Below are 72089 nucleotides of genomic sequence, written 5' to 3'. Positions count from 1 at the left end.
TGGAAACCTCTTTGGAATCTAGAGAAATAAAATAAATGGCAATATTGTTTGTTCTGTTAGCATCCGCCTTTAGCTTCTATGCTAATTTTTATTTTTTTATTTTTTTAAAGGTTTTATTTATATATTAATGAAAGAGAGGCAGAGACACAGGCATAGAGAACACAATGCGGGCCTCGATTCCAGGACCCTGGGACTACGACCTGAGCCAAAGGCAGATGCTCAACCACTGAGCCAGGTGACCCATATGCTAATTTTTAATTTTAAAGTCATAAAAGTATGTGGTGATTTACTTTACAGAATTTGGGGGGAAATAAATCTAAAGTTAATAAAATAATGTATTTGATGAGATGATCAAAATGAGTTACCACTCAATCATAATGGAGTTTTATATTCAAAGTTGAGGATGGTCAAGTTCTTTTTCCCACCTTAGAGCATCCATACACTCCAACAAAGCACAAAAAGAACGTTAGCTGCAAGTAAGTGCTGCACATTACTTCCATTTATATTGTAAGGGATGCTAGCCAATTGTATGGCACACCTAGTCACAAAGGAGACTGAGAAAAGAAGTCTGGTTGTATGACCAGGACTAAGAGGAAAGAGTGCTACAGGAGGCTGTTTCAGTAATTATGGAGTAAGAAACAGCACACTTTGACTAAGATGGGTAGGAATAAATAAATGAAAAATATTTGGGAAGATTAATTTGTCGGGCTTGGTAATTTAGTTCAATATAAAAGTGAAAATTAAAGGAAAGACATTGAGACTTAGAGGTTGCAAATATGGCTAGATATTAGATTTAGAATCTTATTAATCTTTTTTTTTTTAAGATTTATTTATTTATTCATTCAGAGAGCGCGAGAGAGAGGCAGAGACACAGGCAGAGGGAGAAGCAGTCTCCATGCAGGAAGCCCGATGCAGGACTCGATCCCCGGTCTCCAGGATCACACCCCAGGCTGCAGGCAGCACCAAACTGCTGCACCACCGGGGCTGCCCTAGAATCTTATTAATCAATAGCAACTCCCGAGCAAAAGTCTAAGACCACTTTGGGCAGAGATACAACACACACATATACACATATTTTTACATGATGGGTGTGTATTCGGTTTTAAAAAGAAAATTGTTATGGAAAATTATTTTGGTTCAGGATATTAAAGAATAGATGCATTAGTAATTCACGTCTAATATAGTTGACAATGTTCTCTAAGTTATTGTGTTCAAATCCCTTAAAACTAATGCAAAGGTTGAACTTATTCCTTACAGTTCAGGTAAGTATGCAGTAAGTAAATCATAAGTGAACCTTGAAATCTTGAATTACAAGGTTTATATACCTAAGTAACTGTATCTTAAATGAGAACACACCTTAAATTTAACTCTAAAAATATTTTGGCAAAGCTACTTTCAGCAATATTATCTCTGGCAAACCACATTTAACTTCAAACTCACAAACCTCATCTTTGGCAGGATATACTTCAGCTAACCACCTCTCCATGAGAAATTTAACCTCTGGTAGTATTTATGCAATCTAAAATTTATAACTTCATCTTCAGGGAATTGATTTGTAAGACACCATGGAAATCCTTTACTGAACGAGTAAATAATGACAGAAGTGGAAACACTACATTTATTTAGGTTTAAGTTCCTCTCTTTTACTGCTCTTTTTTCAGTGTCTAAAGAAAATAGTAACACAAAACTTGGAGGGGAAACAAATACAGTTTCCATTAAGTATGTAGATTGGAAAGCTAGTTATGAGTTTGGTGTTTTGTTATGTGACTGGTTTTATTAATTCTTTGAATATTATGGAGTGGAGATAAAAGAACATATCATGATATTAAGAATGTATTTCTAGGGGCACCTGTGTGACTCAGTCAGTTGAGCATCCAATTCTTCACCTTGGCTCAGGTCATGATCTTAGGGTCATGAGATCAAGCCTCAAATCAGGTTCCTTGCTCAGCTATAGAGTCTGCTTGACATTCTTTCCCTCTTCCTCTCCCTCCGCCCTTCCCCCTTCTCATGTGCTCTCTCTCTTTCTCCCTCTCTCATAAATAAATAAGTAAATAAATAAATAAAATCTTAAAAAAGAATGTATTTCTATTAATTGCATAAAGAAAACCAGAAGTAGTATCTTAGAATTAATTTATCTGTTCTGATTGTGCAGCCTCTTCTCTGCATGTTGATTGTCTCCACATGGCTATTTATCCTGAATTTCTTAGATAAGTGATGTCTTGAGTAAGATCCAAAGCCATTTTAGAATCTTGGACTCTATTCTAAAGCACAGAAGACAGTTACCAATAATGCAAGGAACTTAAACACAAATTTCTTGAGAAGCCATATCTTGGATTAGATTAATCCTTTTTTCTGTTTCTAGTCTCTCTGATAATATATATATATTTTTTCCCAATGGGGATCTGTAATATTAAAAAAAAAAGTTCATTTGCCGATTCAAAGACATGCAAATTTAACTGACAGCAAGTTACAATTCTGAGAAATCATCCCAAATGAGTAACACTGTTGGCGGTGATATTCAGGTAAATTGCTAATAACAATTTATACTACAGCAAGCTATGTGGAAAAACATCCTATCTCCAATCTCCCTGCTCAACAAATAGCATTTGTTCTTATTTCGTTGAAAAAATATAGATGAGCAAACAAGAAATATCCCATATGACAATCTATAAACTTGTCTATTGCAATTATATTTTGCCTCCTTTTGGTCAAAGCAGGTAAACTCAGCTTCTATCTAAAACCAACCCCACCACTGAGCTATAGCTCACATCTTACTTAATTATTCTTTGCTTGTACCATAGATTCTCCTCTCCTGATCTATCATTACCATCAATCTATAGTCATTCAGAAGTTTTTCTTAGGATAATAAAGTTCCAGAGACCCCATATCTTTCTGTTAAAGCCTCTGATTATCACTGCACTAGAATAGAACTCTTAAAGGGGTTCTCTATACTTATAACCTCTAATGACTGCCTAATCCTAAAATTTCATTCAAAAAATTTTCTAAAACTGGTCGTGATGAGGTTATCAATAACCTTTTACTTGCCATATTGAATTGTCAGTTCCCTTTTCTTATTTAAATTATCACTACTATTTAATACTGTTGATAATTCCTTTTTTATATAATTTTATAAATTGATTTCTATGATTCCACACTCCGCTAGGTTTCCTCCCACATGAGTGTTTCCTTTTTGTCTTCTTTGCTGACACAACTCTCCTTTCTACTTTGAAATGCTAGATTTCCCTCTGTGATAGTATAGTCTCTACCCATTTGTATGCCAATCCAATGACTTTAAAAAACTCTTAAGCTTAGAGCTCCAAAATCAAGCCATCCTTTTAGGTCCAGACATGAATCTACTTCGTTGACTTAGAAGGGTTGAAGAATGGGGAGAAAAGAGGTGATAGAGAGAGAGAGAGAGAGAGAGAGGGAAAGGCAGACAGAAATTGGTTACATGGCACTAAGTAGAAAAAATGGTGGGAAAAAAGTTCCCATTGCTGTGGGACAGGATGTTCAATTCGCATTACAAAGTTGTTTGTGTTTCTGAGGTGTAACACCCCCCACACCCCATCTCCCCTTCCCTACATCATGCATAAAGTCTATGTACAAACACAGCTTTGAGTAAGAGAGGTTATCTTTGTGGACATTAAGAAAATGGTCTGGGTTCCACAGCTGGGTCCATGTGAGGCCAAATATAAACTGCATATGGGGAAAAGCAAGAAAATCTATAAACTAAGCTAATTAAGCAGGAGTAGAAAAATAGAGCCAGAAGGGACTATTATGATGTAAAGTCCTCTTGGGATTTTTCAGAGATGTGGGGAAAGAAATGCATACAATGTGAGTTAAACCTTTAGGGGCAGTGATGATAGCTAATTTCCAGATTACACATGTACATTCCCATCTGGAGGCTATTGTCAACAAAGAGGAGAAACGAAATAAAAATCTGATATGAAGCAAAATATCTAAATAGTTTCAATTCTAATAGTTGCTTTAATTAATTTCTATTTAACACTCAAATAAATGGCATCTGAGTATAAAACTCAATAGAGAGAAACGGACATAATTGAAAATTTGTCATCATGTATCCTTAACTGGATATATAATAAAATAACTTACCTTACACACGACTAAGTATCTGAATAAAAAGCTTCACACATACCTGGCTTAAATGAATGAAGGTAGTTTAGCTTAACCTTGAATATGAAAGCATAGGAGAAATATTGCACATGAAAAGATTTCAGAACTGAGTTTATCTAGAAATTAAAGTGGCCTACAGCTTTTTTCCCCCTGAACTTCTTTATCAAAATCACATTTATATGCAATGTATCGAAGTAATGCAGTTGTAAAAGAAGAAAACTAGAATCTCTGTTTACTAGACTTCTGTCATACAAAGAACAGTGACCACATCCTACATTCTTTAGTTAATAAACTACTTTGAGTTGGTCATGTTTACCAACAACTGACTTTAATTTGTGAAGCCAGCACTCCAGAGGATATTACTTCATAGATGTATTGACCTAGATTTTGGTTTGCAGCCAATAAATGCACGGGGATGCTTTGGCTTTAGTTTCAGGTTTCATATCTTTCAACCTCATTTGGGCTTTTCCTGTACACATGGAATTTTATATTACAACAGCAAAGTAAAACAATTGAAGTTGACTATCTAATCACTTATTAAATATTAGCTAAATAACTTAGAACAAAGTATAAACTAGCTAAAGTTAGGCTCCACTCATACTATTTTCAATGATTTTTAATCCCTGTATTTTAATTTTGAGGTTTTCTCCGGCTGAGTAAAACTAACTCTCTCTAAATCATTCTTAAAGTCGTATCTTAGCCCAGGTTAATATCAGGTTTTGAGACTGTGCTCCCCAGACACTTAAACTTCCATTTGCTGTTATATCATCTGCCTTTATGCTCTTGATTACACTGTAAATTATGTGATTCCTTGCTAAGCTATGACACTGCTTGGATACAAAAAGCTGTATGAGCTCCTTATAGCTAAGAATTATGTTAATTTCCAGAACCGTTTCAGGTTGTCTTCCTTGAATGTCTCATTAGAATTTCTGAGTATTTAGGGTTCCACATTCCCCACAGGCAGCGGTGGGGGTGGGGGCAGGGGAAGAAACCAGCATAACATATTTGCCATTTTGGAATCTTAAATGTCATTTAAAAAATTTTATTAATTAAAAATTATTATTTAATGTTATCAAAATTATCATAAGGAAATTGATTATAGAAACTTTGGACAAAATAGAAATGCAAATAAAGCAATTTAAAACTACTTAGAAATAGGCATTTCATTAGTTTTCTAAGGTTGCTGAAAAGAAATCAACACAAATTTGATAGCTTAAAACAATAGATATGTACTCTCTCACAGTTCTTTAGGCAGTAAGTCTGAAATTCAGCAAGGCCACACTTCCTCCGGAGCTTTAAGGATGAATTCACTTCCTTCCTCTTCCAGCTCCTGGTGACTCCAGGCGTTACTTGGTTTATGACCACATCACTCTAACCTCTGCCTTAGTGGTCACGTAGCCTCCTCTTCTGTTTGTACAATCTCCCTGTTTCACTCTCAAAAGAACTCTTGGCAGTGGGTTTAGGACCCACAGGAAACCTAAGATGATCTTGCCATCTTGAGATCCTTAGGTATATCTACAAAGATTCTTCCTTTAAGATAACATTTAAACTTTCTAGAAATCAAGATGTGAGCAAATCTTTTGAGAGGCCATTACTCCATCCACTATAAGCTCTAAAATTTTAGTTCTTTAAAATTTCAATTTTAATTTAGTTTCCCCAATCTTACTTTCTCTAAAAATCTAAAAATCTTTTGTTACTGAGGGTTGCTGGAGGAGAGGTGGGCAGATCGATGGGTTAAATAGGAGGATCACATAGGAACTTAGAACTTTAGTAATAATGGCTTAGTGCTAACATCAAGTACTTGTTTCATGGGTATATATCTCATTATTATGCTTCATAACTTATTTATGTTACATATAATCTTTGAGTTAATGAAACATTAGATAACTGAGGATTTTATAAGGATTTTTATAGTATACTTCCAAAATGGTGATATATTGGTATTATTAAGAACACTTATCACACTGCAGAACCCTGTCCACATTGAATGAAGGAAAAAACCAAAACCAAAAATCTTTGATACTTGATAAACAAAAAGATGTGCCACATTTTAATTTACACATTTATACCCCTATTATTTTTCTTCAAGATTGTCTTGTATTCCCTTGAACATTTATTCTTTCTTATGTATTTCAGAAAGAGTTCATCAAGCTTCTAAAAATATTTGTATTTGATTGGAATCACCTTAACTCAATATACAATTCTAAAGAAAATTAACAACATAAAAATATTGAATCTTCTTACCCATATACCAATATAAATGTCCACTTATATAGCTCTCCTCTAACAACATTCAACAAAAATAGAAATTATTTCTACATAAATGTCTTGAACAAATTTTGATAGATTTGTTTCTTCAGCCCAGGGCATGATCCTGGAGACCGGGGATCGAGTCCCACGTCGGGCTCCCTGCATGGTGCCTGCTTCTCCCTCTGCCTGTGTCTCTACCTCTCTCTCTCTCTCTGTGTCTCTCATGAATAAATAAATAAAATCTTAAAAAAAAAAAAGATTTGTCTCTGTTGCTAGTTGCTCATCCCTGGTATCTTATTATCTCATAGGCTTCTTTTATTTCACTTAATGTATTCTATTTTTCTATTGTGAAATATCACTTTTCTAATAGAACAATATGTCATAACAGCCTTTTAATAATCAGAAGATTCCACGTTTCCATGTGTTTATGTCATTATCTTTCTATATATGTATAATTGGGATATTTTTAATCAAAAGTAAAATAAACCCAATTGAAACTAGGTCAAGGAAATAAGCAATCTATTGGTCCCATAATGGTAAACTCCAGAGTTAAAACTGCCCACGGAAAGAAGTAGATTCAGAAAATGATGTTGCTGGGCTTCTTTTTTTCCATTTCTAGAACTTTACTGAGTTCGATAAAATTGTGTTAAGTGTTTGTCTAAACTAATGAAAAGTAGTTCTATTGTTGTTTTTTCTAATGTATTTGCCTCGGTTTGGTTTGAGAGTAGTGCTGATCTCATAGTATAAGTTGCAAAATAGGCCTTCCTCTCCAACTTTTGGGAAGACTTATTATAGATTTGACAATATTTCTTCTTCAAATGTAGATTTCCTTGGTGAAACCATCTGAGCCTGCAGTTTTCTTTGGAGGATGTGTTTTAACTTCAAATTCATTTCTTCAATAGATGTAAAGATATTCAGGTTATCACTTCAGAGAGCTCTCAATTTATTTCGAGTAATTTCTCAATTTTTGCTGTTAAATTTAGTGGCAAAAAGTTATTCCTGATATGCTGTATTATTCTTTTAATATCTGTAAAATCTATAGTGATGTCATAATCCTCATTCATCACATTGGTTATTTGTGTATTCTCCCAATATTTTTCCTTTTTTCAGTCTCAAAAAATAGCTTTTGGTTTCATTGATTTTTCTCTCTTATTTTTTTCTATTTTCTAACTCCTTGTTTTCCACTCTCACCTTTATTTCCTTCCTTTTACTTTGTGTTTAATTTTTCTGACCTCATAATTAAGGCAGAAACTAAAATCACTGTTCTGAGACCTTCATACTCTTCTCCATATGATCCAATGCTGTAAAATTTTCTTCAAATTCTCCTTTAGGCCTATGCCATAAATTCTGATATTTTGTATTTTCATTCTCATTTAGTTTAAAATATTTTCTAATATCCCTTTTGAATTCTTCTTTGGCCCACACTATTAAGTAATATGTTTTTTCAGTTTCCAAATTTGGAGTGGTTTTCAAAGATTTTTGTTATTGACTTGTAAAATAATTCCATCATGATCACACAGCATGTTTTATTACTTAAATTATTTCAAATTAATTTAGATTTGTTTTATGGCTCAAGATGTGGTGCTTCTTGGTATATGTTGTGTATGCAATTGAAAAGAATGTACATTCTATTTGAAATGAAGGTTCTATAAACATCAATTAATTCAAGTTGGTTCATAATGTTTTTCATTATTCATTTTCAATATATTCATTTTCTCTGTATCCTTATTGAGTATTTCTTTACTTGTTCTATCAACTATTTAGGATAGTTGATATCACCAACTATACTTGTATATTTGTCTATTACTCTTGTGGTCATATCATTTTTTTCTTGGTATATTTTGCAGCATTGTTATTAGGTGTATCAACATTTGGAATTGTGTTCTCTTTAAAAATTGACCTTTTAACATTAAAAATGCAACTCTATATCAATGGTATTATTTTTGCTATAAAACCTACTTTGTCTGACATTATTACATTTTCTTTCATAGTGTATTTAGCCTAATAAATCTGTCTCCATTCTTTTACTTTGAACTTAATGATGTCATTTAAATTAAGTTTATTGTAAAAAGCATACAGCTAAGTCTGATTTTTTTAATCCATACTATGATACCTGGTTTTGAATAGGAGTATTTGGAACATATACAAAATGCAACTATTAATATAGTATGTTATAATCTACCATCTCATATTTCTTTTTTATTTATCCCATATTATTCTTTGCTTTCTAATTCCCTTTTTACTTATTGTCTTCTTTTGGATTAATGAATAACTTAATTGGTTCTACTTCATCCCACTATTCGTTTATTAGCACTATTTTTGTTTTTTTTTATTGCTTTAAGATTTATAACATATAAATTTAACTTATTACACTCTACATTCAAAATGATACTGTACCCCTTCCAAACAGTATTAACAAGCTTCCGAGAGTGTACTTCATTTCTTCCATCTTAACATTTATTACCATGTTACCATTGTCATGTTAAAACTCCATAGTGCATTGTTACTGTTTACTTAATCCATTTTTAATTTTTTTAATCCATTTTTTAAAAGATGTTTAAATATTAAGAAAAAAGTTGATTACATTTACCCAGGTAGTTACCAGAGTTCTTCATTCTTTTGTGTGGATCCAGATTCACATCTAGTATCATTTCCATTATCCCCCCAAAATTTCCTTTAGTACTGATTTTAGTTTAGGTTTTCTGGTGAATTATTTTACCTTTTGATACCTTTTTTATGATTATTATTTTGCCTTTATTTTGAAATGGGTCTAGAATTCTAAATTAACATTGTTTTTCTTTTAGTACTTTAAAAATGTTGCACTATTTCTGGTTTGCATTGATTTCAACAAGATATCTGCTATAAAATCTTTCTCTCTGCTCCTTAGCATGTAATCAGTCTTTTTTCCCCTCTTGTTGCTTTACATTTTTCTCTTTATCACTGATTTTAAGTAATTTCATTATTATGTGCCCTGATACAGATATTGTCATATTTATTAAAGATACAGATATCATCATATTTATTTATTAAAGATTAATTTAACATCTTCAATCTATGAGTTTAGATAAAATTAGAAAAGTGGGATGCCTGAGTGGCTCAGTGGTTGAGCATCTGCCTTTGGCTCATGTCATGATCCCAGGCTCTTGGAATCAAGTCCTACATCAGGCTACCCTTAGGGAGCCTGATGCTCCTTCTGCCTGTGTCTGCCTCTCTCTGTGTTTCTCATGAATAAATAAATAAAATCTTCAAAAAATAAAAAAATAAAAACGTTTCTGCAATTAATTATATCTACTTCATTTTCTGTTTTCTCCTTTTTCCTCTCTCTTTGTGTTTTGTTTTGGATAGGTTCTACTGCTATGACTTCAAGTTTACTGATCATTTCCTCTGTTTGTCTAATATGTTCTAATATGCCATTAATCTGATTCAGTGTATTTTAAAATTTCAGACATTATAATTTTAGAAATATGATTTATGTCACCTATACATATTCCATGTATCTATTTAACAAGTTCAACTTTTTCTCTAGCTTCTAGAACATGTGGAATACATTTATAACTGTCATTTTGTCCTTGAATATTTTTCTATCATCTGTTTCATTCACAAGTCTCTTTCAAATAATTGATTTTTCTCTTCATTATGGCTTGTATTTTCCTTCTTCTTTGAATGTCTGATAATTTTTACTGGACGCCAGATATTGTGAATTTTACCTTGTTAGATGTTTTTGTTGTTCTTGTTTGTTTTGTTTTGTTTTGTATTCTGAAGTGTTGTTCTATACCCTAAGTATATCACACTAAAACAGTTCAACTGTTTAGGATCTTGCTTTTAACTTTTTCCCCCAGGAATGCAGGTTATACTTTGAGAAACACAGGTGTAATCAGTGCTACTTTTTCGACATATATATCATCCCAACTCAATCCAAATGAGAAATGTGAAACTGAAGCATATCAGGGGTTATCATCACTCCATTTACCAGCAGTGTTATCCTTATTGCCATGTGACTGATGGTGATCAATTCCAAAATCCTAACTTAAAGGGCTGCTTTCTAGGCTCTGAAGAAACAGCTGTTTTGGTTTGGGTTCCTTCTAAAAACCAAAGTTGAGACAAGGATGTAGAAGTATATAGTTTATTGGAAAGGTAATTTTACATAATGGGAGGACATGGGAAAAGTAAGTTGAGGAAGAGTTAAGTGACAATAAAGACTGTGTTACCAAGTTGGCTAGTACTGTGAGCCGTTGAGAGACACTATCCCTTGGTGACCATCTGAAGTATCATGTAGAACTTGCCACAAAATTAACCCAGGAGAAAATGAAGGCGCCGGGCACCTAAGTCCCGCTTTGCATCTTTCATTATATTAAGGTTGTCCCACGGAAATTAACTCCTGCCTTTCATGATTGTGCAAGCTTACGGGTGAATGACTATTTTGTGTGAAACAGAGTAGCTAGATGTGGAACACTGGCAGATACGTATGGAAATGTCCATCAGGCCACAAAGATATGATATGGTGCTTCACAAGTGTCTGCTACAGCATTTTATAGATATGTGTTAAGTGGAGACCAGAAGAAATAACTAAAAGAGTTGAACATTATCTGGAAGAAATTGGAAGAAATGGAAGTACTATATTATAGTACTTAAGGGGTTAGATATTGAGAAGAAAGGAACTTGTGTTTTTTTAACTTAAACTCCAAAGAGCAATTTGACTTTTAAATTATGCATATGCATGATTTTAATTAAAAATTAAACTGGAGGGGATGACCGGGTGGCTCAGCAGTTTGGCGCCTACCTTTGGCCCAGGGTGTGATCCTGGAGACCCAGGATGGAGTCCCACGTCGGGCTCCCTGCGTGGAGCCTGCTTCTGTGTCTCTGCCTCTCTCTCTCTCTCTCTGTGTCTCTCATGAATAAATAAATAAAATCTTAAAAAAAATTAAACTGGATAGTTGACAAATGCAGGAGCTATGGTCTAAAGCATGGGGTTTGGTGTTCCTTAAAAGTTGAACTATTACAGTATATACTTCTTAATTTTTCCTTTAATATATTTGTGTTCTATTTTCTTCCATTGCTTCAGCTAAGACATAATAATTTACAAAGAACAGGTTCTTTTAAATTTCTCTTTTAACAGATGGCTCTGGGTTAATTTGCCAAAGATCCACCCAAAAAATCTTGACTCACTGAAGAAGGGTGGAGATTTTCTGAGCTAAAGGAGGTTGTTTTTTCTTCCACCTCTGAGGCTGCTCCTGCATCAAACACTTAAGGCCAAAATCAGATAATAGGAATTTGAACTCTGACTTCACTCTGAGCTCCAAGGTCCAACACCTCCAGCATCTGCCAATTTCACTAAGTTACTAAGAGTTTAGGAGGCAAACAATGTGTTTTTTTTTTCCTTAATGAAGATTAAATGAGAATTGCTGATATCACATTATGAAGTTTTTTTATTTTCACAAGTGAATATTTAGTTCTGAAGATTTTTGGTCCTTGACAAAAACCCAAATATTGACCTCAGAAGTAATTTACCATCTTATATTGCTCTGTAATGTTCTACACATTATTCTTTGTGTGCAACTTAAACTATACCTTTCCTGTGAACAAGTACTTGACCTCTTTCATCTCTGTGCATATTTTCTAGCCCTAGAATGTGAAGCATTATAATTATTGAGAATTAATGTCTAATAATATTCATACCTAATTTATGATATTTTCACAGAAATAGTAATGTAATTACTACTAATTAACCAGTAATGAATGGCCATGTTTTAAAGACAAGAACCCCATGGGATGCCTGGGTGGCTTAGGGGTTGAGTGTCTGCCTTTGGATGAGGGCATGATCCTGGAGTCCCAGGATCAAGTCTCACATGGGGCTTCCTGAGAGGAGCCTGCTTCTCCCTCTGCCTACGTCTGCCTCTCTATCTCTGTTTCTCTCATGAATAAAAAAAAAAAAAAAAAAAAAAGAAAAAAAGATAAAGAACCCCAAATCTTCAATAGGATTCTAAATTTGCATTTTAACAAAGCCCAATCTTGGTAAAAGGTGCCTTAACAGGTGTTTATTCTCATTACTTTTATTGTGAGGGTTTCAAGTCAGCAGTTGCAGTTGGGGAGATGAAGGGAAGAAACTTTGGCCAGGTGGAACTGTCCCACTCCTCACAAATCACACCACAATGAATTGATCCTAGCTTGTCCACATGGATGACTGCTGCTTTCTAGTAGGATCACTTTTATGTAATTATATTCTTATATAGACTTTTAAAAAGATTTTATTTATTTATTTATTTAAGAGAGAGTACAAGCAGAGGGAGAGGTGCAGAAGCAGAGGGAGGACCAGGGAGCCGGATATGGGGCTCGATTCCAGGACCTTGGTATGAAGACCTGAGCCAAGGCAGTCCCTTAACCAACTGAGCCATTAAGGTCTTCCTCTTATATATATACTTCTGTACTGTCAATTCTAATACATGTCCTTCAAATAAGAGAAATAGCTGTTTCACTAAACTTTTCCTATATATATCAAATTAATAGAATTTCCAAACTGAAAGGAAATTTAGAAACCATTAAATTCAAACCTTTTTTTTAAATTAAGTAACCACAGTCCACTCAGAAAAATAAAATAAATCTCCCATGTAAACATTAAGATTCAGGTGTACAGTTAATATTTGAAATGGATCACCTGATTTCTTTTTTTTTTTTTTTGATCACCTGATTTCTAATTTTAGTTCTCATTATAGTCATTTGTTTTTATAGTCATTGATATAATTTTTTTTTCCTGGATTTAACTAAAATTCATTTACTCCACTGATGAGCTTGACATCAAAGCAGACTAGGTGATCTGTGAATTATATTCTTCTGTTTATAGTATAAACTTAAAATGTCAATTCTGGCTGCTACAAAAGAGATGAAGATACTGGTAATTTAATAATGGATGATTTCTAAAGATAAATTAGTAATTATTTCATTCAAGAAATGGTAATGAAATTATAGGTAGCCATTTTTTAAGAGAGGAAAATAACAATTTTGCTATTACTTTCAAAAGATTAGAAATTTTTATTTTTATTTTTTTAAAGATTTTATTTATTTATTCATGAGAGACACACACAGAGAGAGGCAAGAGACACAGGCAGAGGGAGAAGCAGGCTCCAAGCAGGGAGCCCAACATAAGACCTGATCCCAGGTCTCCAGGATCACACCCTGGGCTGATGGCAGCGCTAAACAGCTGAGCCACCAGGGGTGCCCAAAAGTTTAGAAATTTTAAAAATAATTAAGAAAACATGTATAAAATATGTAATTAGGTGAATGCTGGATTCAAATGAAGATTCAATTCATAATTTTTTTGTTTTGTTTATGCTCCTTGTTTCATTAACCTATTTCGCAGCAGTTAAATTATAAACTGTTGTATAAGAATTGCTTAGGAAAAAAATCAAGGAAAAATAATCAAAATATGGAAATTGTTAAAAATGTCTCAATTTTTCAGTAACACTCTGTATTTTTTAAAACATTCATTCCAAGTTGGCATAAAGTCTGCAAAATATGATCATTTTTTAAGTAACATAATATTTGAAAAAATACTTATAAATGCTAAACATCCCTACTGGCTCTGTTCATTTATTTTCAGTTTAAACAATCCTCCATTACTTTCCTAAAGGTCATGGTATTACTTATTTGTCAAAATTAACTACTTTGAAGCAAATGTTATAACTAAATAATTATGCTTGATTTTGCCAAAGTACTAAGATAATTCAGTGAGTAGCATATAATTATTTTTAACCTTTGAATGATAGCTACAGATCTCATTAGTCACCTATTCAAGCACCTGCTAGTGATTTAAAATAATCATAGAGTAGATAGTAAGTAAAGTACATGGGAGGTAATCATTAATAAGGTAGGAAATTGTGCCATTAAATGCTAACAAATATATATATATATATATATGTTATATAAAAACATATATATATTCCTGTGTGTGTGTGTATATATATACTCACACACAAATATCTGTCTATGGAGTAAGCAGGAGTCTTATTTTAAGGACTAGCGACCAAACACAAACAAGAGAAAAAATAATATATCAATAACAAGTAGCTTGCAGAATTGATAGACTTGGCAATGTTTCAGTAAACAGGCAGGAGCTGGGATTACAGTCAAGACCAGGCCCAGGAATAGTCTAATCCATATGCTACCAGTAGCAGCAAAGGTGATGTTTCTGCCTCTAGGCACTTAGTGCCATTGCTGGGCTCACAAGGCTACCATCAGTTTGGTTTTGCAACTATAGGCTGTTATCACTGCCACTGCCATGAATGGTTTTGAAACTGTTTCTACAACTTACTATCACAAATTAAATATCCAAAGTCTCCAATGAGAATCTGATTGGCCAAGTCTAGGGCACATGCTCATGTCCTAGTTTGTCATAGGTGGGGAGAAGCTGTATTTGTCTCCCTTGGTTTATATATTTGCATAAGGAATATTTCTTCTCACCAAGACTCATAGTGGAAAGTATTCTCTCCAAAACAGAACAATTTTTCAGATGCCTAGTATAAATAAAATGACAATTGCTTGCAAAATATATCTGTGTCAAAATTATAGCTGAGGGACGCCTGCGGGGCTCAGTGGTTGAATGTCTGCCATCGGCTCAGGGCGTCCTCCCAGAGTCCCTGGAACAAGTCTTCCATTGGGCTCCCCTCGAGGAGCTTGCTACTCCCTCTGCCTATGTCTCTGCCTCTTTCTCTGTGTCTCTCATGAATAAATAAATAAAATATTTTAAAAAATTATAGCTGAAATTACATCATTCTCTATTAAAATAAGATTGTTTTTCTCATTGGCATTTGTTATATTATTATTTCAGAAGATTTGCAAGCTCTTCTCCTGGTCTATGACATTGATAAATAACTTTCACTTCTATAAATACTAATTAAGTAAATATAAAAATGGTAAAAACTCATTTTTAATTAATAAAGTAAAATTAATTTTACTAAGCCTTACAAATAGAAGTATTTTTTACATGTTTATATTATGGGAAGATGTCAAGGAGAATATGCAAAGTCATTAATTATGTCAGTATAAGAGAGAAACAGCAATATATATATATATTATGCATACATACGTATATATACATGTATTTATTTGTGCATATTTATGTATGTATATAATACATCTACAAGTAGCCCTTGTAGCATATTCATAACATCCACATTGTATTTTGAAATGTCAAAGTGACTTTATGCACATGATATATTTTTATCATTGAAATAAATTGTAGAGAAAACTGAAACTCAGGGACATGATGCAGTGTTACCAACAGAGTTTGGGCAAGAAAAATGTCATGACCTCACTGACCTCACATTAGCACACTTTGCTGAATATTGTAGAAACAGAGTTAGATCACTTCGATCAGATATTCCATCTACTTTACCCAAGGCACACCTTCATCTCCTAAGGCTGTCTACAATGTTCTTCCTCTGAGGATTTCAGAGGAGTTCAAAATTGATAATCAGAAGAAGCACCGATAAGGCCCAATCCCAGCCATTTCTGGACTTCATAGGCCTTATTTTGCTGTGAATTTTTGTCCTAGCTCCAGAAGAAGTGAGCTTCTATCCTTCCCATGAAATATTATCCTCCATCAAGTCTTTAGCTTCTGCCCCTTGAGCTGTTCCTATTCCAGCTAGAAATACGTCAGCTTGCTAAAAAACTATGTGGTTGCCATAGAGGTTCCTTTTTACTTTTTATTTATATTTTTGTTGTGTTTTCCTATTTCTTAAATTTGATTGACTAAAAGACAGAAATAACACTTTCAGTCATATCATAAAGTTAGGTGGATTTGATAGCTTCTGGATGGTTACCACTAGTCTAGACAAGATCATGATTACACTTCTCACTGTTGTGGTGAAATTCAGAATTGCTTCTGTGACAGATGCTGTCAGTTGGCTGACCCCATTATTTCCAATTCAGCTTCACACTTGTTAACATCTCAAACCCTTCTGCAGCCAGGAATAGATACATGGTATGCTCACCAATCAGACATCAAATCTGTGAATGTATCTGAAAGTTCTTGGAGAACTATCAACCTGCAAATAAAAGGTATAATATGGTTATTATCTTTTCTTCTAATGACCCTTACCCTTTCACACTTCAGCACTTGACTCTGCTTTCACCACCAAGGTTTCCCTGAGTAAACACTGACTATTGTTGAATTTTCACTTGCTTTAAAGTACAGAGCCTATCAGTGGCTCTATCTACCATCCTGTATCTAGACCCAATCTTGGCAAAATTGTCAGTTGGGGTGGGTGTACTATGGGGAGTTCCCACTCATCTGCAGTTCATTCTTTTCTTCCTTGCTAAGTCCTTAACTGAAAAATTTTAAAAAGTTGTTTCATAAGGATTTAAGTTTAATCTTTTCAGAATTAACATTCAGGACAATAACAAATAATGATGGTTGACTGATAAGCAGTCAGTAGCTTCACAAAACTCACCACCTAAGCAACCAGCTGTGCTGGTGTCTATTCCCAGAGCCAGCCCTGCTTGTTGGGCAACATTGCTGAGGCTTGCTTTGATCACAGTCATTGAAAATTCCTATTCAACAAGTTCCTCACTGTTTGCATTTCCCCTAAGGAGGAAGCAGTCTGTGGACTCCTGAAATTTAAATTCACCATTAAAATGAGGTTTTTCTTTTTCCCACCCTTGCTGCCAATTATTTCATGGTGGCATGTTTGGCACATTTGCAGCCCCATAACACGTACAAATGGGTTCTCCATGGAGATGAAATTCTTCATTGTTGCCATTCCAAAAATGTATGCTTTGAAAAGAATGTGCTACGTTCTGTAAATAACTCTCTTACAGATATAAGTTTATATCTTTGCTACTAAAGTTTGAACGCTTTTTTTTCTTTTCTTTCTTTCTTTCTTTATTTTTTTTTTTTTTTTACATCAATGCGGACACACATAAAGTGACCTTCTGCAGTATTAGTGTCTACATCTGACATGCCTGCTGGCAGACACAGCTGAACTGACCTTTATTTTTTTTCTCCTTTCATGACACATCAACAGCTGGTCTCCTAAAGGGATGGGCAAACCTAGTCTTATTTTAAGCCAGATAATTAAAAAAAAAAATTTGTCAAGTATTTTGCCAAATGTCTAACCTCTGTTCTTTAAATCTTCCTGCATTTGAGGAAAATATTTAACCTGCATGTTTCTAAATAACTTGCCTTTAACTCATCAAAGTATTTTATCAGAAAAAAACTATCATCCAAACAGCATATATCTTGCTTTTTCAATTAAAGTTATATATTATCTTACAAAATTTGTTTTGAGGCTTATATTGCATTTACTTAAAGGAAGTTCTAGACTAAAAACAATGCATTGATCTGAATGAAAGAGGGGTTTTTTGTTTGTTTTTATTCTTAGAGGAGGGAGCAAAACTTTGATGCATATATACACAATTTAAAGCTACTTTCTCCTTCCTCTTTTCTTCCTTCCATCTATCCTTCCTTCTTTCCTTCATCATTCCTCTCTTTTCTCTTTTTCATTCTATAAAAAAAAATGGCATTTCTGTTGTGCTATTTAATTTGCTGCATTAGTCACATAATTTCTGGGAGGGCCTTCACATTCTAGTCCACATACATTGCACTCCCTGGAATTGTGTAGTCATAACCTGCAAAGTTCTGAAACCTATATCAGGAGAATCTGCTCATGTTATAATTTAGTGTAAAATGGTAATGATTTTTAATTCAGACTAAAGTTACCTTTCTAATATCTATACATATCAATAAGAAATAAGATAAGAAATAAGAATTTCTGATAAGAAATAAGAAAATTATAACACATTATTATAGATGTGAGACTATGTCAAAGGAAGAAATCTCAGTACCAAAGACAGTGTAGCTTTTCTAACTTTTTCCCTCTTGGGAAGAATGTGGAGGAAAAGAATAGTACACAGATTATTGACCTCATTGAGCAGAAACTTTTTGTTTCAGGCAAATAAGGAGTTTTATCCTATTGTTCAAACATGTGGGGATCCCTGGGTGGCGCAGCGGTTTGGCGCCTGCCCTTGGCCCAGGGCGCGATCCTGGAGACCCGGGATCGAATCCCACATCGGGCTCCCGGTGCATGGAGCCTGCTTCTCCCTCTGCCTGTGTCTCTGCCTCTCTCTCTCTCTGTATGACTATCATAAATAAATAAAAAAAAAAAAAAAAAAAAAAAAAAAAGAGTTTTTTTTTCAAACATGTGTAAAAGAGAAGTCAAGAAATTCCGCAGAAAATCCTTTTAGGCATAGGCTGACCTTTGACCACTGAACTGCCTTCCATTGTTCTCTAGGAAAAGGAGAAATAGAATTTGGAGAGACAGTTCTGGTTACATCATAAGAGCTTTCTTTTTCCTGGTGTTTGTTTTCTTTGGCTGGTAGTGCACAGCTTCTTGTGGAAAATAAATCCCTTGGTAGTGTTTGTGTTTCTTGTATGTGTGTGGGACTATTTGGCTCAAAGCAAGTTCAAGCCAAATCAAGAGTTCCAGTGTGTGCTGAACCTAAGCAGCCTTTACCTTGAACATAAAGAACATGGTCCATCGGTTCTCCTGGCCTTCCCAGCGTTTCACCAGTGATGCATGCCGAAATCCATCACACAGGAATGCGTCACTTCATTTGACATGGATCCTTGCCCAGAAACTTGGTAAATCTCAGTCCAAAAATTCATTCAAGAGTGTATTTGATAAGACACGGGTATTAGTGAATATGAAAGGACCATAGGGAAGTTAAGCTTATCCGGAACTGCCTTAATCAACTTTCCCTCAGTTTGTGCCTTCCCTATAAATCACATTACATTGCTTAAAGTCTTAAAAGTAATATCGGCTACTGCTAGAACTAATCATGAACCCAAAAAATAATATACAAGCTTAAATAGTAAAAATAGGAGACATGTGAAAGTAAAAAAGACGCCAGAGTGTTTCATTGATCTAAAAAAAATTCTAGATTCATAAACTGTATCCTCATATGGAAAGCAAACTCTCAACGTGGCAATGAAACCATAGAAATATTCCAAATGCATTATAAATTAGGTATATGAAGAAGAGAACATTCTGAATATCACAAATCCACATATGAATTTGTGTGTATGATTGTACATAGGTATGAAAATGAAAAAGAAGACAAAGCCAAACTATTTTTAAAATAACTTATCCATGAATGTAAAAAAAGACATTCATATATTACAAGCTTACTAATCTAATAATAAACATTTTATGTAACATTTTCCTTTTATACATTAAGTACTATTTTTATGTAGAGAGTTCATTTTACAATATATTTCAAGTCATAGGAATAGGAAGGGAGGCACATTGTATGGTCTTCATTATTATAAAATAATCAGGGTGGGTTTAGAAAACAAAACAACCTGGGCAACATATAAACAGATTTCAAGTAGATATTTATGTCCCTTGTTAAAATATAGGGCAGGCCGGGTGGCGCAGCGGTTCAGTACCTGCCTTCGGTGCAGGGCGTGAGCCTGGAGACCTGGAATCGAGTCTCACATCAGGCTCCGTGCAGGGAGACAGCTTCTCCCTCTGCCTGTGTCTCTGCCTCTCTGTGTCTCTCATGAATAAACAAAATAAAATCTTAAAAAAAAAAAAAAAAAAGGTAAAATAAAATGTACATGTTAGAAGGAGTCCATAGCTTTCAACCCTGGTTTTGATTGTGATGATAACTATTCACATGGTAAACACTTTTCCTTTGTATAAGAAAGAAAGTTCTAATATTTTAGAATATCTTCCCTGTTCACATTTAAATTGGTAGTACAAAAAAAATAAAAATAAAAATAAAATAAAAATAAAAATAAAAATAAATTGGTAGTACAAATAGGAAATTTGGCCACAGGAAGCCTTGAAGAATCTAGAAATTTAACGGGATTTTAGAGAGGTTTTTGGTCTTCTCAGGAGAGTCTCACAGAGTCCCTTCCATTGTTGTAGTGTTCACAAAATGTCTGCTGCTTGACATGAGTTTCAGCAAAGTTATACAGCAAAGCTTCAGATGATGACTTTTGGCTTCTGTATTTTATGGTACCCCAAAGACTACTGAAGTTTTTCAATCTGTAGTAGGAAAACTTATTGAACTATCAGCTGTTTTAACTGCTGAATAAGAAAAGTATGCTAGAATGTGTTTCCTTGGAAAAGATGCTGTGTCAAATAGATCTGAATTTGTATTTATACCTCCTATTTGTTATCTGAACCTTGAGCAAGTGGCTGATATCACTTAACCTGTTTCCTCCTTTGTAAAAAGGAATAACAATACTAACTCACTTTTTGTAAAGATGCAATGAACATATATATACATACATGTATATATGTATATGCATATATATATATGCATTAATCATGGGTTTTGGTACATAGTATGTATTCAGAATATGTTAGTGATTGTTATTATTTACATATTAAATCTTCTGACTTCCTTATGCCCATTATATTTTCTCTGTTATAAAATATGGTAGTCTCCTCCATCAGAATGAAAACTTTATGATAGTAGGAGAACGTATTTTGTTTGCTGATCTTTGAATGTGTCTGAACACAGTTTCTCATACAAAATAAATATGCTTGCAGACTATTTTAGTACCTTCAGGAAATTCATATTGTATAATAATTAATATTGTATAATCATTAACAAATGATGTTTCTGTGATAAAAAAAGAACAGACTTTCTAAAGTAATACTCAAGGATTTTCTTATTTATTAATGTATTTATTTAAAAAATTACTATCAACTATGTATCCAAATCATGAACTCTGGATGAGTTCACAAACTATGCACTTACTCTCAGTATAATATCGTCACCCAATAACATAAACTATTTAATTAAGAGAGGAAACTAGACACATGTTACAGGGAAGCTCCTTAAGCATGGCAACAAATCCACACTATGGTTGACCAGGGAGGAGCTGAAAGTGAGACATGAAATAATTGCTGCAGGAGTATTTATATGAAGAAGTCTATACTAGAAGCTTCTGTTATTAGACCCATACGCTTTCCAAATACAATCTTCTGGGTTTGTTGGTTCATTTGTTTTTTTCAGTATCACTAGCAGAGATTCCTCACAGTAACATTTTGAATGACTAAAACAGATCAGAAAACAAAAATCAGAAACCCTACATCAGACTGTTCAGTGTTTCTTAAGCACTTTGTAATTTTTCTATCTGAATCATCTAGTTTGATAAACTTTGATGTTGTTGCATATATGTCTATGAAGGAAACACAGAATATAAGAATCTGTGAATTGAGATTTGGAATTTTGTTTTAGTGTTTTATTAGAGTTCTTAGAAATTTTGGATTATCGTATGACTTCAGAGTGGGGGCAACGTAATAAAAAGTAATAAAGTATATAAAAAGATTTGAGGTAAAACTGAAACCTAGATTTATAATCTAAAAATGAATATGCTACATGTAATTAATTCTCAATTCATATTATGATAAAACAACAGCTTTAAAAGCATACACATTTGAATCTGAATAGATGCTCTGTCACATAACGATAGTGGTGTAAACTGTTTTTCATCTTCAAGTGCTTTTGAAATCATCAAAAGATAAATAAGCTGAGATCTTGAACTACAGTTGAGAAAATATCAGTCTATTGAAAAATCAGTGATTCTACACCATTGTAGCTACTCAGCCGAACTAAAGACCTCATTTCTCAAATATTCTGGATGAGTTTACAGATCATTTTAAGAAGAGGAAAAAAGTTAATTGATGGCAGACACATAGATAAAGTTTGCACAGGGAAAATTCTGTATGCGTTAAATATCCCAGGGAAATTTCTGTACTAAAAGGTGAATTTAATTTGCATATCGAGCTCAATAATCAATCAGAAACAAACAACTCTTGGGCCCTACAAATGAAATCATCTTGGTTTAAAAAAAAAGAAGAGAAAAGGAAAAGGAAAAGATAAAAGAAAATAAGAACAACAACAACAACGAAATGTGACAAAGCAGAACATAAATAATATAGATCAGATAAAGAAAGATTAATACGCTACGAACCAGCCTACCAGTTCATGGACAGAAACACAGATTATAAAAAAGCACTATTCACATTTTCATATAATTCATGAGAATACATTAAATGCTTAAAATCTTGTGTTATTTAAGACAATAAAAATTATCAGCCTGGTTGATATATTCTCATTTAGTTTCATTTGCTATTAATAGAAGGAAGATGTAAACTTTATTAGTTTGTGTACCATGTAAGGTATTTAGAAGGAAATTCTAACTAATTCTAGATTTTATTGCTGCTTTATATGAATATTGCAAGTTTTCTAAAGTGATATTTTTAAATACCATTTCAAAATATTACTACCTTGGCAGGTTATTTTCCTCTTTGCTCATAGTTGTTTTGGCTGTTTGGTTGTAGGTTTATGTTTTTGTTTTTTTAAATTTCAATCAAAAGATAAGAGATCTTTAACCATAAAATAAATATTCCACCACTACTACGTTTTTCTATGGAGAATGACAAACTAATCATGGATGGTCTGGTGGCGTGCCAGTGTCAGCCCTTTCATGGTCTTCTCTGTCTGGACTGATATCATATATGGAGACCAGAACAATAGATGATGTCATCACTGTGTTTTGTTCTTACTTCTGCTCATTACAAGTACTCTAAATGGCTGAAATTCAGTGAAATTCAATGTTTGGTATAATAGACTAAGGTACTGGTTGGGGGAGGCTATGTTATTATGGAATTAAGCACTTAGGACTTAATCATTGGTTCAAAAAGTCTTCAGGGGGAAGGAAAGCAATCTAGCCAGATGGTGCTTGAGAAAAGAAAAATCTGTATCTCTTTCACATAAATCAGCCAATTAATATGCTAAGTCACAAAAGGTAAATCTTGAAACTGCTCTTTTACAATTCCAAAGCTGCCCTTTTTTGATGTTTCCTCAATTTTGAAGCTACTTTTCTATATTTCTCCACTAGTTTTTTTTTTCTTTCTCCACTAGTTTTAAATATAGAACTAAAGTGATTATTACATATAAAAGAAATGTACAATTATTTACCCCAGATGTTGACACCCTGGTCTGGTGGCAAGAACACAAGTTAGGAGTCTGGTTTTTACTGGGTTTATACTCCTTAAATATGAATCATTCTAATTATTAATTTTCTCATTGATGTGATGGGTATTACCTTCCTTGAGAGTTGTTGTAGGGATTGAATGGACTAGTGGATTCATGGTTAAAAGATTAAAAATCAGAGCTTAGGTTATGCCCAGCTGAAATGCAGACATATCCAGACAAGTCTTTAGAGGATTGGTAAAAATGATCTACCAGCAGTTTATTTACCTAACACACAAGCAACTTTCTGGGAAGAAACACATTTTTTAAAGAAAGCTAGAGAAAGCCCCAAAAGATGCAAATGAAAAGTCTCAGTTTTAACAAAAAACAACAACAACAACAACAACAACAACAACAAAGTCTCAGTTTTCCGAAAAGAAAGGTAATTTTGAGCCCAATACAATGATGGTCACTCAAATCTATTTTCTGCTCCAACCAATGAACTCATGAACAAATCCTAAAAAGATACTGCACAAAAGAAAAAATCCCAATCTGATAATAAACTGTTTCATTATGATTCTCAAGATACCAGACAACAAAACTAGTCATTTAAAAGCTATAGCACAAAAGTGAGAGATCTGAATAGTTTCTGCTTACACGTGGAACTTGGCATGGCTATGCACATTTAGGGCCTGTGGGTACCACTCAGCTCTGCCATATGAAGAGTATCAGTGGACTACAGACATCCATGCCAGTGACAACCACAGATATCTAGAATCCTGACAGCAGTGACTGTAACTATAAAACTCCAAAAGCCTCTATTTTAGTGGCTTCAAAACTATAAGCAATATCAATACCTGAATTGGGAGTTTATTTTATTTTATTTTTATTTATTCATGAGTGACACAGGCAGAGGGAGAAGCAGGCACCATGCAGGGAGCCCGATGTGGAACTCGATCCCAGTTCTCCAGGATCATGCCCTGGGCCGAAGGCAGGTGCTAAACCACTGAGCCACCCAAGGATCCCCCTGAATTGGGAGTTTAAACTGAGTACTAGCCACAGAGGTGATATCCATGCAGAGGAATCACGTCACTAAATAAGTGTAAAATAAGACACAAGAAAATGACTACTGGGTACTCCTAGGTCAAGGGTCTGCAAACTTTCTCTATTAAAGGGCCAGACAATGAATATGTTTGGTTTTGTGGGCCATTCAGTTTCTATCATAACTACTCAACTTTATCACACCTATTCAAATACCAGTGCAGTGACTAAGCATCCACAAGTGATCAGAGACACGAATGGGTGTGGTTGTATTTGGATAGTATTTTATTAACAAGCAGTTTGGGGCAGGATCTGTTCTGCTGTAGGCTGAGAGGAATTGTTTGTTAATATACTAGAATGATTCTTGAAAATTTTTAGAAATAAGGAAATACTTCAAAAAAGACTTTAGAAATTATGAATATATTGGCTATGAATGTCAAATAAATAATGTTTAATACATTGATGCAATGCCTTTATTTTTAATAGTTACATACCCAAACTTCTTCAAACATAGAAGGCAAACAAAATTATCTTCTTTCTCTCTCCCCCCCTTCCCTTTCCCTTTTCCCCACATTTCTCTATATATTTCTTCCTGAAGAGAAGTCTCTGAACCTGTACTTCCATTTCTAACAATAGTTTTGCTATATCAAATTCTACTTTTCTGTTAATATAAATAATTATATTGGTCAGTGTCAACCTAATAGTTTGCCTAATTAATGACAGCATCCTTGACTTTAGCTAAGTTCTCAGACTGTAGGATTTTTTTTTTTTGTAGGATGTTTTAAGATTCAAGAAAAGTCATAAGGGTGGCTTAAACATTAAGATCATTCATAATTTTACTTAACAAAGTATGGGACTGGATAGTATAAAGATGAGATAACTTACAAGAATGAGGGTCAGATGATTACTTTTGGAAGTGAATGTGTCCTAATTCCAGCTAATAAGTTATAAAAGAAAGTATGCTGAAGACTCCCTGGGAAGAATATCCTCGTTCTCAAAAAGACAGATTCCTTACCCTTACATCTTTCTCTTCGACCACTGTCAGCATCTTAATATGTCCTCTTAGGCAATTTTTCTTCATAATCTGAAAATGTTTCCAGGAACCACTGAAGAAAGTAAAATTGATACGTATTTGTTACCTTTTAAGGGTGAGGAAAGTCTTCCCAGAAGGTCTCCAGTAGTTTTATACCTGAAGTATTATATAGATGTAATATATATATCACAACTGCATCATAAAGAAAGATTGGTAAAGGTATCCATATGGTTGAAAGTCTGTATTTTATTTAAACGATTATCTTTAAGTAGAATGTAAAAGTTTGGTGAGTATATTGTAATCCACCACAGCAATACAAAAAAAAAAAAAAAACTGTAGAGGAAACACAGTAAAAAGTTCAACACATAAATTAATGAACTATTAATTTAAATAATCAAAAAAGACCAAAAAAGGAATTTTTAAAAAAGACAGATGATACTGACAGAAAATTAATAATAAAATGGTGAACCTACATCCAACCATATCAGCTATTACATAAAATATAAGTAGCCTAATACACTTTATCAAAAGACATTTTGAAACTGTTTTATTTTAAAAAACAAAAATATATGCTGATATATACATAAGAACTTCACATAAGAACTTAAAATACAATGATTAGAGAGGTTGAAAGAAAAAATGGAAAAAGGTATATCATGGGATCCCTGGGTGGCGCAGCGGTTTGGCGCCTGCCTTTGGCCCAGGGCGCGATCCTGGAGACCTGAGATCGAATCCCACATTGCTCTCCCAGTGCATGGAGAAGCACTCCCTCTGCCTATGTCTCTGCCTCTTCTCTCTCTCTGTGATTATCATAAATAAAAAAAATTAAAAAAATAAAAAAAAAAAGCCAAGAGATTTTAACACTCATTTCTGAGTAATTGATAAAATAGGTAGACAAAAGACAAGTAAGAATTTAGAAGACCGAATAAACATCATCAGCCAACCTATTACAGAATATTCCACTCAAATCAGTTACAATATATATTCGTTTCAAGTAGACATAGAATATTCACCAAGATCATATTCTTGACCAGAAAATAAATTTATTAAAGTAAAAAAATTAAGTATATTTTTTTCATTAAAAAATAAAAATAATTTTTTAAAAAGGTATTTGCTAAAACTCAAATAATTTTAAAATTAACAATATATTTCAAAATAATACCCAGGTCGAAGAATATCATAAGGAGGCTTTTTAAAAATTTAAAGTGAATAAAATTATAAATATAATATATCAAAAATTGACAGATGCAGATAAAGCAGCACATAGAGGGAAATTTATACAATAAATGTATATTTTAGAAAGAAGAAAAAAATCAATAATTTAAGTTTCTGTCTGAAGAAACTAGAAATAAAGAGCAAGCAAAATGCAATTCATGAAGAAGGAAGGAAATAAAGAGCAGAAATTGATTAATTGAAAACAGAACATCATAGAGAAAAATATATCAAATCAAAAGTTGCTTGACCAAAAAGATCAATAAAAGAGATAATCAAAATGAGGGATTAAAAATATGATGACTCAGTGAGCACCATCAGAAAAAAAAATTCTATGAATTGGATTAATTCCTTAAAAGACACAATTAAAAAAAACAATTTCAAGAAAATGTAAAAAACTGGCATTGTTTTCTATCAAATAAATCGAATTCATAATTATAAATCTTTTAAAAATCTAAAAATAAAAGTAATTTTAACTAATTTTAAAATATCACCAAATCTATAAAATCTCTTTCAGCAAAGAGAACAGAAAAAATAATTATATGAGGCAACCATTACTTTAATAGCATTACTAGATAAAGACAATAAAAGAAAATAGGGCACTCCAATATCTCTCATGAACACAAAAATTTCTGACAAAATATTAGCCAATGATTACAGCAATTTATAAAAAGAATTTATAAAAATTTCTGACAAAATATTAGCCAATGATTACAGCAATTTATAAAAAGAATGAATTTACACATCATGATCATGTGGAGTTTTTCTCAGGATATCTCAGGAATGCAAGTATGCTTCCAACATTCAAAAATAAAAAGACATATTTAAATCACCATATAAACAGATTAAACAACAGAGATTGATAAAATTCAATTCCTATTTATGATAAAAACAATTAGTTTTTATCTAATTTAACAATTGTTAAAACAATTGTTTTAACAATTAGTCTGGAAATTAGTTGTAAATAAAAGCTTTCTGAACTTAATAAAGGTTGTCTACCAAAAACTTAAACCTGTCATCATGCTTAATCTTAATGATGAAAACATGAATTGTTCCTTACCAAACATCAGAAATAAGGCAAGAATATCTGTTTATAATACTAAAACTCTACATCATATTGGTTGTTGTAGACACTGTGATAAGTGAAGGGGAAAAATATGCCAATTCTCTCTAAATTGATCCATAGATTTCATACCACCCAACCAAAATCTGTAGTTGTTTTATAGATATTATCAAACTAGTTCTAAAATGTATATGGAAAAAGAGACACACAAGAAATGCCCAAACAATTTTCCAATAAAGGAGCAAAGTTGGAGGCATAACATTATGCATTTTAAGACTGACTCCTGACCTACAGTTATTTTTTTTAAAGATTTTATTTATTTATTCATGAGACACACACACACACACACAGAGGCAGAGACACAGGCAGAGGGAGAAGCAGGCTCCATGCAGGGAACCTGACGTGGGACTCAATCCTGGGACTCCAGGATCACACCCTGGGCTGAAGGCAGCACTAAATCGCTGAGCCACCCAGGCAGCCTTGACCTACAGTTATTAAAAGATTAAGCCATTCGTAAAATAGGAGACACACAGATGGAAGAGACAGAACAAATAGTGCTGAATTAGACGTATGCAAATAAAATCAATTGATTTTTATCAAGATACATAGATAATCCAATGGAGAAAGGATTTTTTTTCAATAAATTGTACTGTAACAATTGAACCTCTGAGTATGAATTAATTCAAAACAATAGAACCTCAACCCGTATCTTATTCAGTATAAAAACATTACTTCAAAATGGATCAAAAACTATGAAATTCTTAGAAGAAAATGTAGGGGAAATCTTTATAACCTTGGATTTTTCAAATAATTCTTATATAAGACACCAAAAGCATGATTTGTAAAAGAAGTCATTGGTTAAAGTGAAGTTAATAAATATTTAAAATATTTTCCCTCCAAAAGATTTAAAAACTAGACATAATAGTGGAACAAAATTTCCAAATCAAGTATCTGACAAGGGAGTTGTAGCTAGAATATGTAAACTTAATAATAAAAAGAAAAATTAAAATCAAATGGGTGAAAGACCTGAACAAATTCTTTACAAGGAAGATATGCAGATGGTAAGGTATATACATGGAAAAGATGTCCAATAACAACAGTTATTTAAAAATTGCAAATTAAAAAAACAATGAGGTACCAATACATACCTATTAGAATAGCAATTTTTTTAAATGCTAAACAAGTGGAAAAAAATAAAATAATAAGGTTAACAATAACATGTGCTACTGAGGATGCATTTTGCTGATGGGAATGCAAATTAATACAACCACCCTGTGCTACAGTTATGCCACTTTTCATTAAGTTAAATATACATTCATATGATCCTACAATACACTTTTAGGTTTTAGAATAAAGGTCTTTATTGGTAGATGACTTTTCACCCAGGGGAGGTTTGTTAAAATTTTGAGATACTTTTGCTTCTTAAATCCATGGATGCTACTGGCATCTAGTTGCTATAGGCCAGGGATGCTACAAAACATCCTACAGTGCCCAGGACAGTCCCCTTTATAATTAAAAAAAGTACACAGTGTAAATTATCAATAGTGCTGAGGCTGACAAACCTGTCTTAGAAAAAGGAAAAGGTTTGTTATGTGAAAACCTAAATAGAAATAGCATTATTATTCGTAACTGACCCCAAACAGAAAAAAAAAAAGAGCCAAATACCTTATAATTGGTGAAAGGATAAACAAATTGCAGTACATCCATATAATAGAATAGTACTTAGCAATAAACAAGAATGAACTACTGATACATGAAACTACATGAATGAGTCTCAAATGCATTATGCTAAGTGCGAAGATGCTAGTCTCAAAAGATTACATGATGTATGATGCTTTATATGACATCTTCTTAAGCTTTAAAACTATAGGAATAGAGAAAAATTAGTGCTTGCCAGGAAATTGGGGGAATGTATGACTATGAAGGGCAGCAAGAGGTAAGCTTTGGGGATAACAGAATTGTCCTGTAGCCTGTCTTTGAGGAGTGGTTACACCAATCTGTGAATATGTTAAAACTCACAGAACTGTATAATAAAAAAAGAGAAAGAAATTTGTTGTATGAAGTTTTTAAATGATTTTTTTTTAAAAAAGCACATAAATCTCTTAAAACCCGACAGAAGAAAAATTCTATGAATTTTTTAGTGATTACATTTCTTAATGGCACATTGAATTTAGAGAATAGATTCTGGAGCAATGGTAATGGTAACAGGGTTCATTCAAATTCCAGCTCTGCCATTTATTAGCCCCGTGATGGACTCAGGGCTAATAACCTCTGTGAACATCAGCACCCTCTTCTACAGTCTGGAAATAAGAATAGTTTCTACCTCATTGTTGTGAATTAATATACAATAACACACTTAGATGAATTATAAATACACTATGAGGGGACACTTGGGTGGCTCAGTGGTTAAGCATCTGCCTTTGGTTCAGGGCATGATCCCGGGGTGCAGGATCGAGTCCCACATCGGGGTTCCCACAAGGAATCTGCTTTTCCCTCCGCCTGTGTCTCTGCCTCTCTTTGTTGTCTTTCATGAATAGATAAATAAAATCTTTTTAAAAAAGTGCCCCATGAAAATCAGCTATTTTTATTATAAAGGACAATATTTAGATAGTACATACTTCTGTATTAATTATTTAAACTGGAAGAATTTGAAAGAGATGTTACTATATTAAAATTTTAATTACTTTTAATAAAAAAATAATGTTGGATATTAGTACATATATCTTACCTTATAATTTTTGTCCCCTATGTTTGTGGACCTTTATGAACCTCATTGATGTCTGCTCTACTCACTTATATCATGAATACTTTTCCATTTCAGTACTTTTGTACATAAAACCTCCTTTGAATGGTCTAATTTTATTTTATACAGATGTTGTATGATTTATTTAACTGAATCCCCACTACTAAATATTCAAGTCATTTCCATTTTTTTTCAAAAAAACATATCTTTTCTCTAAAGAACTAGTTTTATACTCAATTAGAGTTTTGGTTATTCTTTATCTAAGACATTTTATCATTATCTTTTTCAAAAATTAAAGCACTATCATTTGTAGTTGCTAATTATTGAATACCCTTAGAAAGAATTCCCATTCTGCCTTTAAAAGCAGCATGAGGGGGATCCCTGGGTGGCGCAGCGGTTTGGCGCCTGCCTTTGGCCCAGGGCGTGATCCTGGAGACCCGGGATCGAATCCCACATCGGGCTCCCGGTGCATGGAGCCTGCTTCTCCCTCTGCCTGTGTCTCTGCCTCTCTCTCTCTCTCTCTGTATCTGTCATAAATAAATAAAATATTTAAAAAAAAATAAAAAATAAAAAATAAAAGCAGCATGAGGAAACAATCTGATAATTAATTTTGAGAATGTAAATTCATATATCCAAAAACACATATACATGTCTGTATACAAAAAATGCACACACGCATTTCTTTTTTGACAAATAAAAAAAGCAATGTTCCCCCCTTCTATTCTCTATGCAGACTGACTTTGTAACTTTATCTTAAAAAAAAAAACAATCTTAGGCTCTGTGCTCTGTTTATTCACCTTTGATTCCCAGATCCCAGCCTAGACAGCCATGGAAGATGAGTCACCTGCTCTGAAAGAAGACTCTTCTTTCCAAGAGATAGCATCACTTTTATTATCTGCAGTGGCACAGGTCAGGTCTCCATCATGGATCTTTAAAAGAACATGTGTCTAAACAATTTGAACGATATTTCATTGGTAAAGAATACGAGTTTTGAAGGATCTGAATTTCATACTTCCCTAGTGTGTTCTTTAAAAACAGAAACAAAACACCCTGTCCAATAATATATATTTTTCTCATTAGACTACAGTCTCTTCAAACCAGGAAACTTAACCTCACTCATTTTATACCCTTGAAATATGCACAATGCTCAAATGTGTATTAAATAAATGCTTCATGGAGGCATTTTAAAAGTAGGTGTATATATACACATGATAAATGCTTAGATTTCTTACTTGAAGGAAAATGGAATAAAAATCTCTAAACCTGAATCTCTGTTTTCCTGTATATAAATATGATCATATAACCATATAATGAAAGAATTGTCCAAAGAAGCCATAATTTCTTCAATTTTTCTTCGTGGTTGAAATGTGATATTAATATTGCTCTGTTACTTAAAATTTTATATATACACACACACACACACCCTGAAAATGTCCACAAACAAGTAGTAAACAGCAAGGAAAATACACTAACTTTAAAAAAGCTTGTGCATTCACATATGATTTATACATAGATTATCATCCACTTTAAGTAAAATGTTTACCTTCACAGTTATAGAATTTCTAATGATCTCTTTTACTCTCATGCCATTTTTAATTTGTAATTTAGGAATTATGTAAACTCTTCTGACATTCATTATGTCTCTTCAAGGTGATGGTCCTAACTGCTACTTCAGTTGGATAGCTACAAAGAAATTTAAAAAGAAACCAGATGAATAATTCTATAATTCTTGTATTAGATACACACTTACAATTTTTTAATAGTTTATATAACACCCAAAATTCTCAGTAGGGAATGATAATCATTTTAGATTAATCTGTCAATCAAAAATAAATACCTTTACTTTTTTCCCAGTGATTATATCTTAGAGACAATCATGAAAGCTGAGTGGGAACATGTTGGGAAGCATGATACCATAAATTTACAACTGGGCTTAAGTTGGCTGAGAGATTGATGACACACTTGTTAATGTGGGAGAAATATTCACAGGGTATATAGAGTTACTTTACTGTGGGTAGTTTGATGTGCTGTATGATGTTAGAACTACTCTATTTGACCTCTGTTCAGTGATGCATTGTAAATGTGAAGTATTATACTTCCTTAGAAAGCAGACTCAATGCATTTCAACCCCATGCTGGTTGTTACCCAAAGCAAGCATGGTTAAATTACACGCATCTCTTGGTTTTAAAGGAAGGGAAGAATAGGGGGAGGAGACACATTTCTCATGGATTAGCATCCTCTGATCTATTTTTGTGACTAACCTAATACAAATTCAGTAGATCATTTTTTCATGGTTGAAAAGAAAAATGTTTTATGTCTGTGTTTTTAATGCTGAACAGATCTGAAAAACATTTAAAACAGTCCTACCAAATCAAGTGTTCTCATTAAATATTAATGTTTCACACCATATAAGCATGTAAACCATGTTTATTGGAAAAGTAATTTTGAGTCTTCCCAAGTGTTTTTTAACCACATCTTATATATTTATATTCTTCAACATACACATACACACTCAAGTGATACATGTTTGGTCCTTCATTAAGTTCTGAATGACTCAGAATCATTCAAGTTCATTCTAGGTACAGATCTTGTCCCCATCCCCCACAGTATTACATTACCTTGTTTTTAAATAGTAGATTCTACGTAAATGGTAAAAGCACAATGACTTTAAAAATGAAGAAATAACTTGAGTAACTTGAATTATACTGTTCTACGTGACTCCTTAGAGTTTTTACTTACATTTAAAATATTTAAAGTGAAACAAACTGTGAACATGAAAGGCATAATGTGCATTGGCGGTAGCAGTAAAGTATATATTTAAAATAATACAATATAAATTTTATTACATACAAATGTCTTTAAAGTTTGAATTTTTCTTTTAAATTGTTGATTTTAGTTATTTTTTAAAGATTTATTTAAGAAAGAGAGAGAATCTGAAGTAGACTCCTCACTGAGCATGGGGCCTGATGCAGGGCTTAATCTCACAATGGCAAGATCATGATCTGAGTAGAAACCAAGAGTGGACACTTAACTAACTGTACCACCCAGAGGCCCCAAATTGTCGATTTTAAAGAGTAACTTAAAAAGTGATCATAATTGATCATTGCAAGATTATTATCAAATATATTTTTGTTATACAAATATAAGATATATAAAAAATTATCTGCTCTGGGTATCAGATGCGCAAGATGTGCTTTTGCTTAAATCAAAAGCAGAGAAGTTGGAATAAAAACTGTGGAAGTGATAAACTATCAGTTTCTATCATGTCAGAACATTTTTATTTCTTTAGAATTTTTAAATTGTCATTTGTCTTCTTCTTTTTTCCATGATTATAGCATCTCATTCAGACTTAAATTATTATTCATGAGGCCTGACTAAAATGTTTTATTTACTCAGATACACTTGTTTCAAGGCTTTGAAAATGATAAATTTCTCCTGCTTGAATTATTAAGATTGAACTATATCTTTAGATTATAAAAGATACATTCAGAGTTTTTATGAGCTATATTTCTTAGAAGCCAATAGAAAGTAAAGCCATGCTGATTTAACATCCAATTTGCTCAATATTTTAAATATAAATAGTGCTGTGTAGTTCCATACATCAACCCCTGAGGTGAAGATTCTATAGGGCTTTTTGAAGTTTCTTTGAAATTTGAGAGGAATCATTAAGAGACTGATACTGAATCTTTCATTATCAGAAAATCCAATAAGAAAAAAAATGAATTAAAAATATGAACTCTTAGTTAATGTCACTGTTAATTGCAATTTATTTATCCAACACATTATTAACTACAATGACATGTCTTGTGGAATCAATCCAGTAAGTTTTCTGGATCTCTCACAGGAGGGTGGTGGTGGTTGTGATTAGAAGATGTTGTAAGAAGCAGAAAAGAAACCTAGATATTGATTGAAGAATAAGAAAATAAAAGTGACTTATGAGAGATGCTCTGTTTTAAAATAAAAAATTAGGATTTGTTTCTGAAAAAAAAATCATGAATAGAACAATGAATACAGTATTTTTGTTAAAATGAGATTGAAAATCTTAGATGTTTAAGGTTCCCAACACATTGTTGATGTTAACAAGTAATAATGCTTATATAAACCTCTGGTATCTTATGGTAACCAGGATTTTAAAACAACAAATATTGCTATATGAGAGTAGTACATCTAAGAATATACGATCTATCTTTCCATGACCTTAACCAACATGTTAGCTCGTAGTTTATTCTGGGGCTTAGTAATATGAGCCACACATTTCCCCACATCAACTGTCAGCCTCCATTCCTTTCTTTTTCTTGGTTTAAGGCTCCTTTATTTGTGGTCAACTTTTCTTTCTTCATTATTCCTGTCCCTTGCCTCTTCCTTTGGTCTAAGGTGGTTACCTAAACATTCCTTTCCACCATATACTTCCGGGGTGATATGGAATATTTGAGTTTTCAGACACAAATGAGTAACCTTTGCATGAAAATGTAACTAATAGTAGAATAGCTCTCTGTTTGCTTTCTGTGGCAGCTATTCAATAGTGGTTATTCATTAACAAGTTCTCTTCCAGAGTAAAGTACTTGGAAAGAAGTAGTTCAGAATGTAGTCTTTGTTTCCAAGTCTTCCTTTTATCTTGGTTTGTTCTCTATGTCCTCATGCTTGAAGCAGTCACTGTTCTTGTATGTCAAACTGTTACAATTACCTTCACATTCTACTGGAACAGTCATCACTCAAAAACTCCCACTCAAAGTCTCTAAATCAGTGGGAATGAAGCTCAGTTGATATGATTTCCCACCAATTCAATATTGAAGTCAGAAATGTATTGCATGGTTTAAAATATAGTTCATGGTTTCAGACTTTCAGCCACTCCTATTGAAGGATATAAGGCCAAAGATTAAATATAGATGCAGTAATTTTGTGAGTATATGGAGGCTTGAAGATTTAAGCAAGGAGGCAAAGCAAAAGAAAACAAAAATTATTCAAGTATGCTGGAAGAGAAATGTAACAACATGTTGTGGCAAATCTGGAGACGTTTATCTATTGATTCAGCTACTAAACATTTTTTACTGAAGATTAAAAATATGTGGGTGGCAATAAACTAAAGTTTGAGACTATTCACAAGATTGTATAAACATAATGAATGCACAAGACACTTTGACCTTTTGTTTTAAAAAATGTATCCCTTTTAAGTTATCAAAATAATAAAAAAGCAATATAGCAATACTTGGATATAAATAAATAAACAGGAAAAAAATATCATCTATGTATTCTGTTATGGGTTATGTGCCCTAAAAATTCAGATTTTGAAGTCCGAACTGCCAGTACCTCAGAATGTGACCTTATTTGGAAACAGATCAGTTTAAAATCTAATTTGTTAACTAAGATGAGGTCATTAGAGTGAGTCCTAATCCAATATGACTGGTGTCCTTTTAAAAAAAAGAAAAAAGAAAAGGAATTTTGGACGCAGGGGCATGCAAACAGGGAGAACACAAAAGTGAAGAGACAAAAAAGAAAATGGCAATCTATAAGCCAGGGAAAGAGACCTGGAACATCTCCTTCCCTCACAACTCTCAGAATGAACCAACCTAATTGACACTTTGATCTTGGACTTCAAGCCTCCAAAACTATAAGACTATAAATTTCCATCGTTGAAGCCACTTATGTTGTGGTACTTTGCTATAGCTACCCTAGCAAACTAACACATCCTTATTACCCAGAGATAATCTTTATAAAAATGTGTTATAAAATACGTAATCTGTAAATATTTCCATTTGTTAGTATGTTTTTTTTTTTTTTCCACATAAAAATAAATTGTGAAGCAGGTTTTTTTTTTAGGCTTTGGCAGTAAGTTTCTGTGTCCTACCCTGAAATCTAGTACTCTCTCCTACTGGTAGCAATATACCAAATTTAATGCTAAGCTAAATGATAACATTCCCCAGGCTCCCTTGGGACTAGGTGTATTTATTTGTCTAAATTCTGAACTAAGGGATATTAGAAGAAATGGTGTGGAAGACTGTCAAATAATTGCAAAATTTCTGCAGTTTTATAGTCCCTGCAATCAAGCCAATAAATTGGCAAAGTCTCTTAGAAGCTAGAAGAAGATAGAAGATTCATGGGTCAGAGATGAAGGACTTTATTTCCTCATAGCAATAGCAGTAGTCAGAGTATCAGCATTTTATTTTCCTAGTTGCCCAAGAGTCAATTCCAAGCCTTTCAACAGGGCTATGAGAAGAGGGCCGGGCCACATCTGTGTTTATGGACCCAAAGACTCTTTATCATAGTCAGTAAGCCTGCGTACCCTTTGCAATCAATTAAACTTAAACATCATTTTCCATAATGGCTAAGGAATTTGGTATACAGTTATATTACCATTTACTCATCTAATCCTTTTTATTGTGTCACCATTATTCTGTTTCCATTTCTCCAATATCAAAAATTTTAATGTACTTTATTATCTCTGCATTTTTTGTTCATTAAAATTATTTCCAAAAGATTGGTTAATGCTTTTATATTGTACGTTTTGTTTAATTTATTTTATGTAAATATGTGCATATGTTGACAAAACAAAATCTTAAGTTTATAAAACAGAATTACCATTTCCATCTCTGCCTTCTCTCTTCTCTTTCTACATATATACAAAATACCAACCTGAAACTTAAGTCTTAGGAAGTAACAACACTTGACCTTTTCAATTTTGGGGATAAACTGTAGGCCCTAACTGCCATACTTTTATTATGATATCCTAGTTTATTGAATTTAACTCACATATGATAAGACTCTTCAATGAATTTAAAATAACTTAGTTTTTACATTACGTTTCTTCTCTCTAAATTTGATTATTTGCACATGTATTTGTCTTATTTTTAAATTTTTCCCTTGATTGCTAATTGCTAATGCTCATAAATCCAACTTCTTTTACTCAAAAGACATACTTTTTTTTACTAATAATAGATATGATCAACAAAAAGAGATAAATGAGCCTATTTGGGTAGAATTAATATTATAGATTCCCTTATTGAGTAACAGAACTGTGTCTAGTAATTTAGACTATTTTGTTGTGCTTGATAATGCAGAAAAGACCTGGTCATATCATCTGAGTAGCTTCTAGCTCAGTAATTCAAAATACTTTTAGCTCTTAAGATAATGATTCAGGATGTAAGTATATTAAACATAATACATCTTGATATATATCCTGCATAAAAAATTTAAATGTTAATATTCATGTATACAACTCACATCCATAATTTTTTTTTGTCTTTTGTGAAATGGTGAGCTCAGGTCTATCACTGCCTCTAGGTTCCCTGCACATAGCTTCCTTTGTAACTAGCAGATGAGTAGCAGAAATAGCAGCATTGTGTGTGTATGTGTGAGTATGTGGTGGGACCGAGGGAGGGAGTCTTGCATGCCTGTATTAACAGCTGCATAAATGCATTTAGGCACCAACAGACAATTATCTAGGAATCACATCAAGGAAAGGAAAGTAATAATTATGTGTTGCATTCACTCATATGCTAGTATTAATGCCATAGAGAGAGCAAACTCATCGGAGAACAAATGAAAATTTTCTTCTGTGTACCAATAATACATTCTCAGTCAGGATTCGCTAGTACCAAGTAAATATCAAACCTAATGTCCAACAAAAGAGAGACCATCTAATAACTGAACACTAGTTTTATTATTGATAAGCAACCAAAGCTGAATAAGAAGCTAAAATTAATCCCTGAAATATTTAGGAAGAATAATTTTGCAAATCAAAATTATTGATAATAAAGAGCATCAGTAGTGCATAAGAAATTTAGGTGGCGATTCAGAAATTTTTATTATTTAATTTAGGAAAAATATAATTATTTGAAGCTTCTATGTGACCAAAGACTAGACTCACAATAGAGACAGGCATCAAAATTAACAAGAGACAAACAGTGAGACAGTATTGCTTGTTTTTTGGCTGATTAGCATTGAAATGGTCTTCCTATGGTTGGGCAGTCTGACACCTTGCAAGACCTGGTGAAGTCTTTCCCCTATAACCTAAAGAGCCAAATCCATAGTCAAAAGCTCATACAGTCATGTGACTCAGCCTGAACTTGAGATCTCTTCTCTACGAGTCAGATTCACCTGTCCTAGACAGTGTTTCTGTATGACAGTTTATAAATCCTCTGGGACATTGTGGTGGCAGTTAAGATAGCCAGAGTCCAGTGACCACAGTGGCAGCTGCACTGAATTCCAACAACTCAGAAGGGCATGCCCAGCGGTCTCAGCAAGAGGCAATTTTCTAACCAGACCCAGTGCATGATGTGATGTTAGCTGTGTTCTTGGCTGCCTGGTCTCCCTTCTGTCCTGCTCTTTTTTCTCAGCCCAGTTCAGCAGCCTTCCTTTTTGATTCTGGAAGATACAAGTAATCTTTTTAATAAATAATTTTTCAGTTAAACTAACCAAAGGTGGTTTTACTTGTTTGAAATTAATAACCCTTCTCTCCTTGATTACATTAATGATACCAATGGTAGCATGACTTTAATCTTCATTTGTAATCCTTATAAATTAAAAAAGATATCCAATGTTTTATATAATCTAAATTAGTCTAATATTTTAATAAAGAAATCAGAAGTCTTAAGGCATACTTGGAATCTACAGAGCATTTGTATATTAATACAACAGGTATTAAGAGAAAAGAAAGTAAACTAATCTAAATAATTTGGAGAATTCCATATTTCTGAATTCTTCAGAATAATACCTTAATATATTGCTGCTCATAAAAGTTCCTTGATTTGGGGAAGGAAAACTCATCATTTTTTTCATTCTTATTCTCAGAATATAGAAATATGCATATCAAGAATACATTAAGTATATAATCTTAATTTAAGTGGCATTATGTGCATGTCATTGAGAATACATAAAACAAACTACAAGAGAGGATAAACTGCAGTATTCTCAATCTTTTTTTTTCTTTTTTTTTTTTTTTTATTTTTTTTTTTATTTTTTTTTTATTATTATTTTTTTTAATCTTTTTTTTTCTAACCCAATACAAGTGAGGAAACTGACTATTCCTATTAATAACAATGGCCAAAAGTAAGATATTTTGTTGAGGTCTATTTGATACAGTTGTTTTGGTATGATTGATATGAATCTATTATATATAATATAATATAATTAATATAATATAATAATATTCTTTTTGTTTTGTTTTGTTTTGTTTTTACCTAGTAATGCATGAATAATAGACATACATGGCATTAGCTCATTCCGTTACCTTGACGTTAGTTCTGGCCCCCTAATCCCTGGCTTCCAACCCAGATAGCATGAGTCTTAACATATCTATGATTCCAAGAAATGGCATCATTGCTTAGGGTCAGAAAGGTTATATGATTAAAGAAAGGACTGAGGAAGTCTATTTCACACATTATTTAGTAATTTAAAAGTTTTGCATTATTTTTTAATATTTAATAAAAATTACCATGTCAAAATTGCAGTGTGACATACATCTTGGCTTATGCTTACAATAATTGCAGAATGGGAGGCAAGGAAACCTACTGGAGCATATCAACCATTTTAGGAGAAGATATGATGTGTTGTAAAAGCCTTTCTCCATCCAAACCATTGTGACTTAAAGCATTCCAAGAATGGGTAACAATATGAACAGTGACATGGAGCGAGCTCTGAATGTTGCATACATGTATCTATGCATCTGCTGTATTTCAGTGTCCGAAATGTCAGACACAGGAACACTGATCTGAATGGGAATACTTATATAAATTGCATTAGAAAACTTGCCCCTGTACTATAGACAGGATTGTGACCCCTTGAAATTCATTTGTTGAAGCCCTCACCTCCAATGTGGTAGAATTTGGAGATGCACCTTTGGGATACAATTAGGTTTAGATGATAGTCATAAAGTGGGAACCTCATAATGGAACTAGTGTATTTTTATTGATTTTTGTAATATTTTATTTATTTATTTGAGAGAGAGGGGGGGGGCAAAAGCAGGGGGAGTGGCTGGTAGAGGGAGAAGGCTCCTCATTGAGCAGGGAGCCCAGTGCGGTCCTGGGATCATGACCTGAGCCAAAGGCAGATGTTTAACTAACTGAGCCACGCAGGTGCCCAGAATTAATGTATTTTTAAAAAGAGGTACCAGTGAGCTTGTTGGTTCTCTCTGACCACTGAGTATGCAGCAAAAAGGTGGTCATCTCCAAGCTAAGAAATATGCCCTTGAAGAACCCCACCCTGATCCTGGACTTCCCAAGCCTCCAGAACATTAAGAATTTAATTTCTGTTGTATAAGCCATTCAGTTTATGAAATTTTGTTATGGAAACCCGCAGACACTTTACATGCGAGAATTTCTACTTTACTGTGAAGCTGGTAACAATTCTTTCACTAATTAACCATTCATCACTTTTTTTTCATAACACTAATATATTTGTTTGGAAGCATCTAAAAGGAGAAAACCTCAAGATTCTTGTTTTCAAGAACCTTAGAACTTGAAGAAAAATTATACATGTACTTGCAGACATTCTGAAATTATACAAACAAGTATACAGAAGATATATATACATATATATGTGTGTGTATATATATATATATATATATATATATATATATATATATATTAAATGCAAAGTGATGTAAGAAAAAGCGAGGAATGGGGTCAGCATAGTTTCCTGTAAAAAATTTGGCAAAATAGTTGTACAATTCTGGGGAGGATACTTTGACCATTTTGGACCTCACGTATATTTCAGTTGGTTTCCAGTTCTCACAGTCTGTGAAATCATGATTCTTATCTTAACTCCAGGAGAAGAAGACACGTATTGGCAAAGAGAAAGAGTAGGTTTTCTTAAGAGCAGGCACAAAGCTTACTAGTTAAGCATTTGTTCAACAGATTTTTACAAGACAGCTCTCTGAGGAGATTCGAGTCAATGAGCCGAGAATTATACATTTGTTGGCTGACCAGAATGACTTAATGAGTCAGCTCATTTGGAGTCCTCATATTTACACAATTATGTTAATATAAATGGTCTTACTAACTGTCATACATATGCCAAGCATCCTCCATATTTTGTCACTGACCTTTACTACAGCTACTAATCATTTATAAAATGAGTATAGTTGGATCTAGTCTTTATAAATGAAGAAACTGAGGGTCAGAGAATTTAACATGACAAGAAATGCACAAGTGGGATTTAAGGGAAAATATGGCTGGTTCTAATATATGCTATCTTTCCACTTCACTTTCCAAAAACTCTCTAACATTTAGTAAGAGTTTACTGGGGACTTATTCTAAAGGTTGTACAGATATTAATTTATTTGACTCTCCAACAACCCATGGGATAGGTACGTCTTTTATCCCTGTTCAATAGACGAAGAATCTGAAGAACAGAGAGGTTATGTAACATGTGGGTGATTACACAGCCAGCAAGAGGCAGAGCTGGGATACACTGTGTCATGAATGCTCCCCTGTATAACGCTATATAATATGCTGGCTAGATGTTCATGGTATTAAGATGGAGAAAATAACTCACTCTATCACATCTCCGTTATTTCTTAACACTTGGGTAAAATGAGTAAAAATGGTGCACAGTAAGGCGTCTGATCAAATATCAGGTAAATCGTTTGATCCACCAAGAGTCAAAGTGATTAACTTGTGGAGAAAGCCCAAGAGATTTTCTCATCAGGCTAATATTACTGCTAATAAACACAGATAAAGCTTTATTTATAGTTACTACATAGCTCAACAGTTGAATTCAAATTTCAACTGCAATCACAGTATGGTGACAGGGGATATTTTTTGGAAATAAATTACTTTTTATGTAGATATTATTGTCCTATATGAGAGAAGCCAGAGAAAATTCTTTCTCTTTCATTTTATTATATGAATCAGCCAAGTAAGGTCTTAGTATGTTTTTAGATAAGAATGAAATAAGAAAAGTAGACAATTTTTTATCCTGTCTTTGGATTTTTCTCTTAAAAAATCTATCTGGATTGGAACAAATGATAATATGTACTATAATGAAAATATGAACTTGCTCTTACAAAGATATAAACAAAAAGAGAGATGGATAAGACTCTAACACTAGGGAACCTTCTTCTCTATTTAGGCCCATAAAACTGAAAGATTACTTCATTTCCACATCCCATATCCAGACGTCAGGATAATGATATTTTTCGTGACTTTTATTAAAAACACCATTTTATTTTTACTTCAATGTCATGGTGGCTGAAAACATATAGAAGTATGTGGGAATCTAGGTCCAAGAAATATTTTCATTATCAAGTTAATAAGAAATTCCTGAAGAGATTTTCAAGCTTTCCAATTCAAGTAAAAGAATATGTGGTTGAAATAATATCAAGGAAAGAAGAGAGGAGGAAGAAGGAAGAGGACAGTGAAGAGGGCAAAGGATTATAAATACTTATGTAATAATAGTAATTTAGCCAGAAAATCATGCTAATTATTGGGAGCTTAAAAGAGAGGTTTTAGGTCAAAGTCTGACAAACCTTTTCCTTAAACAGTAACATAAGAAATAGATTTTAGGATCCATACTGTCTCTCGCCCAACTATTCAACTCTGCTATTTCAATGAGGAGAAAGTCATTAACAACATGCAAACACATGAATGTTGCTATATTCCAATAAAACTGTACTTATAAAAACAGTTGGAAGACTAATTTGGTCCTCAGGCTTTGCTCTAAATTATAATGCTAAGATCATAGCCCAGTACTTTCAGAGAGAACTTTCCACTTTGAAGGAAATGTCCTTCATCTGTCTAAATTGGTAACCACCAGTCACAGTGGCTATAGAACACTTGAGATGTGCCTGGTGAGAGTGAAGACAATTAAATTTTATTTTAATTAATTTACATTTACATAGTCATGTGACTAGTTGCTCCATCTTGGAGTGCAAAGCATATTTCTTCTTTTTTTTAATCTGAAAGTACAACTTCAGAATTTCCTTCTATTGATAATAAAAAAATTGCTCTTTCCATATATTTTGTACTGATCAGATGAGATCAATGTTATTTTATACAGAATTTTTAAAAATGTATGTGGTACTCATTATATTATGAAGTATTTTTCTAAAAGGATGACAGTATTATTGGATGAGAAGAACTGAGGTTTGTAATTAGGTCTTCATCACTTATTAATTGAATAACATTACCAAAATATTATTTAATTTCTTGAAGTCACAGTTTTGAAGTTTCCTTGGTGGTAAAATTGAGATAAAAATGTCACCTACTATAACCAGTTGTCGTGAGTTTTGTGAAATTTAAATATTATATACCATTACATTTACCATAAATGGTACAAAGGTATCAGCTTTTATTACTCTCAGTAAGAGAAAGGATAAATATGAAGTCCATATGTACTCTGCCTGAAAATGTCTTTTTTTTTAATGCCTTAAATTTATCAAGTTCCCCTCTCCCATCAATGACCTAATTCTGCAATTAGCAATCTCAGCATTTGCTTCTGAAGAGATATTGTATCAAATGAATTCAAGGGAAAAGGCTTCTTTCATCTCAGAACTTAAAAAATCTCTTCCAGTAAAATCCTTTCTGCAAGGCATAGGTAGAAAGAGAGAGGAGGAATTTAAGAGATAAAGAGAAAATCAATTGAAGTCGAAGCAGTTGGGTTAGGGAATGGGTAAAAAATAATAATAATAAAATAAAATAAAATAAAATAAAATGAAATAAAATAATTCTACTTTGCATTTATAATCTCATCTTCCAGGAGAGAAGTTAATGCTGCTGAGTGGGAGGTTTCTATCCCAGCCATGAGCATTCGGCCTTTATGACCAGTCATCTCCCATCTCCCAGTAATATCACCATCCGGCATTAGTTTTTTAACATAGGAAATGGGGGCAGGGGACCACACACATTCAGCCATAGAATTGTTGAAATAAGCACTTTTATTCCTAATTTATTCTGAGGAATCTGCGCATCAGGTTATTTCACAACTATCTAAATACTGTGAATGTAATTTCTTACAAATTGGAGGTTATTATATCCCATTGCAATCAAGGAATGCAGCTGTTTTGTGAAAATCTTCAGAATGTATTACTCTTCTATACACACAAATAGTTATAACCAGTGAGTATACGATCTGCAATCTACATATAGATCCCTTGTCCTTCATTGCAGTGAAAATATTGGGTAGCAAGATGGTTTACTATCCATACTGAGTATCAAAGCTCTTTCGTTACAAAGAACTGAAACCTACCCAGAACAATAATAGAAAGGTATTAAAGAATACAACTTTGAAGTCAAACTGCAGAAAGTGCGGTCATGTGGTATGCACGATGTATGGGAAACAACACATTTCTTCATTCTCTCTTCTGGTTTATACAGCTTTTGATTTCTGATGCTTCAGCCTGTTAATACTATTTACTGATCAACAGTATAGTTTTCCTATCTAATTCAGTTTTGCATCCCTATAATTCAGGTAGGCCCTGGTTTTCTTCTGTCCTAACACCAAATGATGTTCATGACCATTTAACTTCAAAGTCCACTGCCAACTTATTTAAAATTCTTTTTTTTTCATAAGATCTTATTTATTTATTTATTCATGAGAGACACACACACAGAGAGAGAGGCAGAGATATAGACAGAGGGAGAAGCAGGCTCCCTGTAGGGAGCCTGATGTGGGACTTGAACCTGGAACTCCAAGATCACACTGTGAGCTGAAGGCAGATGCTCAACTGTGGAGCCACGGAGCCACGTAGGCATCCCTTTATTTAAAATTCTTAACAAAGAAACAGATTATTCCTTTCACCTTTAATTGAATGAGTTTCTTCAAGTCAGGTGCTCATCCTGACCCAATTAGCTTTGGCCAGGAAATAGTTGATGTGATACAAATATAACCACCTAGACTTTTATAAAGGGAGATCTGGATATGCATGAAAAACATGCACACACCTGTGGGCATGGAATCCTGTTCCTCAACAAATGAACACTTCTGGAAGATTAATGAACATGCATATATATCAAGCTTGTATGAATGAATCTGGCATGTGAGGGATTTACATCCATTTACAGTTCTAGAAATATAATTTCTATAATAGATTTTAAATAAGAGAAAAACAGCAAAAATTCAATGTAAAAATCAGAATAACAGTCTTATGTTTTTGCTTCTCCAAAAGAAACACGTAAAATGAGTGAGCAAAATCACACTATTGCCATACAATTCTAAAATATATATAAATTTTTATTTGAGGCATCTTTTGTGATATAAAATATATTATTTGGAAAATAAATATCCTAATATAAATCTAACTAGAATAAATATAATTCTCAGTATGTCCAAGCATAACAAATAGCTATTTCTTAAAATGATAATTTTGTAAGCCTACAAATTATATATGGAAATAGCCATCACGATGATCAATTTTTTCATTAATCATTACATGCAAAGACACATATTTCTTCAGCTCCACAGATATATCACAGACTTATAATTAAAGACTTAGCTCATTTTCTTTCTATTTTTTTTTAAACCACAAAAACTAGAATGTAATTCAGCTGTTGGCTCTAAAGTGATTGCATGTGGATTATGGAAGCAAGAGTCTTGCAGAGAAGAGTTTATATTTGTAACTGTCTCATGATGTAGGAATTCTGACAGTTGATACATATATGCCCTTCCAGAATATTGTTTCATAAATAACAATGCATATAAACTGAAATATTACTGGCATTATATACACAAAGATTAATACATTGTGAAATAGTTATAGTAAATGCTACTCATGGCTTCACTTCACTCATGAAAATAAACTTGTTTCAGAAAACACCACATGGACTTGTTTAAACACAAATGAAATAACCATTGACCAACAAATAAAAAGTTCATATATTTTAAGAAGATAATAAAGGAAATAGTAATCCATGTTTCATTGTTTATTACACTAATGGAGTTCTAACGAGTTTATTGTCACATAAAGAATATAATACACTGAAGAATTATTTAATTTCTGTGGCCCATTTCATTCATTCTTCTATTTATTCCACAAATATTTGCAAACATACCAAGCTTGAAATATTATGCTAATGTTATGTCAAAGCTCACAGACTATTTATTGAAAAATGTTGGAGATTTATATTTGGCATATACACTAGGTCACCTCTGTCACATTATTTGGAGAATTTACATCACTTGCTATTTCAGATTCTAGTTCCACTAAAAGTCACTGGAGTATTAGCTTCCAATTATTTTTTAACTTATTTATGTATGAACTTGGAAGTTTTAAAAATTCAAAGATAATTGGTTTTAAAAAACAAGATAGGCAAGATAATTTTTCAAATAAACTATACACTCACAATCTTCCACTTAGTCTCTCAACAAAGGAGAAATTCCATCATCCTACTCCTGTTCATTTCAAATGCCACACTTTCTGAAAATATAATTCGTCTGACATCTACTTCAAAATTCTGACTATTCAAGTCTATATTGATCTTTCTTTTTTTTAGAATTCTTGGACCTGAAATATATAATATATAATATATATTTCTACTTTCACTATTCTTTTTTTTTAAGATTTTATTTATTTATTCATGAGAATACACAGAGAGGAGACAGAGAGACAGAGGCAGAGGGAGAAGCAGGCCCCACACAGGGAGCCTGATGTGGGACTCGATCCCGGGTCTCCAGGATCACGCCCTGAGCTGAAGGCCACGCTAAACCACTGAGCCACCAGGGCTGCCCTCACTGTTCTTTAGTTGTTGATGTAGTGTTATCTCCTCACTAAAGCTAGTTCTCAATAATGTCAGGTTGATATTTTGGCTTAAATTTATATCTTGCAATGATAATTGGTACCTGATTCACTGAGCTGGGGCTGATTTATCTAATATCTCCAAGTAAAGTTGTATAGTGTGAAATAAAAAAGCCAACTATATAGATTAAGTGATTTTTTAAAATTTCTTGTTTTGTTTTGTTTTAATGCTTACTCTCAGCAAACAGTAATTTTTCATGGCAATCCAGTATGCACAGACATTTATACCTAAATATATAATTGAAACAAAAGATTCATGTAATAATACCCAAACTATATGCAGTACAAACTGATATTGTCTATTTAAACAAGTCTCAATGTAAAAGATACATTGATTTCACGTGAAATCTTTTACATTGATTTCATGACCCAATAATGAATTTATCAGACCCGAAATTTAAAAATATTGCATAAAATAATTCTCAATGAGTAAGATCACAATGATAGTGCGTGACACTAGTGCAAATATTTAAGTTTTGGGCAGGGCTTTCTGGTTTTTTTTTGTTTGTTTGTTTTTGTTTTTGTTTTTTGTTTTTGTTTTTTGTTTTTTGGCTTTCTGGTTTTGAGCTGGTTTTTATTATTACTCCAAAGGATTATTGATGGCATTGTGGACAGGATAGTCCTTTGTTGTATGGAAATCTCTCTGTATTGTGAGATGTTTATTCCTCATGACCCTTACCTACTAAATGTTAGATATATCTCTCAATTATTGACAACCAAAACCGCCCCCACATGTCTAAAGTTGGGAGAAAAGCAGTTCTATGATATTACCCTAGTTGAGAACTCATGAGATCATGACCTGAACCAAAGCCAAGAGTCAGACGCTTAACCAACGAAGTCACCCATATTTCTCCAAATAGTTTTAAAATATTCTGCACTTTATTTGGATAAAGTAAAGATACATGTATTATACCAACAAAGAAGACTTTTCTGTCTCAAAATGTATCATTTTATTCTCAGGAGATTAATGAGACCTGTGTTTAAGGCAAATACCTATAATATTGGAAAACTGAGATTATTCATATCAAATAATTCCCAAGAAGACAATTACTACTACTCCTCTGAAGAATTTTTCCACTGATTTATCATTTTTAATCACATCACTATTCTACTGATTACAGATCATTCAATATAGCTTCAAGTTATTTGCTCTTAATGTGTTGTAAAAACAGGATATTCTCTCCCTCCTTTTGGAGAATGTCAGAGCCAGAAACTGAGAGATATCTCATAAATCTTAACTACAAGATCAGGTTTCAGGGCCTCTAATATAAAGAAGAGATTTAAGTGGATCTTAAGGTTTTAAAAATGTAAATAAATACCTGCCTCTCTTTCATTCTACTGTCACACAGACATTAAAAAAAAAAACAAAAAAAAAAAACAGACAACCCTAGGTACAGCTTGTTTTATACTAAGAAATACACTCTCTCTATATAAATTATTTTCTATTTAACATACAAAAAACTGTAGGGAATGAAAAACTCATAATTGCCTAATGTATAATAGAAACAGATGTAAGAAGAAAAGTAAGAATAATACCTTTGAAAATGTTTCTAAATGTATATTTTTCTGCAGACAAAAATTTACTGAAATATGTTTTTCATTGATTTTTTAAGCTCTTACCTAGAATGAGAGTGCAGGTGTCTTATAAAATTGGAGGTTGTCTTGAAGCACAGCCACGGTAGGTGGAATGGCAGAAAGGACAACAAAGCAGTGGAGCTGATAACAAGCCACACAATTCTGGCCAGGCCAAGGGATCCCACCTAGGGAATGAAAGCTGATCTGGTGCTCCTTGAAAACACACGGACACATTGATACTTCCCCAGAGAACCCTGCTAGAATTTCCAGAGTCATTTGGGAGCCTCCAGGGACACTTTGGCTCTATCTTCCTATGGCATGGGCACATTTATTTTTTCCTTGAACAGATTCCTAGTTTTATTTTATGTACACTAACATCAAGTGCTGAAAGTGATAATGTTTTCAAGGTCTCAGACAAGGTAGAAGACAGAATTATATGCCTTGAGTGTCCATAACATTTTGGGTTGTTGTTAATGGATAATTTAAGGCTTAAAACTAATTTGTCAAGCAGAAGTCCCTTTTTCTTGTATTACAGATATATCATAGAATATCTCACTTTCAGCGGTTGAGCATCTGCCCTCATTTCAGGGCCTGATCCTGGAGACCCGGAATTGAGTCCCATGTCGGGCTCCCTGCATGGAGCCTGCTTCTCCCTCTGCCTGTGTTTCTACCTCTCTCTGTGTGTGCATCTCTCATGAATAAATAAATAAAATCTTTTTTAAAAGATCGGGCAGCCTGGGTGGCCCAGCGGTTTGAGTGCCTGGACACCCGGGATCAAGTCCCACGTGGGGCTCCCTGCATGGAGCCTGCTGCTCCCTCTGCCTGTGTCTCTGCCTCTGTGTGTGTGTGTGTCTCTCCTGAATAAATAAATAAAATCTTCAAAAAAAAAAAAAAAAAAGAACATCTCACTTTCAAGGATATCTCGTAATTTAAAAGAAAAGGACCATTTGTCACTTTCCAATGCATAAAAGACTACAATGAGTTTGTGTTTCACATAGGACATCAGGAAAATGCAGCATGCTAATCAGACCTTAGTTGCATAGTACCAGAACAGAACAATTTATAGTCTTTCTTCCCAAAGACTATAAATTCCACTTTTTTCTTTTACATTCTCATTTTGATGACCATCAGTTAACACTCCTTCCCTGCCCATGTTCCACAGATACCTCCAAATCAACAAGAAACTTTCTTTTGTAACTTTACCTTGACGAGGACCTCTATCTGTATACTCTTACACGCAATACTTGAAAGTTCATCCTGATTTTTTTTTTGACATCTCCTACATAATGTGTCAATTTTTTGTGGATTCTGGGACTCCTGGGTGGCTCAGCAGTTTGGCATCTGCCCTTGGCTCAGGGTGTGATCCTGGGGTCCTGGGATTGAGTCCCACATCCTGTGAGAAGCCTGCTTTTCCCTCTCCCTATGTCTCTGCCTCTCTCTGTGTCTCTCATGAATAAATAAATAAAATCTTTTTAAAAAAAATTGTGGATTCTACTTCTATAATGTTTCTGGAATCCATTTTTGTCAAACTGCTCTATCATCACCCTAGTTCAGACTCCTAACCCCTATCTTTTTACCTATGAACAACTCAAATAGGCCCCATACCTCAAAGAACCACCTTCAGTATAGCTCCCAAAACTTACAAAGAACCAAAATTATTTAACAGGTTTGCTAAAATGCATATTCCCAGACCCTGACTCCTACCTTACCTCTTGGATTATGATTGAGTATAGGAGTCTTCAGTTTTAATTAGCAAATAGATGGTCCTGCCACAAAAATAGACCAGATGCAAAGAAACTGAAAAGGATATTAACTGCCAAAAAAGCCCTGAACCTGAGTTGGAAAAGTGTGTGACTCGGAGAATCAAAGTAACCTATGGATCCCCAAGCATCAATGTGCAGGATGTGAGCTAGAAAAAAGTATAGACCTGATCAAGAGGATAGTGGAAAATAAAGAAGATGAATAAAAGCTCTGCCAGGAGAATCATATCTTATTTAAGGAACCTCTTGACCTCAATGGTAAGAAGCCTTCAGCGTAATCTCAGAATAGCTATAAACTATTGACTGCTTTTTTTGACTTCCATTCTTCCCTTTCAAGTGGGACTATTTTTGTGTGGGTGTTTTCCTGCCCCTGTTCTACTATAGCATATTGCGTGTGTATAGGACAGATAACCTATCCTCTCATTTCTTAGGTTTTGAGGCCAAAAGGAGCCACACAGATTCCTAGCAAAGTGAATGCTGCTTTTCAACTTGAGATTCTGGACTTTGAGCTGTATTTATTCACTGAATGTTATCTTTGGTTGTCTCCCAAGAAAATCAATTCTATTAAATACATATCTATCCACAGATTCTTTGAGTAATTTTGAACTCCAATTTAAGAATCACTGACATAAATAAAAGATTAGTTTAGAGAGCTCCCAAACCTCTTTTCAAATCTTATCTTCCCTACTGGCACATATATGCCCTGTGCTCTGGCCAAGCTAAGCTGTTTATTGGGCCCTTGGGTTTTATCAGTTGCATTTATCAGAATTCATAGTGGCAAAGAAATTTTGTAAAAAGAAAACTAACTTAAACAAAAAGCAAAATTATCCAGTAGATATTTGGGGTCATATATCTAATAGAAAGCTAGAGAATGAAACTTAGAATGCAGGCATCAACAAGGGAACCCTAGATGGTTCACCCATGATATCCCGCATGAATCTAGTCAGCAGAAGTAACTACATCAGTACTAGAGAATCCAGGAATATGAAAACGTTTCTTGAATTCCTGAAGAAAGATGCATAGGAAGTCAACATACATATTTAAAAGAAAGGAGAGAGTTAAAAAGAGAAACTGAGCAATTAGCCCTCAGTCAACTTACAGAAGACATTTAGTGGGTGTGGGGAAATGAGAGAGAAAACAAGACAGGAAGTTTTGATTATACAAGCCAAGTACAAAGTTTGAGTTGTTGGACGTGGATGTGCTGATGAAGTCCAGAGTTTGGTTATATTTCTGGGTGGTCAATCTAGAGCTAAGATAAGTAAAGTCAGGATTATTGAAAGTGGTAAAATGTCATCAAATTAGAAATTATGAAAGTGAGGTCAGCTAAAGTTGGTTGAAAAACATATACATGTACGGTCAACTTAAGTTATCCCAGAGACAAAAGTAAATTGTACGAGGTACAATGTAACACAGTGATGACTTCACTAAGACTGTAGACTCAAAATATATAGCATTCGAATGAAAACAAAAGAGAGGCTAGAGACTAGTTCAAAAGTGGTGCCAGAAAAGAAATAGCACAATATCTTCATTTAAGCTTCAAACGAGTGGAAGAAAACCAATTAATTTTGTTCAACCCTATTATCACACAACCGAAGAGCCTTTTCTAGAGATATGACACAATGGGTCAGGCAATAAGTATCAACCCTATCATCATTATTGCAGCAATTATTGATCAAATACATACTAAGCTTTTATTATAAAAGCATTATTTTTATTATAAAAGTGACTTAAAAAAATAAAAATCAAATTAAAACAAAATAAAATATGAATGCTACCCAATCTTTTCCTTACCACCACCACCACCACGACCAAACACACACATAAGCTGTCAGGAATCTTCGCATTTAATGATTTTGTGCATTGCTTGGATTCTATATTTTATATAGAATATATTCTACTATATTCTTTATAGCATCACCTTGTGCTTGTTTAGTTTTACCAACACAATTACTGTCCCTCTATATATTATGTATATATATATATATATATATATATATATATATATATATAGTAAATGCTATATAAAATGTGAACACATTTGTAACTCAGTTATGGAGAGAAAACAATGGTATTTTGAAGATTTCAATTAATGCTTTAAAACAAATATTCCAAGAAAAAACATGTAAAATAACCTCCACCAAATACTGATACAGTTATCTCATAAAATAAGCATGAAAAGAAAATTGTCTTTACAATTTTAAAGTCATGCATTTACATAAAATTTGAACATTAAGACAGGAGAAAGGAAGACTTTATTAAAGGCCACTGCTATTGAGGTGTCAAGATTATCTCAACAGAAGAGAGAATTCTAGCTCAACTTTAAATATAAGGACAAATGGAGAATAATAGGTAATGAACAGACTCAGTACAAGGTATCAGTGGATGGAAATTATGACATGACATTAAGGGTGGGGGAGATTTTTGCTAAACCTACTTAACAGGATTCATGGTGTAAGCAGGCCAAGATGATCAGATATTAAAGGTATATCTTAGCATAATTCTTGGAGCAATTAGGCTAGTAAGGTTTGGCAGCAAGGCCCAAGATGAGGCCTACTCTTAAAAAGGACTCAGAAGAGTCTGACTGAAGTTTGGTCAAGGAGAGAGTGTTTTCAGAAGTACCACATTATACTGCAGCTATAATTTTAACCGGTATCTATCTAGTTTAAAACCAAAGAGTTTAAACTATAAACTTCTCCAGCCTGTAGGTCTAGTTATAACTTTAATGATGACTACTAAGCTTGCATGTTTCTTTGAGCCTAAATTTGATGTTTAACAGCAGCTATTTTATTACTTGCACCATTTTATTGCTTTTTTACCCCTCATTGTAGGACTAAGTATAAAAACCCTTGGTATTATATTTTGTTGTTAACAGGCTACTAAATTTGTGTTTCCTGTATAATCTTGCTGTGCTTGGTGTTTGCTGGGAAAAATCATAGTAATTTGTTCTTAGCTAGTCATAAAATTTATGTTCTCCATGGATAATTTGAAGCCAGAATGTTAAATAATATGTCTTATCCAGAAACCTAATTAAAAGTAACACTTCAAATTATTTTTTGTTTTTGTTAAACATACTAAATCATTTTCTGGAAATGCGTTCCTATTGACTCTTAGTGATTTATTCGGTACAAACCTTGAACTAAAGCTTAATATCTACATGCAGTAAATTGCCTAGGAAATGGCACAAAACTATTTTGAAGTGACTAATCTCATTTTCTAGGTACCACCAAAATACAAAACAAGAAAAATTACACAAATAATTCTCAGACTAAACTTCCTACGTTTACATCACTTTAACAGGGATATACATCATACTTGAACTGAAAGTGTTATTAACACAGATGAAGCAAACCAGAAGCAATTTGGTAACCCATTCTCATGATATGGTGTGGTATGTGTTTATACTGGTTTTTATGTTAAATGACAGTGCTCAGTCTTGAATCAGACAATGTTAAAATATTGTGTCTTTTGATTTTCTTAGAGGTATAGTCACCCTTTACCTTTAATTAAAATGTTTACAATTTTAAATTTTAAGCCCCTTACATCAAAATTGAAAATTAGTAAATACTGGCCAGCTCCACAAATATATTTATGGTATTGTACTTGTGAATCTATAAAATGCTTCGAATGATCATATTTAACTTACAAATGAATTAGTTCCAGGTTGTGAAAGTGCTTCTTAGAAGAAAAGTAACTGTATAGTTTTAACTTGATGTGTTACACAAGTGCTAATATTACTCATATTCTTATTTTGCCTTATTGAGTGTTAACTCAATACCCTATCAATATGCAAACTAATGTGTGTGTTTTTTTTTTTTTTTTTATATGTTGAAACTGAGGACTTGGAATTGAGAATTTCACTTTAAACAAATTCACTCTGAATCCCTATAATTGATGTTCTCTATTTTTACTTTATCAGGATTGTGTTTTTGTCACTTCCATCTCCATTCTAATGGGACAAGAACAACAGAAGACAGATCACCTGCATGACATTTCGCTTAACCTTTGGGAAGATGAAGAGAGTGTTGATGTGGTAAGAATGTGCACATGAAGATTTACCAATATGAGTTTTCAGTATAATAATTAAAGCATTTGTTTAGATGGAAAGTTAGATAACTCACAGACTCTGAGGAGTTATTATACCACACAACTACTGTAAAATTTAAAAAGGTAGCTGAATCAGTATTGGCTTTGCTCTTATTTTCTCCTCTCTCTATCTATCTATATATATGGCAACTTTAAAACATAGTTTCTATATTCTAACGTTAAAACCAATATGAACCTGGTACATACAACCAGGAAAAATCATGAAAGACTTTGTGAAAGAGGCAAAAATGATTAGTGGATGTCCTAACTTACGTCTCCATCAATTCACAGCATTGCACATTATTATCTTCCACATGCGAATGAATTCTTTCTAGGGAAGGGGCTATTGATTTCCCTTCCTTCTTATGAAGAAAAAAAAGCCAATTTTACCTCTATTTAGAAGTTAATTTTGGCATTCCTGAATTACCTACAGAAATGCAGTACTTTGAAGTGTCCTTTGAACCAGTTATAGCATCTTAATATATCCCTCATTAATTAATAATTTAAATAAAATATTTAGCACATACATGTTCATTTTATATTTGTAAGAGAGTAATGATTTTGTTTTTTAAAAATATCTTTTATAAAACCAAAATATAGTATTTACAGATGTAGCCAACATAAAGTCACATTACCTTTATGAATTTTCTTGAAAATGCCAAATGGAGATAATAGCACAATCCCGTAAGTCTATTTTCTCTTTCTTACACACACACACACACACACACACACACACTGAGAAAGAGGGAAACAACTGCTATCACCTCCCAATTAATTCTTCATCCACTCTCCAAACTCTCCTATGCCCACCCACTATTTCTTGTTTCACTCCTTTATCCCTCTCCTTTTAGGTTATATTCTCTTATCTGCACTTTACTATATTTTTTGAACATTGGTTCTCTGTTTTTCACACTACTATATGTCACTTTTTACCAGTTTTCCACAACAAAATTCCTCCACTTAATCTAGTACACAATTCTGTGTTGAAATCAGAGGTGTGATGCTGTGTCTATTCATGAGTATATACTTTTCTTTCATATAAATGACACACAAAAAAAGCCTATGCATAGAATATGAGAGTAGTTGTAGTTTATGTTATGGTCGAAAAGGATGGGGGCGGAGTGGAGAACAAAGGGGCTTTTCATGGGAATTTAAAATCCAATGAGGTACATACAAGTGTTGCGTTCTCAAAATCTTTTTAATCACATTAAGGTTTTTGGAACAATATTTATTTAAAAATGGAGTTCGTTTCAGTGAATCTCTGTATCCCTTGCAAATTCTATTTTATTCTACTTAGAGTGGATATATAATAGCAAAATAAAGTATCAATTTCTTTTTTTTAATTTTCTGTAAACCCACTATGTTACATGCCTACTGCTTATTTAATTATGCCAAAATTACTCGTTTCTCTAAAATTAGAAATGTGTTATTTTCATTAAAAAAGTTTTGAGTCCCATGTGCTCTATTTTGAATATACTTTGTCAATCCTCTTCCACAGAAAGTACGTGTGGAGTCCAATCAATATTTTTATTCTGAAAATATTTCATCATGAAAACACATTTAACTGATTGTCCAGATATTTCTTCTGCTGCAAACTTTCCTTGTCCTCCCTCCCCCTTCCCCATGGTCTATTAGGCAACGTCTAGACAAGAAGCTCATTTTGTTCAGTTAGCTCTGGATGTTTGGAATACAAAATAATAATCTTCACAGGAGGAAAGAAAGTTTAATATCTGAAGGAAAACTCTCCAGTGAAGCTAAGCTAATCCTATTTGATGGCTACTTTCTAACATTAACTTCCTGTACTTGATGCTGCTCCTCTTTATATAAATGTGTCTACCTGTGAATGTTTTAGTGATCCTCACATAGCCGAAGACTATACTTACTAGCTAGTCATCAAACAAACATAAATCCTTCTTTAGTGTGTGTGCCTGTGTGTGCCCATGTGCATCTGTATGTCAGCAGCGGGGGTAGAGGAAAGAGAACAGAGCGGACTTGTGAGGCAGGAAACAGACTAGTATAAATATGCATCGCTGTGCGGTTAACATAGTTTACGTGAAGGAGAACAAAATAACAGCAACATTTGCTTCCAAGATCTCTGAAATCACAGGGGTCTAGGGAATACAGAATGGTGCAAAGCATGCTACGATGAGTCAGTCAAAGGTTAGACTTAGGTCTTCCTTACAAAACTTAAAAAGGCCCTTGCTCTAATAATTAAAATTGCATCTGAAAAGCATCAGGCACTTAAGAAAAGTATATTATGTTGCGGATGGTTTTTTCCTTTTACCTTTACTCCTCATTCTAATGTAGCTCTAGATCACTCTCTAAAAACAAAAAACAAAAATAAAAAAAATCAAACAAACAAACAAACAAAAAAGATGGGAAAAGCAACATCTTCTTTTATGTGTGTGTGTGTCTCCTCCTTCACAACATCTATGGAGTCCTTTACACGGAGTGGATGCTCAATCCATATTGTCACATGGTGATGTTCTAAATTCATCCTCATCTTCTTCCACATGCCCTCCTTGCAGTTTGAATCTTTCATCATCCAAAAGAAACGAACCTCCCAGATCTAAACTGTATGGCCCCATGGCCACACTTGCCAAATTATTTGGCATATGTCACACCTAGTTGCTAGAGATCTATTTTGGCTTTGCAAAAAAATGTCTATTTCTATAAATGTATCTAAACATTTTTCAAATAATTTGAATCACAAAATATTCCTTATCAATGATAAATCATATTTAAACAACTAGGGTACTCATCCTTCTTTTTTTTTTCAGTAGGTAAATATATCACAGGGGAAACTTGTCTTTCTGATCCTAATCAGTCTTTATAAAAGAACACCTAGGAAAGGAACTAGTAGATCCTTCCTAGGGTATTCCAAGAGAAAAACATGTCCTGTTCAGCCACTTTCCCATTATGTGACAGCTAGAATGAAAAGTTAATATTGTAACCCTTAAATGAGATCATTATATTTTTAAAAAGTAAAATGGTCAGTGATCATAAAATGACCTGGCTATAGTTAGTATTTTAAAAATCTGTGCATATTTTGAAAATATAATTTGGTATAAAATATATATACTCTGTAGAAAAATTTACCTTCTCTTTTTACCTGTGAATAAAAGGCAATGGTCCAGTCCTTTCCTATGAAATTTATAAATGTGGTCAACATACCCATATAGCCTTGAGAGTCTAATTTTCTTATACAACAACGAAGAACTGTCCTTCCCACATCAATAATTCTGTGTAGGAAAGAAGGTTCACTGTATCACCAGTTAGTGGGAATGGTTATCTGGATGCAGAAAATCTCCCCACCCCTTATATAACTTGATTCTGCTTTGAATAAGTTGGAGTAGCAGGATAGAAGCTGCTTCTATATCAAACCACGGTTCAAAATATTCCCACGTGTTTCAAGTGTAATCTTGTTAAATAACAGGTAGGTAACAACTCAACCTAGATACTGGTTTGCCTAGACCCTTGAGTATTCATTCAATGTAAATCTTCTATAATATCCTAAAGCTTGCATAATGTGAATCAAATCCCCAAAAAGCCAAACATTACATGCTAAACAAAATGAGGTAACTGCTTCTTATTCATAAGTCTGGAGGATAGACGCAAAAGTAGCTATTAATGAACATTTTATGTAGAAATAAGAAAGTTAAGCATCTGGTGTTTACATCTCTTAGTAAACATATTACAGGCTTTTATTAATTCACATCATTTACCCAGGTCTATCAAGTCCTTTTTACCGCACTTGTATTTCCATTAAAACAAAACAGGAAACCAAGAAATAATCTTGAGAAAATGCAAAAGCGGTATGATTCCGTGAAATGCAAGTTGTATTAGTGTACTGTAAATATATATGTATATACAATTTGAAGATTGATAATATTTACACAGTGGCTTCAAATTTTCTCTAAGAAACCAGCTCAGGGAGAACTATTTGGTTGGGAAGGGGGGGTTCGGCTTGAGGATTCATTAGAACAGCAAGTACACCACTTTTATGATGTTTTGGGGGTGCTTAAGGTAGAAAGCTAATGGCAATGATGGGAGAGCTAAAACATCCTTCAAATGTAGATAAAGTGATCAAAATCTAAAATTAAAAAAATAAATAAAAATAAATAAAAAGGCCCTAAGCTAGGGCCCAGGCCCCCTGGGGTCGCAGGGCCCAGGCCCGGGCAGGAGGGGAAGCTGCGCCTCATCAGGAACCTCGGTAGGTCCCCCCGCCCCAGCTGCAGGCCGGCCCCACACCGTGTGGAGGGAGCGCAGGACCCCACTGCCTCCAGGTCGGGCGGGCGAGTGGTGTTGAGGGAGCCCCCGGGCCCCAGTCCCCCAAGGCCACAAGGAGAGCAGGCGCAAGGAAGGGAAGGGCCCTTGCCCCTGCCGCCGGCGCCCTGGGGACCCTGCGAAGGGCGAGCGCAGTCGTCGGGGAGGGGGGAGCTGTCGGGAGAGGCCCGCAGCCGTGGGGGGCGGGGAGCCGTCGGAGGGGTCCGCAGCCGTCCGGGGGGCGCAGCTGTGGAGGGGGGAGCAACCGTCCGGGGGTCCGCAGCTGCGGTGGGGGGGGCGCAGCCGTCGGGGGGGGCACAGCTGTCGGGGGGGCACAGCCGCGGTGGGGGGGCGCAGCCCTGGGGGGGCACAGCTGTCGGGGGGAGCGCAGCCGTCGGGGGAGTCCGCAGCTGCAGTGAGGGGGGCACAGCTGTCGGGGGGGTGTGCAGCTGCCGTGAGGGGGGGCGCAGCCGTCGGGAGGGGGTGCAGCCGCGGGAGGCATTGGGGGTCCCGCAGCCGCGGTGGGGGCTCCCCTGGGCCCGCGGCCAGTATGCTCCGGTGCGCGTGCGGGCCCGGAGGAGAAGCTTCCGGACGGCGCCTGAAGACGCACGGAGCGCGGTGGGAGGGCAGCGCCCGGAGGCTCCGGGCTCCTCGGCAGTTCCCCCCGCCCCGCACCCCCCAGGACGACGCAGGGCGCCCGGAGGTGCCCCGAGTCGCCGTCCGGCTGCACCGACGGGCCGGGCCGGGGAGGCGCCCGCGCTGTCGCTCAGCTCGGACACTGTCGCTTCGGGCCTCGGGCGCCGTCGGCTGCACCCCCCGCAGGAGGGCCAAGCGGGGCCGCGGCCGGGGACCCCGTGGGACACGCAGCAGCCGCAGGCATTCAGAGGGGCGGGCTGCGGGACCCCCTCCGGCACCCCGTGGCCCCCGCCGCCATGCCCCCTCGGCTGCCCTCGGCCCCCGATCCCCCGGCCCCCTTCCCGAGCCTCTCCGCCCCCCCCCCCGCTTCCCCGCTCCCCCAGTCCCCAGCTCCCCCCGGCCCCTCGGCTGCCCCCGCCCCCCCTCCCCCCCGACCACCGCCCCTCGACCCCTCCCGCCCCGGCGGGCACACCCAGCAGCGCCCGCAGGCTCAGCGCAGTGTGGGGCGCCCCTTCGACGCCCGCTCGGGGACCCCTGCGCCCAGTTCCTCCGCGAGGTGGGCGCCCCAGCACACGCCCTCCCCCGCGGGAACGAGCCGACCAGAGCCAAGCGCCACGGTCCGTCCTGCGCCCTGAGCTGGCCTCGGTGTCGCGCCCCGGGAGGCCCCGTGGGTCCCCGCGAGCGTCCCCCCCCCACACCCGGCCTGCCCACAGCTCGGCCTGCCCCACGGCGCGCAGCGGGGGCCCGGGCACAGAGGGCAGTGGCTCCCGAGGTCAGGGCCTGGACGGCGGGGACGGGGGGGGGGGGGGACTCCCGGGGCTCGGGCCTGGACGAGGGGGGTAGCTCCTGGGGCTCAGGCCTGAACGCGGGTGGGGGGTTCCCGGGGCTCGCGCCTGGACGGGGTGGGGGGCTCCTGGTGCTCAGGGCCTGGACGGGGGGGGCAGCTCCCAGGGCTCGGGCCTGGACGGGGTGGGGCTCCCGGGGCTCGGGCCTGGACGGGGTGGGGGCTCCGGGGACTCGGGCCTGGACGGGGTGGGGGGCTCCTGGTGCTCAGGGCCTGGACGGGGGGGCAGCTCCCAGGGCTCGGGCCTGGACGGGGTGGGGGGCTCCTGGTGCTCAGGGCCTGGACGGGGGGGCAGCTCCCAGGGCTCGGGCCTGGACGGGGTGGGGCTCCCGGGGCTCGGGCCTGGACGGGGTGGGGGGGGGCTCCCGGGGCTCGGGCCTGGACGAGGGGGGTAGCTCCCGGGGCTCGGGCCTGGACGGGGGGGGGGCTCCGGGGACTCGGGGCCTGGATGGGGGGGCAGGGGGCTCCCCGGGGCCGAATCCTGGACTGCGCTGGGAGAGGTGGATCCAGCAGGTGCGATTCGCACTGGGCTATTGCCTGACCTCCCTCCCCTGGTGTCCGCCCCCCGCCCAGTAGCCCTTGGGCGCCTGCCGGGCCCGGGAGAGCTCTCCGGGGACCGTCTCCCTGGTTAGTAAAGGTCTTTGCGGAGACGAACCCGAAGCCGGCTCGGAGCCGGCCTGCCAGGCCGTCCTGCGCGCGGGGCTTTCCCGCCCGTCTCGGGACATCCTCCGGAGGATGTGTCCCTCAGGAGCTGAGGCCTCGGTGCCGTGTTCTCCGTCACCTGGAATCTTCCAGAATTCCCTTGCTCTCGACACTAATTACACCCACGCCTGCATCTCTGCCGGGTTCTCCGTGGCTGACAGCGTCCCACCCAGGGGTCCAGTCTGGAGATCAGTATCTCTGACACGCTCCCACTAGTAAACGGGTGCATAAACGTGCTTCTTTTCACTCCTTGCGTTATATTGAAACAGCTTGTGGGGCGATCAGTCCCCGTGGGATTGTGAGCTGGAGAAGCCAACGGAATCAAGGGAGGTTACAGATAAAAAATGGCCCGCTCTCCTCTTATTCTTCCTCCCAACCAGGGTCTTAAAACTGTTCTGTTGCTCCTTCCCACACTGGGATGGAATCCTTGGCTATACATTTCAGACGTCAGAACTAGTCTCATTTTAGTAATTGACTCCTTTTGGTATTAAAAAGTCCAGTCCATTTTAATTTAAGACTTAAATCTCACAAGGCAAAGCTTCTCGCACTTGCCAATGCGACTATGACCTCATTTGGCTTCCAGACTGGTGGTGTTTTTTTCTTTCTCTCTTCTCTCCTTCTCACCACTTGTTCCAGCGTATTTTGCGAAAAGATGGGGAAATCTCTTTTGTGACCGGTTTTGTTATCATCCGAGCACTCTGTGTGTCGCGTCTCAAATGCTAGGGCTTTCGTTGATTGTATTTATGAGTTCTTCTAAGGCTCCTGTGAATACTTCCTACTTCATGCTTCTATTCCGTTTCCCATCTTCTGGAAGTACACTCCATAGAGGTCAGTTACTGTTAGTCTTTTTCCCCCTCAGAACACCCTCTTGCATAGGATGCTGTCAAGCTGGTGTGAGGCCGGCCGCTTGTGCAGCATTTTTACTAGGTCAACTGATAACTGCTACATCCTTGCCATGTGCCATTTGTAGGACTCAGGGTGCTTACATTGCATGGCTTTCTCCGTACCCTGTCCTATGGACCCAGACAACAAAATCACATCAGATGCTTTCTTCATAAATATTCCCCCAAATTATGGAGATGCATGTCAAGCTTACTCAAGAATTCTCTAAATGTGTTCTAGCATAGAAGGCCCAGAGGTGGCCTAATGAGTTTCTGCTATTTAGAGAACATCCAAAGGTAGAGTGAGTAGCATGATACCCTTTCTGGAACTCCCTTCTAGGGATCATTTTGATTGAGGTGACAGGTGGAGGAAGAAAGAGAAATATCATAGCTCTTAGACTACCCTGATTACTCACTACCTCATTAAGTCACCCATTCAAGTTCCTAGCGCCCTCTTAAATGCTGTGGACATGGGTGAGCTGTGTTCACTACTTAATAAGTCTAACTTGGTTGTATCTAGAATGTGTGTAATGTGAAGGGTCATTTATAATTTCCAGTGTCTCTACATCGATCACATTCTAAGGCATCAGAAAATAGTCCATTTAAAGCCAGAAAGCCAGTATGGCAAAATGGTTAATAGTAAGACTCTTGTACCAAACCAACTGGGATCAAAGTCCAGCTCCATCATTACTAGGCATGTGACCTTGGTCAAGTTAATCAACCTGTGTCTTAGTGAGTTTACTCTTTAGAAACAGGGAAGACAATAATAGTAACTTTCCAGAATATGTGCTAACCTCATAGAATTAATAGGATTCAGTGAATTTACTATTTACTATATAGTAATGGAATTTTCCGTATATAAACTGGTAAATTTATGTTTATAGCATAGCTAATTGCTATGTGCTATGCTAGTTATTTGCATTATCTGTCCTATTTACCATTACTTTTCCTAACCCACAGTCAACCCTTCATCAGTATTTATTGAATGCATGTCTTCACCAGTGTAAGACACCTGTCTTAATAAAATGATACCACTAATCAAAACCAAATATGATTTACAAGTTAGATGTAAAGAACCAACTGTATTGCTTCTAAAGTATACCAACAGTAGAGTAGAAAATGAGAAATAATATGGTTCTTATACATATCAGTACGTAACCAAATCACATCACTTCAAGAATTTCAACGCTGCACATGAAGAAATTTGAGCTAAATATAGTAAGTTCTTTGCAAGATGGGTAAATCCTAGAGGAAGTATGAAAATATGAACAGGTATGCACATATAGTTGGTTCATGGGTATTATAATACGTATAAATTAATGAAAAAATTCATTTTACTTTAGTCTCCTTCAGGAATAGGCCATCACATTCTAAAATCATATTTTACATTATAGACAGAGTTGTAATTCCGATCCCCACAAGTTATCTACTCCTGAACTTTGTTCTGAGAAGACTAATATTTATCCTGATTAGTAAGAGCTTATACCAAGGGATGTTGAATATTTGTCATATTACTACTCTCTTATTACAGGTACTCAATCAAATTTATGTTACTAAAAATGAGAAATACTAATACATCTATCTGAAAAATAAGAAATGTCTATTTTAAAATTCTATCCTGAAAAATTTCCAAAGATTTGAATTTATCCCATGGAAATCCAGCTACATTAAGTTTATTGGCTTTTTTTTTCATGTCCTAGAAAGCTGGGATTAACAATGATCTTTATAATCAAATACAAATATGTACATTTACCATTTAATTAGAGACTTATGAAGTAATGTTTTAGAAAATAATAAATCTATTTTAATTGCATTTTAAAATCACTTTAGTTATTAGAAAGTATTAAAATAGTTTTTATAGGTAATATTAACAAAACCTGTATGATGTACAGATTAATTTTTAAAGTAAAGCACAAAATAAGAATAATGATGTGTAGACTACATTTAATTGGTTTCCTCTTTAAAACATAATTAGCATTCCATAGATAACATGAGTAATACCATTCAAAGTTACCGTAACAAGCATAACAATACAGAACTGTGAGCAATCAGTTCATGGGAGAGATGCCATTCAAAAAAATTAACAAATGTTCACAGTTTACTTTTAATCACACTTTAATATATTTTCAGGTCTGCTAAGATGGATCACTATTTGTATACCAGATGACATTTATATTAAAGTAACCAAGATTTTATTATTTTTATAGCCAACATTTTAAAGTCCTATAAGCTTTCTTCTTTGATATTCTTTTATAATATCGTGTGATCTGAGAAAAAAAATTGGTCCACATATGGCAAAGTTCTAAATAAGAGAAATAAAATTCTCAACTATAGGCCTACAATAAATTTTAACTAAAAGGAAAGAAATGTTTATTAACTGAGACATATCAGAAATACATATTTCATTAGTAGTAAGCAGCTAAAGTAGAACTGATTAGAACAAAGACACAAATACCTCTGTGAGGATCATGATAGATATACCACCTAAGGAAGCTGCTCATGGAGTCCAAGCTAGCTGTGTAATTAAACATCGTCACCCTTTCCTGCCATATCTAAATTTACACCGTTCTAAAAGGAAGTACTTTAGATGTGTATAACAAACTTCTATCTAGAGTTATGCTCTGACAGCATGTGAATCTAGGAAATCGATCTTTACTGGTCCATGCTACTGATTCTAATAATGTCATCAGGTCATTCCTGACTTTGGTAGTAGAGTGAAGTATTTATTTAGGTTACTGTGATCATTTTTTTTTTTTTACAAAGTTCTTTCTTATATATGTTCACTGCATTTTTAAGAGAGAGAGATATTTGAAAAAGAGCCAACAAACAATAGCTTTTTTACACTTAGTATAATGTCTTCTTTAATGGAATAAAGAGGCTAAGATAGTTTTTATATCACTGGACAAAATATACACCCCAAAAATATTCTGGTTTCAAATACTACATATTAGTTTGACTCCTCCTCGATATAAAAAGTACCAAAAATTTAGTGTACATTGTGGAAAGAATATGAAATCTATAACAATATATCCTGACAGGGAAGGATAGAGGAACTATAGACAGACAACTAGGGGAAAGGATGACCAAGACTCCGACATGAACATGTGTAATTATTTAAGTTTTATTCTACAAAATCTACCATTCTAAAAAAGAAAATGAAACATTTGTAAAGTTTGAAAACAGAACTGAAAGAACAGCAAAGTTATCCAAAAACTACCATTCTGTAGTTGTCTAGATGGGAAATAGCAAACTCAAGAAGTAAAATTTTGGCCCTTCATGAAGTGATAGAATTTGTGAACTTCCTCTAGAATTTATCTTTAGGAATTTTCAATTGCAGAAATGGGTTTGGGCAAAGAATTGGTGTCAAATATTTTATTGATTGATCAAGATGCCAATGTAAGAATAAGAGGATCAAAAATGAATTTATCATATCTGTTGAAAAAACTTTGATTTATCTACTCATAGCAGGTAACTACACTGAATATAGTGGGGTTTCTTAGAAATAGTGGAATTAAATAAACACTGCAAGTCACTATCGCACAAAGTAAAAATAGGACTGTAACTTCACTACCCCCTTCCAATAAAAGGTCATTGGCTTCTTAGAAGAGAGCTAAATTATTTTAAAACTGGTGAATGCAATGGAAAGGATTCACATCTAGGAGACATGGATTTCAGATTTATCTCTTCCAACTATTATCTGTTGCTTTGGATAGGTCACTTAAACTCTGTGAGTCACTTTTTTGCTATCTTAAAAATAATTGCTAAATAATACAATATTTATGAAATCTCTTGAATTCTGTGCTCGATCTAAGTATAATGGATTGGTTTTATTTTTACATTAATTTCATTAGGATGGGGTTTGTAGTGGATCCATAGGAGATCCATTAGATTTTTGGTGCTCAAATGTAATCCATGAACTAGCAGCCACTGCAGGACCTGAAAACTTGTTAGGAATGCAGAAACTCATGCCCCACCCTGGTATATACATTTTAACTCCAACTGGTTCATATGCACATTAATGTTTGAGATGCACTGTTTTAATATATTCATGATTTTTTTAAAAAAGATTTTTATTTATAAGAGACACAGAAAGACAGGCAGAGAGAGGGAGGCAGAGGGAGAAGCAGGCACCCTGCAGGAAGCCCGATACAGGACTCCATCCCAGGACCACAGGATCACGACCTGAGCCAAAGGCAGCAGCTCAACCACGGCGTCACTCAGGCGTCTCAACACATTCATGATATTATTGCTAAGACGGCTTCTTTTATATTAATCATTCATATTCAAAGCAGCATTTTAGGTGCTGTCATTTATCTTTTGAAGTGCCCTTTAGAGTAAATTGCTTTTGTAGACTTAATGCCTTTATATGTAATCAGGTCCTTTGATATATTAGTTGTGTTAATTAATTGGTACCATGCACATGACTTTTTCTGACCACTGCATTAGTTATACCAATTCCTAAGTAACAGACTAGAATGAGAGTTAAATCTATAATGAGAAAACCTCAGGAAAATAAGCACACTACTGAATGAGGCAACATACATGTTTTCAATGAAAAATTCACACTTTTCCAAATAAAATGTGTTAAAAGTCAAGATATAACTGTAAAGACCAAAAAAAAAAAAAAAAAAAATCTAGAAGCCAAAAGCAGAAATATGAGAGAATTATTTAAAATGTTTATCTTTGGCCATTATTATAGTAATAACTAAACTTCCAAATTTGTATATTTTTTAAAGCCCACTAAAAAATGGAGGAGGACATTATTTTATATGTGGGTGAAAATTATACGCTTTAGTTACTGAAGAAAAAAAATTATCACATCTTTGAATAATTTGAGGAAAATATTTTTTCTCATTTATATGTTGTTTTGTTTGGAGAACAATAAATTATTACATATTTCATAAGGGCTTATTATGACTCTAAGCTTTGCTTTTCCAGTTTCCTATTGTGAAATGTTTATTGTTCGAACTATTTATTTATATATTTTATCTTTTATGCCACTAGGTTGACTTATCTTGTCTACCTGGTAAACTCTTTTGAAGTAAGAAGTAAATCATTGTAGTAGATAAATAATACAAGTCTAGATTTCTTTTCTCCTCATTTCATTCTTTTTCTTTACTTCCCTTTTTGCTTTTCTTTATTTTCTTTTCCTTATATTTAAAGACTACTTTAAACTACTTGTGACTTGTCCTCAAGAAATCAGAGCTAGTGATCAAATTATAAAGAGCTTTTTGTCAAGTGCTTTGAGAAATCAACACTATTCCTTGCTTGAAACAGGTGGCCTTCTTAAGTAGAACAAATATTTGAGACAAAAAAATAAATAAGTTGATAGCAAATAAATTATGATTTATTTTTTTTAGATTAAGGTTAAAAGGATACCACTAATTCCAAGAAGCAGTAAGGTATCAAATTATTTTTCATATAATTATACTTCTGATATTATCTTGTGAAATGATTAAAGGAAAAGTTAAAAAGTTAAAAGAATGTGCTTGACTATACTTCCACAACATTGATTTTATCGTTAACTACATTTGCTCCTCCATTAGTTAGTAAGATTTCATTGCACCTGAACTGTTTCTGCATGTGATAGGATGACTTTCTGCAGCTTCCAATATTCCTTTCCTTGCCATTTCATAGGCAGAAATTATCAAGAAATTAGACTCCAAAGTAAGAACAGCATTATTTTTTCTAATTTTGGATGACACTACAAATTAAAAGTACAAATATTATAAGTGATTTCTTAGACATTTAGATTGTTTCAAGATAATAAAGTTCACACATATTAATAATGAAATGTAATCTCCACATAGGCTTGATTTTCATTTTATGTGCTCTTAGACTTCTAAACAGAGCTTCAAATAAAAGTTCTATTTAGGGCGGGGATTGTAAAATGAAATTCTAATATATTTTTGTTATGATGATTACATCCTGCCTCATGAAAAAAAATCTAGTATGGAATTCAGTATAATGTCTAAGAAAGGAAAGAGATCAAATAAACAACCAAAGTTTAAATAAAGACTGGATTAACACTCTTCTCAGTTGTCAAAGTCACTAAAATAGCAAAAGGTTTTAGAAAAGAAAAAAGTCATATCCCTAAATATAAATGTGATAGTCACTTCTCTAAAAGCTACATGATTTGTCATGTTTAACTACATAAATTAACTTGAGAGTTTGCATAGTCAAAAATTAGTGATTTAACAGATTAAAGTAAAAAATCAATTTAAGAAAACAAAGCAAGTTCTAATTGAAATTCTTTTCAGAACTTGACTGCTACATAGTTTGTTCAATAAATATTTTCTGTAGGTTTGATGAATGAATTAAAGAATGAAAAAATGAAGCAGGTCAAACAAAAATATCTGAGAATTCTTTGCTTATCTTAGAGAAACTTACATAGACCAACCACATCTATATAAACTGTATTTTTGTTTTTTTCCCTACATTCTCTTTAATAATTAAAAACTAAGTCACAATTAAGCATGATGAGTTAGTCAGGAATTGAAAATATGCAGAGTAAATTCTTAAAACTTAGTCACCTCAAATCATAGATATGAACTGTATATAAAAGTAAGTGGAAAACATTGGTCTGCACTTTGAAAATGCCATATTTACACCCTCTCATGTAAAATTTTCTCTGGAGAAGTATGGGCTTTTGAGTAGCCAATATGTCAAAAAGCATTGATATTACTAATTTTTACAATGAATATCACTTGAAATTCAGTAGAGCTTTGAACTTTTAAACATTTCATTATGCTGTGCTCTGGTTTTTAAAAATACTTTAGGGGCACTTGGATAGCTCAGTTAAGCACTGAACTCTTGATTTGAGCCCAGGTCATGATCTCAGCATGTGAGATCCAGCCCCGCCTTGGACTGGGCTCACACAGCATATGCTGGAGATCGTCTCTCCCTCTCTCTCCCCTCCCACTTGTGCTCTTTCTCAAATGAATAAATATTAAAAAAATAAAAATAAAAATAGTTTAAAGAGTGTTTAGAAATGCAGAATTTTTATTTGGTTGATGATATGTACATTGCACTTTCTGTGTTTGTTCTTACCAGCCTTTCCGGGTATATACTTTCTTTTATCACATCAATAGATGGAGATCATTAGCAGGTTTGTCTACACACGTACAAATGAAATGACATTAAAAAATAAAAATAGAAAAACAAGTCCAAGTCTGTTACACATTTTTCGTGAGAATAAATTGTCTAATTTTTAATAAAATTGTTTTGATCAGTTAAAATGTCATTTCTATAAAAAATCATTATATAACACTTGCTACATTTACTCAGCAGATATGGAGTAGGTTCAACTTACTTTTATGAGACATGTTTAAAGGTTTTTTCAGCATTAAGTTTGCCAAAAAAGTTACTGTAATTTAAATTAAAACATGTTTTTCTTATAACTTTTATTATATAAGAATTAAAAGAGGCTACACTTATATTAAGAAAATGGCTGTAAAGAGAGTAGATTTAAATCAATAATATGGATATTTCTAAATATTAAAAGGTCCAAACAGTCTCACATGATTAACTTTATCACTTATAAATCTTAGAATTTATATGCATTCTTGTTGGTTTCTTGCCACTTCACAAAATATAACACTTCTGAAAAGCTCTTCATTTTGTGAGTAGAATTTTCAGAAAGTATGGAAAATGGATATTAGGAAATGGAAAATGTATATATATATATATATATATGTCAAATGATGGCTTAAATGGCTGTAAGAAAGAAATAATTTGATCAGGATCCTAAGACTGTACAACACAAAAAAGCCAACTGAAACCTTATATAGTTTAGTGTGTAGAGTTAGTAATTAGATACATTCTTTGATTCATTTTAGCAATTGGGAAAAGAAGGAAAATTGCCTGATACTAAAAGAGAAAGTGGCATTGAATGCATTCTAAAGAATCTTCATATATATTTGATACTCCAAACACCTTGATCCTTCAGAATTCTTTAATTTTCCATTAAATGACAATCTTTGTGGAAATAGGAAAAAAAAATCCACTACCTCCAGTAACTAGGTCTACCATTTAGCTTGACATTCATAATGATATTACTTTATAATAACAAATATCTCTGAATAAAAACGGGGGTTATTTTGAGTGGTTATATTTTTCATGGTGCAAAAATATGCATTAAGATTAACTGGTAAGGTAAAAAAAAAACATGGTATTATTCTTTATAAAAGTGTTAACTTTCTATACATGTATAGCACCATGTATTTACCTTAGTTTTTTTAAAATGTCCTTCATGGAATATAGTTTATTATTATATATACATTTTACTGCAAAATCTTTTAGCATATCCCATGACATCATAATGTCACTTTATGAATTTAGGAGTATGTAGAAATATTTTAATTAAAAATTTACCACTTTACTTTCTACAAAGAAAATTAAGATGCTTCTTGATTATTATTATTTTTTCACATCCTTCACTTTTACATTGGATAAAAACTATTATTTTTTTAGTTTATTTTATAGTCTTGTTTTTCCTCATATGATTTTTTGGCATGGTCTGTATTGACAACACCAAAATTTTGCAACTGTTTCATTCCCATTTCTGGAAGCATACTTTAATGTGGAAGAGCTAAAGGTAATTATATCATTGAGAGAAAAAAGGCAATGCCAAGTATGAAAAACACACTAATAGTTCAATTTTAAAATAAGTTTAGTAGGTCTTTATTGAACCACTGTTTTTGTCTCTAATACAATTATAAATTTTCGGTATACTGATTGGTTGGTTACTCTGCTCCTCCTTTTATATATTGCATATTTAAATACACAGACATATGCATGAGTTTCCTATCTCAAACTGATAAGAATTTATTTTTTTTCCTATACAAATTATTTCTTCCCTTTTCAAATCATTACATGGAAGGGAATATTGACCATTCTCAAGTTGTTGTTACAGTCGTGCCCCTTTTCTTTTTAGTGCCAGCTGAAGAGGAGAGGGTAGCAGTTGGGGGAGGGGGTGCACTGCACATGCAATTCTGCAAAAGGGAGAAAGCAGCTGAAAAATCATTTCAGTAAATTAAATTGCCAGTTATTCAGCCCCACCAAATTAGTTAATAAGAAAAAAGACACTTTTAATGCTGACGTGATAAAAGATGCCTTTTTATGACACAATAAAATAGAAAATAAACAGTACCTGACTAATTATTGACAGCTAAATGTTGCTAATGTCCAGAAGTTCTCTCAGGACACAAGGCCCATTGTGGTACAAATTTCAAACTAGGGGTTTTATGATGAGAGATGCTCTGGTTGCCAAAAAATTTAGTCTCTGCCTCCATCCACCTACCCTTACTACACGCACAGTCTGAAGTAAATAAGGAATAAAGAGTAAAAACAGAGGGGGAGGATCTAGGTAAAACACTTGTTTTCCTTTTTTTATTCAGTAGCTATAGGGAACAAATAGCCTATTATAGCTTATTTTATATTTATAAAGCTGATTTCTAGGTGTTCATTAGTCAAAACTAATGCCTTCAGACTAAAACTGAGCAAAACCTATCTATGCATATACTTTGGGTCACCTGAATTGGCTCAATCACTTAAGTGTTCAACCCTTGATTTCAGCTCAGGGTTTGGAGACTGAACCCCACATCAGTCTCCATGCTGAGCAGAGAGCCTGCGTGGACTTCTCTTTCTCCCTCTCCCTCTACCCCTCCCACTGCTTGCACACACTTCACAAAGTTGTTGATTAGCAAAAACTGATGAAGTCTGATCCAAAGTTGAACATGAATGTTTGAGATCAAAGCCTTTAATATTTTTTTTTTGTGATGGAAATACCTAGAGGGTGTTTTATTTGACTGAATTCAACTTTGATGTATTGTGCTAACTAAAAATGTTTATTCTCTTTTACTTTTCCTAAAATAATCATTACCATGAACCACTGGTTCATATATTTCAGGAATTCAAGAATTTCCTGTGGTTTTAAAAATAATTTTAAATATTTTTTTCTTGATAATATCTAACTTGAAAGAGGAAAGACCATGTGCAGCCACAGGGAGAAGACAGCCATCTAAAAGCCAAAGATAGAGCCCCTAGAAGAAACCTTTCCTTCCCTTATCTTGATCTTGAACTTCTGACTTCCAAAATTGTGAGAAAATATATTTCTGCTGTTTAAGCCACCTGGGCTGTGATACTTTGTT

The 72089-nt window shown here is 34.7% G+C and overlaps 1 long non-coding RNA gene across 1 annotated transcript; it reads right to left on the bottom strand.

The window, feature by feature from the left end:
* Positions 1–32024: 32024 nt before the first annotated feature.
* LOC125752950 (uncharacterized) lies at positions 32025–40031 on the bottom strand. The gene is made up of 3 exons (XR_007403612.1): positions 39896–40031; positions 38560–38826; positions 32025–32148 (listed from the first exon to the last, which is right to left on the bottom strand). It is a non-coding gene; the product is annotated as an uncharacterized LOC125752950 (long non-coding RNA).
* Positions 40032–72089: the final 32058 nt, after the last annotated feature.

This window comes from Canis lupus, chromosome 18 (assembly GCF_003254725.2).
Source record: "Canis lupus dingo isolate Sandy chromosome 18, ASM325472v2, whole genome shotgun sequence".
Lineage (NCBI taxonomy): Eukaryota > Metazoa > Chordata > Mammalia > Carnivora > Canidae > Canis > Canis lupus.
This window is presented reverse-complemented; position numbering and strand designations above follow the sequence as displayed.